This window comes from Anomalospiza imberbis, chromosome 1 (genome assembly GCF_031753505.1).
Source record: "Anomalospiza imberbis isolate Cuckoo-Finch-1a 21T00152 chromosome 1, ASM3175350v1, whole genome shotgun sequence".
NCBI lineage: Eukaryota > Metazoa > Chordata > Aves > Passeriformes > Viduidae > Anomalospiza > Anomalospiza imberbis.
The window spans coordinates 18,225,374-18,297,462 of record NC_089681.1 but is presented as its reverse complement, the minus strand read 5'-3'; the positions used below and the strand labels follow the sequence as shown (position 1 = coordinate 18,297,462).

The 72,089-nt window shown below is 38.5% G+C and overlaps 1 protein-coding gene across 2 annotated transcripts; it reads right to left on the bottom strand.

Annotated features, from left to right (window-relative positions):
• Nucleotides 1-15,455: 15,455 nt before the first annotated feature.
• EIF3E (eukaryotic translation initiation factor 3 subunit E) lies at nucleotides 15,456-38,630 on the bottom strand. 2 transcript variants are annotated; one of them, XM_068182961.1, is made up of 14 exons: nucleotides 38,471-38,630; nucleotides 36,647-36,761; nucleotides 34,457-34,507; nucleotides 33,474-33,591; nucleotides 30,403-30,445; nucleotides 29,850-29,954; nucleotides 27,766-27,891; nucleotides 26,223-26,347; nucleotides 25,392-25,518; nucleotides 23,369-23,470; nucleotides 22,609-22,718; nucleotides 17,282-17,384; nucleotides 16,689-16,823; nucleotides 15,456-15,617 (listed from the first exon to the last, which is right to left on the bottom strand). In XM_068182961.1, the coding sequence occupies exons 1-14, from the start codon at nucleotides 38,558-38,560 to the stop codon at nucleotides 15,579-15,581; spliced, it is 1,389 nt and encodes a 462-aa protein (XP_068039062.1). In that variant the 5' UTR covers nucleotides 38,561-38,630; the 3' UTR covers nucleotides 15,456-15,578. The 2 variants fall into 2 exon arrangements, with proteins under 2 accessions (XP_068039062.1, XP_068039063.1); XM_068182962.1 differs by lacking the exon at nucleotides 34,457-34,507.
• Between the last annotated feature and the right edge of the window lie 33,459 nt (nucleotides 38,631-72,089).

Genomic DNA, 72,089 nt, shown 5'->3' with positions numbered 1-72,089 from the left:
TTGGTGGTGGAGGAGAAGGAACGGGGGGGGAAGGCGCCCAGCCTTGGCCTTGGGAATGGGCTGCTGGGCAGAGATTTCAGCCGTCCAGGGAGTCTGAACTTTTAACCCTTTCCTGTGAAATGAAGGCTTTGTAAAATATTACTCCTCCTTGGTTTGAAGTAGAAGAGAAACAGTCTGGGATCTGAGATGATGGAAGAGGAAATTTTTGAGTTGGAAGGAGATGATGGAGTGGCTTGTGGCTGGACTTTTCTTGTTAGCCATAGACTGAACCAAATTCTCCTGCAACAGAGACTGCATTTAGGGGGATGCAGTGGTGGGCCAAGAGACCTGTTTCAGTGATTACCAACAGAGGAATGGAGAGAACAGAGGAAAATTGAAGAGGGTGTGGAGAGGCCCTCTGTCTTCAGAGAAGAAGAAGGGAAGAAGAAGATCTCTGTTCTTGGACCCTCGGCCCCCGGGGGAAATGGGGGGGACTGTTGTCCCAAAAAGGAGAAGCTGTTGGACCCTCGGCCCCAGGGGGAAATGGGGGGAAATCAGTCCCGAGATGAGAAACTGAACTGTTGTTTTTCTTGGGTCCTTGGCAAAGCCTCCTTAAAGGAGCCCTATGAGCAGTCTGTCCATGCATGGTGGTGAGAGCACTGTGACATGGAAAGGAGAGTGTCACCATGGCAGATTTTCTCCAGGCAGTTGCCATGTGTGACATGGAGACACAAGGGTGGCAGTTGTGTTTCCTGGGGGGGTCTGTGGCACAGGAGAGACTCCTGTCTCCCTTGATGGACTGAGTATTGATTATCTGAAGGGTGGAAACTTGATCAGGATCCTGGGTGGTGTCTCACTGTGAGTTGGTTTGGAAATTAGGTGGGAGGAGGAGAGGTGTTTTGGAAGGTCTTCATCTGGGATTTAGTGTTTGCAGTTTTATAGTAGTAGTAGTTTAATAAACTTTTTTTCTTTGTTATTAAGCTTGGGCCTGCTCTGTTCTGCTCCTGATCACATCTCACAGCAATTATTTGGGAAGGTGCATTTTCATGGGGGCGCTGGCATTGCTCCAGTGTCAAACCATGACAATATCACAGAGAAGAGAGCAGTGCCTGCCCCTCCCCTTCCCCTCATGAGGAAGTTTTAACCACAGTGAGGTCTCTCCTCAACATCCTCTTCTCCAGGCTGAACAGACCAATTGACTTCAGCTGCTCCTCATACAGCTTCCTCTCAAGGCCCTTCACTATCTTTGTTTCCCTCCCTTGGACATGCTCTAGTAGTTTAATATCTTTTTTATATAGTGATACCCAAAACTGCCCCCAGCACTCCAGGTGAGGCTACCCCAGTGCAGAGCAGAGCAGGACAATCCCCTCCCTTGCCCAGCTGGTGATGCTGTGCCTGATGCTTCCCAGGACACACTTGGCCCTCCTGGCTGCCAGGGCTCTGCCGACTCACGTTCATCTTGCTATCAACCAGGACACCCCAGGTCCCTTTCCATGGCACTGCTTTTCAGTATCTCATTCCCCAGTCTTTCCATACATCTGGAGCATCCCAGGAGCAGAATACAGCACTGTCCCTTGTTGAACTGCATGTGGTTGGTGATTGCCCAGTTCTATAATTTGTTGAGGTTTCTCTGTGGGGACTCCCTGCCTCCACGGGACTCAACGGCTCCTTCCAGTTTGGCATTGTCTGAGAACTGGCTCAGTATCCCTTCCAGTCCCAAGTCATTAATGAAGATGTTGAAGAGCACAGGGCTGAGGATGGAGCCCTGCAGAACCCCACTAGGGACAAGTCTCCAGTCTGACGTCACCCCATTCACTGTAACCCTTTGTACCCAAACCATGACCCAGTTGTTCACATGATGTGTTTATCCAGCTGTGTGAGACAGTATCAAAGAGAAACATGACCTAACCAGAGTTTTTTAAAAAGAAGATTATGGATTTGGGTCTGTTCTTTGACAAAATGGCTCTAGATAAGTGCAAATGGTGACATATTTTTCAACCCTTTTCACTGGTTAAAGCAATATCTCCCTTATGGTGGCTCTTTGGAGAAGTGCAGGAACACTGATGCCTCCCAAATACCTTTGATCAGGACACCACTCACAGGCAACTGCAACCCAGCTTCCCTAACAGTTTCCTTAGTAGTTCCACGTGATGCCTTGGACATGTGTCAGCTTTTGAGCATATGTGATGGGAGCAGAGGTGTGTGGATCCACAGTGATCCACACTGGCTTACAGCTACCTATGGTTTCACGACTTCTAAAAAATGTCCTTCACAAGTCAAGGATGAGAACACAATAAAAAAAGTGGTCCAGAACTAGCAGCATTTGCTGAGCCTCATTCAGGTGCCTCAGACTGGGGTGTCTTCTCATCCAAGTTAAAGGGAAGCCATGCCAAGATGCTTTGCATTGGTATCTGTTTCTCTAATGTCACTTGATACACTGATGCAGCCAAGTAACTGCTTGCTGGGTCAGCTGGGGAGGCTGTGGTTCTGTGAAAGGCTGTATGAATGTTGCTTTGCTACCTCAGCTTACAATTCACACATAGCAATACAGATTTTTTTGTTTGATGCTTAAATAATGATCATCTGCAGGGAGAGGGTGGAAAAGAAAGGCAAGGAACACCACATAAAGCCAGTCTAGCTAGGTGGGTTTTTCCATGCTCTTCTTTTTGTAATAAGAAATAACTGCTATGAGGGTGCATGCACTTGAATTCCCAAATTTCAGTTCTCTCTGTGCTTGGATGTGATCTTGGAGCAAAAAGCAGTGGGCGCAGAAGATGTCTAAGACCAGGATGATAGAATCACAGCATATAGTTTTTTGAGGAAACTATATTGCTAACTTTTTATCCAAAATGACCACTGCCTGCTTGGAGGACATCTGGCGAAAGGTAAATGGCATTATCCATGGAGGGAACAGGAGCAGGAGCTCTTGCCCAGCCAACAGCAGGGCATCCAGCAGCTGCTAAAACAAAGGAAACCACAGCTCACAACTGTAAAATCAGCCATTATTAAAAGGGAATATGGAAAGAGGGAAGAAGTTTTGAAAAGCTTATGTGAGTTTACAGGGAAGGAAGGTAGCAAATCATACTTACCAGTGGCAGTAGAAGCAATAGAATAGAAGCATGAAACTCTTGGCAAGACTTAGAGCAGATTTTTCCATTCCACTGATGTTTTTCTCACTCTCTCTAACCATATATCATTCTTACATTAAAGTTTGCTCCTGAAAAATGTTTTGCTCCGAAAAAACGCTTTGCTCCTGTAAAATGCAAAATGCAAACTACCTTTAATGAAGATGATTCCTCCAGGACCCCTTCCATTCATGTTTATGCTCAGAGTATGACTCAGATGTTCACATCAGACAAAAGATAGTACTCCATCTTCAGAGGACCCATCAAACCAAGCTTTCTTTCAGATCTGCATTAGAACTCAGCCCTGTCCTGTCCTGTGCCAAATCCTGGCCCCAGTCATATTGAAATTGCTGGGAGAAATTATTTTGGACATTTCCAACTATTGTTCTTGGGTGCATGGTTTGTACTAGGGGAGGCCTTGGACCCATGTCATGCCAGCCTTGGAGAATACACTCCTAGCAATTTCTGGGGCCTGATTTAGCTCTGGCACAGCTGCATTGCCATGTTATAGTTCTGTATTATTCCTGGTACATTGCAGCGTTTGGTACTGGCACATTTCCATTCAGTGGTCTCATGTACAGAGAAATTATCACAGAATCTCAGGATGGCTGAGGTTGGAATGGACCTCTGAAAGTCACCTGCTCCAACCTCCCTGCTCATGTAGCAACAGCTGTTTGGCCAGATGGCTTTTGAATACATCCAAGGAACACTTTGGGCAACGTGTGGTTGATCATACTCAGAGAAAAAAAGTTTGATCTGTGCCAGTGTTTGATCATACTCAGAGTAAAAAAGTGGAGGGTTTTGTGATCAGATTGAATTTAGGTTTTTAGTTTTGTGACCACTGCCTCTCAAATTGTCACCAGACCCCACTGGGAAGATTGGCTTTCTCTTTTTTATCCTGTCCCACCAGGTATTTTTTATACATACAAGATATGTGCTATCTCTTTTCCAGGCTGGACAGTCCCAGCTTTCTCAGCCTCTTCTCCCAGGTGAGATGTTCTAGTCCCCCTCTGCTGGGCTCACTCCAGCAAGTCCACGCTTCTCTTAACTGGGAAAATGAGTGGTGGGTCTTTTGAGCTGGCACAGAAAGGCCAAGTGAGATGGAGACTTGTTTTGAGGTATCAGGTCTGAGACTGCTTAGGAAGCCTGAGGACAAAATATCTGAACCTGGTTGGGGACAGTCTAATGAGGCTGATAAACTGTCGTGATTGTACAATCCCAGATCCAGCAGAACAGAGGCCATAAAAATTATATTACAAATATTATTTTAACATCTAACCTGGTAGTGTTGTTTATGCTAGGCGAGAGATTTGGCTGAGGTAGCTGCAGCATGTTTAATTAAATGCCAAATTGTCAACAACTGTTTTTCCATTTGACTCTGCAACACACAACATAATTATTTTCATTATTTGCTTTTTCAAACTTCCAGCAAGATACTCTGTAAGGGGAGAGTTTTTCATAAAAGCAAGTAGTATTTTAATAGAGAAAACACACCAGAGTAGCTAATGAAAAAAACTTAATATTTTTAGTAAAAAAATATATGTTAAAACCCAAATTATATACATCATACATGCCCAGTGTGAGACTGTGGACAGAAAAAAAAAAACCTGCAATACTTTGTAACTTGTTCAAATAAGCAGTAGAAGAAAGGCACCCTTTGAGTAAACTACCTGAAGTATGCAATTAGCAGAGCTTTGCTAAGAATGATTTCTGTTGCAGATATCTCTTATCTCTCAGATATCACTAGCTGATACCTCAGTTAAAAGAAATCCACTTTGTCACTTTGTTTACACTGCTGGATAATTTTTGTTATACCAAAACCTTTCCAAAACCTGCATAATATTGTATACAAGGTTTAGAAAGCATTTGTGTTGGGGTTACTGGATTCCCAAAAAATAGATTGTTTCTTTTTCTAAGATATAGCTGGTTTGCTTTGAAAAAAAGCACTTAAACATTGATTATTAGGGAGCAATGATCAAACCTCCTGGAGCAGACCTGAGCCAAAAATCATTTAGGAACTGCAAAACCAGAAAAGCCTCCTAGTGCCCTGTGAGAAGCCAGATGTTGAGGTTCTAATCTTTGTTCTAAAATCAGGAAAAAGAGGAATGTAAGCCTGGTGCTAAATGTCCTGGGCATGCACTCAGGCTATACAGCTGATAAATCTCTCTTCTTAGTTTGTTTTCCTGAGAGGACAGATCTCAAAGAATGCCCACCAGATAGCGTGGACTCCAGGAAAAGGAACACAACTTCAACTCCTGCAAAGTTCAGACTGTATGTATGAAATGAGGTATTTAGCCGTGTGGGGAATTCAGAAGTCTCAAGGGTTAGATTACAGCTGTAGAAGGTATAGTAGGTTTACATTTTGGATGTAGGCACCTGAAAATGAAATTATTTTCTATCACTAATTCAGCCTATGGGGTGATGACAGATGGAGTAATGGTTTTCAAAGATATTCCCCACTAATTGTAATCCCACTACCTGGCTGAAGAAAGGTGGTTGAATACTGTGTTCTTACGCATTTCTGCTCACAAGACTAACATAACCTTTTCTGCAAACTACCACATCTCTTCCTTCTGGTTTCTTTATCAGTAACTATTGTTGAAACAAAAAATTATAAAACACTATTCTCTCCATTTTAGATGATCTGAGTAAAGACTGCAGGAAACCTGACACACACTTGATGCTAGATAAAAGTATAGATAGCTGGGCTGTTCACCTGAAAGCAAGACAATTTTGGAAACACACAGTGTGCCTAGGGCAATACTGCTGTAGGAATATAGCACATCCTTACTTTCTGATATTTACAGGGCAATCCCAACATTGCTATATCTTAGGGGATTTTTAACACACAGATTTAAGCCTGTCCTGCAAGTGAAACTCCAAGGGTAAGCCAGCAGACAGGTGCTAGCAGAGCGCCAGCGGTTTGGGATTCACCATGGGCTGTGCACACCTGCTGGGAACACCCAGGCCTTCCTGGGATTCTTCATCTGCACCAAGTCCTGCGACATAGCATCCTCATTGCTACCAATATCTTTATAAGGTAGCCCAAGGCTATTTACTAAAACCTTCAGGAGCAGATCAGGAGAATGTAAAGAATAGGCTTAAGGCCCTAATTTTTCAGTGAACTTTTCCATTTCTAACTTTGACAGATGCATCTGGAAGCACCATGAAGGATCTTGAAAGCAGGTCTGGAGTTGGAAGCTCCTGACTAACACAACAGCCACATTTCTAGTTGCATATTCCAGGCCATTTGACAGCATCAAGACACACAAGCCACCTATAGTGCTTGGAACAATTATGCTCTGGAAATTTTCATCCTCATTTTAGATCAGTCTAACAATAATAAGTTGATTCTTAAGGTTCCTGGCAGGCTGTCCCAACATGAGAAGCCTTCTATCCCTTGTTGAAACAAAGGATCATTCAGACAGACTTCTCTAGCTCAGGGAGGTCTAGACTGCAGATACTTCTTACTCTCAACCATCCCCACATTATGTTCTTTATTTGTGGCATTTTGTAAAAGAGCTCCTGTGCAAATTAGAGCTTGGAAGCTTTGTCCACTGCATAGCAAGAGCTGCAGTGTGCCATTCCCCAAGTGGCAAATCTTCTTCCCTGTCACTTAATAAATCACCATTCCAGACACTAGAGAAAAAAATATAAATATGTTGGAAATTTAAAATTGGATCTTTTCTGTCATTCTTCTCTCATCACAAATAAACCAAAAAGAAAAGAAAGATGCTTGTGGTACTAGAAACCTTTGGATTGTCATAAATATTAACCAAAACCTCCAATAAGCTGCCAACCAGACTACTTCCCTCAAGTTTATTATTCCATTTCTGTTTCTGCCATGTAACTCCTCAACTGTAATATTTCCATGCAAACAGCATGGTGTGTCCAAAATATCTTATCTTACATTAGTGAGAAAACACATTTTTTTCAGGGAGAACACTGTATCCTTTCCCCGTATGGCTACAACTATGCAAATCCAAAATGGTTTCTCTCTTGGCAGGCAGGCAGGATACCTAATGAGCCAATATACAGAAAACAGATAAAATTAAGAGACAAACTGCAGAGCATGTTTCATCTTCTTTCTTTTCATGTTTTGTCTCGATTTTATGTCCCAGTTATTACCACTAACACCAACAAATATTTAAAAATTACATTTCAACCAATGTCATTGTCTAATGTGCTCCATGCACTGATGTAAATTTAATACTGCTCCCCAGTATTTGTAGCTATCTGAAATTTTTATCTTGTCTGTATCTCAGTTCTAATTTCTTCCTAACTTTGCCTAGTACTTTTTGATTCTTCTTATCTAACAGCTTCTTTTCTCTCTTTTTCATAACATGCTCTGTTGTTTCACACTATTCTTGTACTTTCCTCAGGCTCCTCCTCCCTTTGCCTTATGTTTCTTTAGAAATCCCTTTCAAACACTCTTCTGGAGTAGAGGCTTCTCCCATGACTTCCCTTCACATCCTTTATCTTTACTCCCTTATATGGGTCCATAATAATTCCTCAGTTTGAGAACAATACAGATGGAAAAACTTACAGGAGGAAAACACTGCATCTCAGATTCCCTGCATCTCCAGAACCGGTGATGAGTTGATGGTTCCTGCATCACGGATATTTAACTAATGGCTGGAGGCCACACGTTACCTAGATGGAGCCTGCCAGCTGACGGATATATCCTCTTTACTTTTCTCACAAGTGCAGCACTAACAGAGAGAGGGAAGGGAAGGGCTGTGTTGTCTCTCTCCAACTCAGAAGCTGTAGGGGAAGTGAAGATAAAGAGAACATGGTGGGGTATTGGAATATGTGGCCTTAAACTAACACCACATATATCTCTTTGTGGCTCCCTCTGCCTACACATACAGCAGTCCTGCTGAGTCTGGCTCTATTCAAGAGCAAAGCATATACATGATAGCTTATTAATAATGTTTAATATCTAATTTTTCCTCTTTTTTTGCCCCAGGAAAACACTTAGTATTTTATCAGCTTTCAGTTCTGTTGACTTCTAACAAGCTTTTTAGGAGGATTTCTTTTTTCCTTGAGCTGGTTTTGGTGGTAAGTAGGAGTGAAGAAAGAATTCAATAAGCCTGCAGGCAATTGCTGCATTGGCAGTGTGTATTGCTTTTCATTTTAGAATTGGCATGAAGGCCCTCCAAGTAACATAAGCTCTCCTTTTTGAGAGAATTGACAGATAAATTATATACACAAGATGCAGTCGGATAGTTTTTGCGGGGATGAGGATTGAGTGAAGTCAAAATGGAAAGCTCATTTCACATCAGGGATATTCCTTCACTGTACTATTAACGCAAGGCACCTTTGATCCAAAAAGCTCCTATAGCACTCCACTAAACGTAGCCAAAATTTGAAATGATGTGGCTGTCTAAATAAAGTTCCTCAATCTAGAGTTGGCTATACCAGTAACAACTCAATAATCACAAGTGTTTGACCTCTCATAAATTCTGTTTACTTGGTAGGGACACTGCAAATTATTAGTACCTTTAAGACGTGTAATTATATTTTAAACTCTATATTTGTTGAAAACACTCATTGAATTTGTCCAGGAAACTAATATCTAACCTTGCTGAAAGCCAAAATAGATGAGTGTTCTTGTTACTTTTAACCTAATTCCAACCTTCTAGAGACTCACAGAAATTATCTGACATTTCTCATTCTGGGTAACATTTGCTTTATGTTCAAATCATACAAAATATTGGATTATATTTTTCGTACTAATAATTTCCAATAAGTGTTTTCAAAGATTTGGAAGCTGACTGCCCTGAATGAATTTCAGATCCTTCAAGGAGATTTATAAGGCAATATGAAGTGTGGTACAGGGAAGAAAAGAAGTTGAAATCAGCCTCTCCTGACATATGCAGGAAGGAAGGCACAGCACCAAACAAACAGTACTAGTTAGGACAAAAATAAACCTATGAAAAAGAAATAAACAGCTCTGTTCTATACACTGATCAAACTTTGAAATTTCCTGTATTGCAAACAAAATTTCTTTGTTTAAATTCATTAGGAAAAGGGTTTTTACATCGAGGAAATCATACAACACAAGGTTTGTGTAAGCGAGAAGGAGGAACTGCAGCTTGATGTAGGAAAAACTGTTACTATCTAAATGTCATCACCTTTTGTCTCTTCAAAAATACATCAATCTGGCATCATGGGAGGAAAAATGCACCTTAAAGCAGTAGAAATAGGGAAAAAACACCTAAATTATGCATTATATAAACTATTATTATCAAATAACAAAATGCATTTCTGTGGGCCTTACTGTAAAATATGAAAACACAGAAATAATTAACACCCCAAAACAGCATGTCTCTTCAAAAATACATCAATCTGGCATCATGGGAGGAAAAATGCACCTTAAAGCAGTAGAAATAGGGAAAAAACACCTAAATTATGCATTATATAAACTATTATTATCAAATAACAAAATGCATTTCTGTGGGCCTTACTGTAAAATATGAAAACACAGAAATAATTAACACCCCAAAACTCCAAAGAGGTACTTTGACTTCTAATTCCTAAGAGGGGACATAAAGCATTCATTTTCTTGCCATTAATCAAGATTAAACAAGAGATTAAACAAGAAATCCCTGTCCATATGTAGAATCTTGATCCTTCTACAGGCAGCCTCACTGTTCAGTCACAAGATGAATAATTTTACATGTTCAGTGAATGGCTCTTTGGCACAGCACAATATTTCCTTAAATACCATCACTCCTGATCTCTGCAGGAACACAATTTAGTCTTCTCAGCATGGGTATAAACAGATAATTGCCTTAAACAATTGCTTCTGCATGGCCTGCCCAGGGTCCTTGTAAGAGAAATATCATCTGCACGTTCCCAGCTCTTACAGTGTTGTTTCCAGCAATTCACACAGTGCAGTTTCCAGCCTGTGGCCACTTCAGCCAAGGCAGCTGGAACTGAGCAGCATGGCCAGCACCTTTCCAGATGCTACTGCAGTGTGTGCAAGCTCTCACAAGCACCTCATTTTTTAAAAGCAAATTCTTGCATTTACAGTAAATGTTCACTGCAACAAGAAGTTCAACCTACTGAAACAAGCTTAAACTTTTATGTTCTTTGCATTAAAATTTTTCCTCATGGCCGACTTAGCATATTCAAGGTTGGTTAACTCCAGGAAGATGAGATCCAACATGACAATAATCTAATTCACACACCCTTTAAATGCCTTAAGCTGTGGAATGTATATACTGCATTATGATTTCACCTGTCACTAAAATTCAGCTTTGTCCAGCGGCCACAGTGCACATATGAACACAAAACCTCACACTGAAGATACTTTGGGACACAGTGGAAGGAGAAATTTAGGCTTCTCTACTGGCACAGAGCAGGTGGGTGAGGCCTGCCATGCCTGGTCTAGTCTGCTACCATGCAGCCTACTTTTTTACGAGGGGAGATATGGATTCAAAAATAATAATTCAAAATATCCTCCTATTACTGAGGATGCACTGAGCAAGAAAAAAAAAATCTACTTCTGAAGATGTGTGTGATGTGAAGTCAAGGAAGATGTGGTTATGTGGCCTATTCCTTTGCCCAGGCTGCTAAGAAACCATAGCCATCCTCTGTGTGAACAATTAATGGAGTATTTCTGAAGAACTGTAAATTAGTAGTGATTTTGCTCTTGGTGAAGCACTACTCATTCTCACACAAAATGAAAGTATTCATTGGGAGGCTTGCAGATTCACATTTTCACATCTTTAAATCACTATTTATTTAGCCAGGGTTGCATGAAACAAGTAAAGAAGGAAGTAATTTTACAGCTGGTCAGCTGGCTACTCATACATAGCAAGGAACTTGTTTCACAATTTGGTTCTATTGCCAGTTGACATCCTTTCTAAGGACACTCCTATTCATGAATCCAGCTGCAGGGAGCTCACACGCACCTCCCATAGTTCCTGGGCAGCCTATTCTTGGTACTAATCACCTTACTGCGCTGTTATCCACAGGCCTCGGAAGTCTTGTTCTACAGAGGAAAGCACCTACTTGTTTCCATCTTGTTTATTTACAAAGATAGTTCATACACCAAATCCTCTGCTGAGTTACAAAATGATCAAGGAAAGCCAAGTCCACTTTTCAGCCCCTTTGTGCTCTTGGCATTTTCTGCTGATCTCCTACATTTACTTATTCCTCATTCTGACTCACAACAATTCAAGCAGTCAGTGCTCTTTGTTGGCACAACAGAGTCTTAGGCTATAAAACCTAGTGAGGACTTGAAAATATGTCTGCCTTTCCAAGCTGCAGGTAGGATTTAGTTTGAGCTTTTATTATAATGTACAGCTTACAGTCATCTGATTTTGCTTCCCTCCTGGATATTATAGGTTACATAAACAATTGCAGGGAAGAGTGGAAGTCCCTCACACACTTCTTCCATTCTCACATGCTATAAAAGGAGCCCTCTACCAGAAACAGCACTGTTGCCTTACCACAACCCTCCTATTAAAGATCCTTGAATGGCTTTTGCAGGCTTAATCTCTGATGGCATTTCTACAATGGGAACTGAGAAGACATTTATTGAAACTATTAAAATTTTATTAAAATAATTACAACCATGGCAACACATCTTCTCTAAATAGGATAGATGAAATATTTTAACCCCCAGACAACTGTAGCTTTACATGTTACAGTTGCTTAAAGGGAAAACAATCTTTATATTCTCCAAAAGAGGGAAAACTTGATATTATAACATTGTATCTGCTCAACAAGTTTATGGAAAAAATAAAAAACCCTTCTTTTTAAAAGGGTCCTTGGAGCAGAAGTACAAAATTTCTCTATCTTTCACCCAAAAACTAAAGGAAAGAGAAGGAAGTCTTAAAAGAGTCTTCCTCTCCCCTCTCCAAGTCTTCTTTTAGCAGTTACTACAAATATTTTTTTGTAAAAGCAAAGCCAAAACAAGAAACACGAAGTAGACCTTATCTTCATGCAATTTAGAGAACTATTCTTGGATGTTTATAAAATATTGCTACTAATGAGATTGCTAAAGCTTAGCCAATGGAAAGTTATGACAGAACTTGCAATTGTCGTGCTTGAAGAAAGTTTCATCTATTGCCAGCCTACCGCACACTCACTCTGGCCAGCATCACCCTTTGCCTGAGAACAAACTTTGCCTTCCTCCTTCTGCTCTCCCCTGCCTGTGTAATTCAGTCATGACTCAGTTGTTTGTGACTGCCCAGGCAGGGAAGGCAGCACATTCCCCATAACCACGGGGACAGTCCCAGCCAAGCATACATTCAGCCACATGGAAAAGCCCTCGGGTGACTGCTGGCAGAGCCCAGGGCTGTTGCAGCACCATCAGGACAGCCCATGACTGGGCTTGTTCTTGGAGATTTAGATTCAGCCAAGATTTCCTCTCTGAACAGCAGTGTTGGGACATACAGAAAAAACCAAGCTGACTGAATTCTTACTGGGCTGCTGAAAGCACCATTTACTTCACCAGAGGCACCTGGAACTTAAGTCCTTCATAGCAACATTTGAATGAGGCACTACGCTTCCAGGCATTGAAACCAGGTGAGGTCTATCAATTTACAAGAATGATTTTTAGAAACATTACTTCATATGTGTAACAGCAAGTGGGCTTCAGAATACACGCACCACTCTCCCAACTATACAACCACCCTTCTGTTTCATTTTTTGTTTTAAAGAGTGACAAGCACATTTTCTAAACTTCTAAGCAGAGATGAGGGGTACTGACAGAAGTACTAAAAATAAATTGTTCGCTTAAAATCCCTTTCAATTAAAATTGCAATTTCAGAAAATAGGAAGCAAAACATACAATTACATCTACCTGAGATGTCACCAGTGAATAATATAGTTTACTCTGAATCTTACATCCATTATATGATTTCTATTTTAGTAAACTGACTAGCAAATATCTCTACTGGAAAACAGTATGAATTATTTTGAAATCCTGTCCTGAAACCTACCTGTGTACTATAATTGTCAGTGATGACAGCACCAGGATTTGAATGACAGTGCAAAACCAAGAAACTCCTAGCCTGCCATCCTCCTTAAAAAAAAAAAAAATCAGAATCAACCCACAAAGCAAGTTTTACATCCACAAGTTGAATAAACTCCACCCCTTGAGCTTCCTAAGAAAGACCAAATAAAAGAGTAATGATTGTTTCTTTATTGAATGTAAAGGTCATACAAGTGTTGGGGTTTGTGAGCTGTACTGAAATCTTTAATGGGAGACCCTCTAACACATACAGCGTATCATGGTGGCGCAAGAATTAAAGTGTAGAGATGACAGAAAGATATTTTGTTGCTCAATACTTTTACAGAAGGTACTGTTGTAATTTTGAATGGAAGTTTTATTTTAAGGCTTTCACATTTACAGAACATTCTCAAGGCTAAAAGCTTCATGGAACTGCCATGACAAAAAGCTACCAAATATTTCAGTAGTGCTGCAATCTGCATGTACCTTTTCTGTGCCTACAAAGCTGGTACATGAAAGGTCCAAAACACAGAGAAGAGAAAGCTATGATAACACAGTATCTCACTCCTGAGATGAGATTATTTTAAATCTGTACTTTTAAGTAAATTCTTCCATTCAAAGGAAAAGCAGCATATGGGCCCTTTCCCTGCTGTTTACAAAGAAACATTCCTATTTTATCTCATTTAAAAATTCTTTAATTATTACACAGCTGCACTTCTATGATTGTGTTCACAGGGAACAGGGCTATTACACAATCTGGATTGTTCTAAAGTGACTGCTTTGGGGCTGTAACAATATAGAATGAATCTACAGATTGCAATTTAATCCATCCCTTGACAGAAAACTTGGGGAATAAGGAATTTGGCATAGAGCATGCTCAGCCTTAGTAAACTGCTCTCTAAAAGCAACTTGTTAACTTCAGCTGTGTTTCAGAACTCTTCATCCCCACCCTAGGAACCAATGTTATACATTAAGTGAATCCTTGTGCTGTAGAACACCTTTCTTGAAACATGGCTACAGACCAGCAGCAATCTACTTTTAATTGCTTATTGCTACCACTTCGTAAATTCCAGTTGCTCAGCCAAGGGAGGGACCTTTGAAGGCCAGAGTTCAACTCCCTCCTCAAAGCAGGTTTAGGTCTATCAGGGTGCTGAGGTACTCAGTAAATCCAAATTTCTGGGTGACTACTTCTAGTCCCTGATGATCTTCTAGTAATAAAGCTAAAAATATGGTTATTCCCACTTCAATCTAACTGAAATTTTCCCATGTTTTGTGTCCATTGCCACTGATCCTGTCTCCATGCAGCTTGAAGACTTGTCTTGTTGTGAATCTACCCTTTAATACAACAGTAAAAACTGGTCTTAGCCTTAAGGCTGAACATCACTAAACTGTTCCTCCTTTCCCAGGCAACATGTAATTCCAGAGAGTAAGTAGGAGTGTTGGCAAGCTGCAACAACTTTACACACATAGATGAATCCCAGAACTTAAGGAGTTAAGAGGGAAACAGGCACACATTTGGAACAAGCTGAAGGTGAGTCACTGGCATTTCCCTCAACCTTAAACACAAAACTGTATGCAGTGATAATGCCTCTTCCTTTCCAACATCCACACTCACCTCAGTGATCAGTCACTATACTTTACAGAACTCAGAAAAAGGATCTGTCATTTTCTCTTAAAGACAATGAAGCATATTCTGCAGTGCAAAGGTGCTAAGGAAATCCAGGCAAGCGTGAAAGAGGAGTTGAAAACCCCAGAAACTTACAAACCCCCTACAAAATCCAACAGTTGAACTAGAGTTTTGCTCTCTAATGTTTGCATCATTCATCTTAAGAACTTCAAATTTCAGAATGAAAGTTTTAAACCATATGCAAGCTCACCTGTCAGGCCTTTTGTAATCCTCCCTCCCCACTAAAAATACTCCAACAACACAGGGTGAGATTAAAACGTGATTTCAAACAAGAAAAATTCTGAAGCATGAACACAAGAAGTCTACTCAAATTATTCTACATGTAGGCTATGTTAGGTTTCACACAGAAGATACTGGCTACAAGTGCCTTTGCTCTTCCATGCTTCTCCTGTAACAAGCAAAAGCATGGAAGCACAGAAGATTTTGGCTTGACCGCATGTTCAAACATGGTCTATTTGTTTGTTCCACACACTAATTTTTTTAATATGTAACATGTGCAATAGGTAATAAAAATGTATAAATCCCTGCTTTCAAACACAGACAGCCCTGAGAGCAAAAGCATCCTTTGGTACAAACAGACCTTAGATAACTGACATCCTAAATTTTGTAAAATGTGATCAAACACGCTGTAAAATACTATGATGTTTAAAAGTCCTTATAAAACATATTTAAATCAAACACACACACAGATGGATAAAAGTAGCCAATTTTATTCCAATAACATAAGCTCTAACACAAAATCACTTTTCTCAAAAAGGTTACGTATTTATGTGCTTTTTAGTCAAACAAACAGATTTGTCCCCACTGTAGAAGTGTTTCAATAGAATCCAGAGTCTTGTGTAGCCCAGTTGGGTGCCTAAAAAATGAATAAACATTAGAAGAAATTACTGTATTACCTAATACTTCTGAAACTTATAACACATTAATTTAAACAGTGGGAATGTTGTTAATAATGAAGGACACCCTGTAAGATTAAAGCCAAGTGCTGATATACCAGACACACATACACACTGTAATTGAGTTGTACAGCTGAGTTCTCTAAGCTAGCAGTTTCAAAAAGAAGTTCTAGAAGATCCCAATACAAATACAGGAATAATTTTTCAGCTATATTTTTAAAAGAAAGTAATGACACATCTTTCATACAACTTCCCATTAACAGAATAAACTAGTGCACCACTTCCTGTCCAATTTCTACCAGTATTTCAGCCAAGCATGAGGAAGTGCAATAAAACTTTTAATGTTTAAGCTATTTTACTGTGTGGTTTGTTCTGAATTTTTTTGTTTGTTTTAAAGATGTATAGTTGGGCCTCAGAGCCATCCCCATTACAGAGCTGTTCTCCTTCATAGAGCTTCCCATACTGTAATGTGGAGGAAAGCAAAACCAGATGATCTTACCAATTTTCTCATTTTCACTGATTCTACTGAAACTTTTCAATGACTTAATTACATTTTCTAGAATTTTACTTAACAGGTTTAACAGGGTTTAACAGGTTTAGGGTTTTGCTCAATTCCTCCGCCATGTTCCAATCTTAAGCACCATTCATTCTCCTTTCAATACCACATACGCACCTACAATACTTGTGACTACAACTCACTTGGGAAAAGTATTGTAAGTACTTTCATAAGTGTCACACTTCATAATCTGCCCTTTCCTGGTGGTGAAGGAGACCATTTAAAGGAAGCAGAGCAGCAAATGACAGAAAGACTTATGCAAGAGAATAAAATCTAATGATGAAGAGAAAGGCTAAAAGAAAGCAAGAGGCACTGTCTAATTCTCCTCTTGACGAAGCCTTTTCCAACGTAATTCCTAGTATTAGAACTAGGAGTAGGCACATTTGGTGAATTAAGGCATAGGTTAGCATTATACTCAAATTTATCTCTCTTAAAAAAGACAGCATGAATTCAGAAAAACAAAACTTATACTGACCTCAGATCTACCACTCTGATTCAGTTTCTTCTCAATGTTCATAGCCAACATTTGACTACGAAAAGACAGGCTTTTGGTCTTTTCAATCACTTGTTGATAAGGGGAGACTGCATTGTTGCCCATGACTACATGGCCCTAAAACCCAGCAAAGACAACAAATTTAACAATTGCTCAGCTTGCAAGGATCTTGAATGTAATACTTCGCTTTCAGAACTTTTACAGATCTTACAGACAAGCACAAAACACAAGAAATGAAATCTACTACATTTTATCCAGGAACAGGAAGTTTTGATTTCTATTGTTTTTCTTTGCCCATGAAGTAAAAGAAATTTAATGAAAAACTCAACAAATTCACTTGGATCCATCTGGCTTTAAAATGAAAGAGAGTAGGTTTAGATTAGATTACTATGAGGGTGGAACAGGTTGTCCAGAAAAACTGTGGGTTCTCCACCCCTAGAGTGCTCAAGGGCCAGGTTGGATGAGGCTCTGAGCAACCTGGAATAGTGGGAGGTGTCCCTGCAGGGGGGTTGTAACTAGACAGTCTTTAAGGTCCTTCAACAAACACCATTCCATGATTCTGTGTACAGTCTTACCAGCTTTGAATCCAGTTTGGCATCTAACCGTGCATTTCGGATTAGATTGACAATCCACCTTTCTGCTTCTTCAGGAGTCATATTCAGTTTATCTGCCAACATGCTAAAAGATAAACAGCTTATTAAATGGCAAAAAACCTCTGATATTGGTAAACATAACGAAGGACTATGGAATACAAGTCAAACCAATACAAAATATGGCACAGTCCAAGATTCAAAAAATACTGCACAGCTGGGACTCTTGCTTTAGTTTGACTGAAATGACTTTAAAAATTACATACATGCATCTCCCACCCGCATTGCAAATAACAATGCATCTCCCAAAGTGTATACTTATTCATTCTGAGCTACACCATATAGTCTTGACCTGCACAATTTTCCTATGTTCCTATTAAACCTTGTCTACACAAATATTTTTGGAAAAATTGTCAACATAAGACCACCACCACTATAATAAAAAAAAAAAAAAAAATTCAACCAAACTGCTTTTATTCTTACTTAAATGCAATCAGCAGTCAAGAAAGTATAGATTAACTAGTCAAAAAAATGTTTAACAAGAAAGCTTCACTCCAAAGTTCAGGAACAAGACCCATTAGACAGAGCTTGGTATAGAAGATATGACAAATACACCATGTTAAAACTTCTTGCAACTTCAAGGCAGGAAGGTGGGTGAGAACAGAGAAAGGAAAATTCTTAATGAAACAAGCACTCTTGTCTGGGAATAATTCCTCCTAATAGTGCTTCCTGTGGCTTTCCAGCTAACTCCTTTAGCTGCCTGCTGGCAGTTGGCTCATACAGGGCATTAGTAACGCTCATTCTTCCATCAGCTTGCAGACTAAGGAAACAAACATGAGGTAAGGGCTATGGACATGACTAAAAAGGCAGCTGGCAATGCTGAGTTGCACAAGAGGTCAGTTTCTCACCATTTTACAGAATCTTGCCTAAATATCTTTTTCTCCACCTGAAAAAGTGATTTTCTTCTTGATGATTATTTGCATCAAGTAAATACTTTATAAACTATCAACTGTTAGATCATCTACCTGACTGGACTTCTACATACACTTCTTCATACAGCTGTCGCTCCTATATGGTCTTGATCTCTTACCTTACTCCCAACTATAAAAGCAAATGCCATTTTTTTTCCACAGATAAACACATAGTTTAGAATAGAAAAAAAAACCCTAAGTAACTTAAAATACTGGATTTACACTGACTCAAGAGAACTAAGAAAACAAATGGGTAACAAGTGTTGGAACTTGGCAAAGTAAAGGGAAGTAAAACCCAACCCCAGCTGCTACTGTTCCAGCAGACCTTTTAACCTGAGTTTGAATGAGCAATTGTAAAGGCTGAAGAGAGCAAAAGACATTAAGGATGGAAATTTTTGTGGAATTATCAGTCACCTGGACAGAACATGAGATACTTTAAATACAAAAAAAGTACAATCATTTTATTACCCATAATCAGTGATGTTAAGCATTTGACTTGAACCTAAAGAAATTTTAAACTGAAAGTTCATGGGGGTAGGTATAATTCTCATATTTCCCTTTTAGAAACCTTAGTACAATTTAGATAAGGTAAATTCCCTTCCACAAGAAAGGCCACTGCCACTACAATGGGGCTTAAGCAATCCAGCTTTGGGATTACAGAGTGGAACCTCCATTCCTGGAGATAGGAGGATTTACTTGCAGATTCCTGACTAAGTAGCAAAATGGAATACTTCTGTGGGACCTGCTCAGACCTGGAATTGGGTTCACAGGATTAAACCAGATGACTTCCAATCTACAGCACCTACACTTTCCTTTTTTCCCTAACAAAGTCCTCATGTAATTTGAGGGGAAGAGGGCACAGATTTCTAGAGAATCATTCCAAGCCAGAAACTATGAAGTATTTTGCATTCATTACTAGCAAATAATTCTACCTTTTCCTGTATCTACATTTTACTACTAGCTCAGCTGCTTCAGAAGTGCCTTTTCTTTCAACTAAAAAGTGCTTTTTGAACAAACATACTGTATATATGTAGCAACACAACAGAAGTAACACTACACAAGTATTATTTTCCTGAACATGTATCTGGAAAACTTAAAAATCAGAGAATGAAAATGACAAGAGTAAAAAGGATGTAAAATCTGTTTTTTCTCACCTTGTAGCTTTGAGACTTACACAGATTTTAAATTTTAGTATAAAATAACTGACATTATCAGGTAGCACCTATCTTTTAGTGAATAAAGAATATATCTATTAAAAAACCTAGAACTTTAACACATCTTTGACACAAGAGACAACCTTCCTCCAGCACTTGGGGCAACTGGATTCCATTTTAGAGTCTCCTTGCAGCCTACACTGAAGCAGCCAGGACCACCCAAAGTGCATGGATGCATAACACAGAGGTATTTTCCTGGTAAAGTAACACACATGCCTTCCAGAGCAAATGCATGGAAGATCTATCCTGATTACAATTCTGTAACGAACACCACCATTGTCCTACCACAGTCAGAACATGTATTTAAAACTCTCAAGAGATAAAATACAGCTTAGTCTCGTATAAGTTGGACAGCTGAAGTAATAGTGGCACATTTAGATTTACAAATACATATTAACACCATTAATATTAAGGAAAGGATGGAAGAAGTTGTATTATACAGAAGTTGTATAATACAGAAGTTGTATAATACAGAAGTTGTATTATACAGAAGTTGTATTATAGGTTACCATTGTTTATAAAGATTCTTGATATAATTCAATAAAAATTAAGTCAATTATAATGAAATACTATTAAAATTTAAAGAATGGTCTACTATTTCAAGTTACAGTCAATTTCAAATGGCAATTTCACCAAAACAGTGGCAAAAGTAATTTTTTTAATCATTTCTGCCCACCAGTTTTATAAGGAAATTCACTTACTTGGATCATGCTACGGCTAGTGTTGTTTTAAGTTTTCATTTACTTAAATTTCATTTCATTTACTGAATTCCCCACATGCTCATATATGACATCCCATCTTGTATAACAAGGCGATCTTATATAAAGTTTTCTTGTATGTGCAGTACAAAAGAAAAATGAAGCATATCCAGCTCTCCAATTAAATACAGGCATATCAAACTAACTAAAACAGAATTGGCTTCCTCTATTACCCAATTACTGGCCAATTCCTTCAAAAGCAACTCTGAAATACTCCAAGAAATATTTATGAACCTAATTTAGTCAGCCCAAATATATTGATTACAGCTTGCAAAGAAATTTAAAACTGATATCCATCACTGAAAACACAACGACCTACTGAGAACCACCTCATTACTGATGACTGACACCGTGTTCAATTAACTTAGGGGCATGTGGTAGAAACATCCATGTCACTCTGAGATAAATGTCTTAAGTCCAAATCTATCATATCACTTGTCTCAGAACACACTATAATGCTTATAAAGAAAGGACACTGCTACCTATATTTAGGAATCACTCACACATAACAAGGACAGCAATATTTTTATCATATCTAAATATTTTTTATCATATCTACAATATTTTTATCATATCTAAAGCTGAAATATCACACACAGCACAAAAAAATGAACTATTAAGTAATAAACACTAAATAAATGGCAATTCCCTACCACAAAATTTGATAAAGCTTGCTACTTTTGCCATAATGAATCATTGGTATGTTGCCCACAGTTTATCAATATCTTTTGATACAAGGCTTGAACAATTCTTAAAGTACATATTGCTGAGTCTTTGCTCCTTGACTGGAGCAGAGGAGACTTCTCAGAAAGACATCTAGTCTCAAGTTAAAAAAGCTTAAACATCTAGTTTAATTGAAAACTTGTGCTTGAATATCTGCAGTATTCACACCATGAGAAAAAAATTGTAAGAAAGAGCAAGACACTATTGGGCTTTATATTCCCCAGAAACTCATCCTTAAGAGCACTACATGTATGGGTTTTTTTTTTCCAAATACTTATTCAAACCCCCTTTATGCCTAAGCATGCAGTACTCTGCTTCAAGTGATTTTAGACAAAGCATTAGCCCTCTTATAAAAACAAATATTAAGTATGGAAAAGCTCTGCTCTCAGCATGTAGTTCCATTTCCTATTAGGACTATATGCTTAAACTCAATACACCACAGCTGACTAAAACGCTCAAATCCACTGTTCGCCTTTCACATCAAAGCCACTGACTATTTTAAGCTGGTATGAAGGATAAAAAAAAACATTCCAAAGGCAATGAAGACAAGTGTTACCCAATGACTAAAGATTAAAAGTAGTAAGAATCAGTCCTTTTTCCAACTACATCTATCCATAAAAAAAGCAATCCTTCCAAGAAGTTTGCAATATTAAGGCAGTTTTCTCTCAAAGCCTTTCCTTTGAAATCAGGCAGTGTTAAATCCTTTCCTCAGAGGATTAGATGCACACATTTGCTCTGGATACAAGCTAGTAACAAGACTCCATTGAACTTGATCAATTCAGCAGTCTTCATTTCTCCTCTCTCAAGGATGTCTGCACTGCTCTCTACCAAGGAGATTTTTTACAGAATTCAGTTTTTGACTTTTTCCTTTTTAATTTAAGCATGTAGAAGTATGGGAAATGTGGGCAAAGGCCATGTGGAAAGAGATCTCAAGTATATATAATATCTTCCTATTCAGTTTTTTTTTTAATATACATATACAAGAGGCATCAGAGCTGATCCATTTGAAAAACCTGCATTTATAAAATAAATCTAAATAAATAGACATATTTGCTAATAACAATTCTTGCAGCTGAATCACTTTGTGTCACAGGGAATAAAATCCATTGTTTTCTATTTAATTAATGAAAAAGCAATGTGATTTAATAAATTTCAAAGAATATACCTATAAGACAGACATGGGTATCTGTATCTACCAAATCAAAATAAATTTAAGCAATTATTGTATTCGCAGTTTGTACTTACTTAATATTAACACTCTACCTCAACATGTGGAATTGAGGCCCAAATGAGGTACTGTCATCAGGACTTTGGTGACACTGGATATCAAAGTCTGCATTAAATCCAGCAGAGATCTCACTTAAAAACATAGCAGTTTTAGCTTGCAAGAACTGCTTGTTTGAGGAGGGGGGCGCTAGAGGTGGCGGAGAGGTTGCTTTGAAGTTCAACACAATAATTAAACTCTGAAATATAATTATAATTCAAGTACATCACATCAGAGTTATAAAACTAGAAAGAATACTATGCAAATGAGATTTCAGTGAGGATTTTACTTGACAACTGAATACTTCTTGAAGTTTGCACTGTCTGTCAAACTGCCCTCCATGACTGATTTTCTGAACTGAGGAATGAAGACATTCTCTTACCCAATGCTGATGCACTGATGGATGCGACAGAAAGTCTCAAATATAAAGAGCCGGGCATTCTCAATGAAGTCCTCAAGGCACGCCACTAAGAAGAAATCATTCACAAGCACCTGCAAGCGTAAGCAGAAAGGTAACATGAGAGCCAATGTACGAGTAGAAACTTACTGGTAGACACTGCCAATAACTAAGAGCAGTCAACAGTACACCTAAAAACATTATTGCCATATTCAAAGATGTGGCAAAAAAGCTATAGATGAACAATATTTTTCCTTGTTCAGCATCTTACTAAATTTAAACTGCATGCTACCATGATCACTGAGGTCTGACTCAAGAAGAGAGCAAGGCTGTAACTCTACTGAAGGTCAAACTCTACTGCTGCCCTAACTACTGAAGACCCTTTCAACACAAAATTTGACTCCCCACCCATCTTTCACAACAAAAGGCAAATCTGAGCTTTTCTTCAAGCATTTCTCAGACTTTAATGGAAAACCTGAAGCTCAGCCAAATGCATGATTACCTATTTGCTTCTTCTCCTAGAACTTCTTAAATACAACATTATTATAACATTAAAGCTATATCCTTAACAGTAAGTCACGTGTAAGTGTTACAGAATGAAACTCACCACCACCCAACCATGAATTTAGGTTTATCAGAAAACACTGGCAATGTAACCAAACACCACTTCAAACAAATTAGCAGCTCATTGTGAATTTTAGAGGTCTTAAAGGAAAAGTAGTCTTCTAAGTATTTTAAGTCTTACTGTTTCACACTCTCTCAGCTTCTTCTGCGCTCCATCAAAATCAAAGTTAACGTACAAGCATTCCACAAACTCTGTGATAGGGTCCCTGTATGTGTAGGACTCCTATTAACAAAAAAATAGGAACAACATCAGAAATCAAGGCCACGTGGTCACTCAAGTATTCCTTATAGTCTTAAAAAAATTAATAGTGGAAACAAGCCCATATATCACCTTAAAAAAAAAGTTGAACTTCCACATTCTCCCTATAAAAGCTACATAAATGTGCTTCCTCCCAAAAGTCTGGTAAAACAACCAGAGGTGTAGTTTCACCTTCAGCATTTAATGATGCAATCTCTGGGTTAGGAAACTCTCGAGTCTAGAGCAGTCTCTGTATCAAACCTTCAAATTTCATAAGATAAGACAGAATAGTCTTCCTAAATTCTGATTTCAAAGACAACTCCAACAACAAATCCTTCATACTTCAAACTGAATGATTATTTGATTTTCATAGACAACATAGCTAACAAAATTGCTCCTTTCTATATACGAGCTACTTCAATTTATTTTGGCATTACAGAAGTTACTCAACTTTCTCAATTACGAAGCAGAGACAATGCTGCATCTATATACAATTGTGTAATTTCAGATGCAACAAACATCCCCTTAAGTGTTTCTAATGCATATTTTAAGAGAGCTTAAGTCACTATGTATCAGTATCTGCTTTACTATACAGTAAAATCAACAGATTAAGGAAATTCCTAAGAGAGATATTTTTCTCTACTGATCGGTTATTTTTTCCTTCCCCAAAGAACTGTATTTACAATCTCATTATTTAGGTTTAAAATTAAGTTCTATACATGTTTCTCACATCAGAATTGCACTTGTTAACCATTATTTGCAGAATGGTCTTAGAATGAGCATCTTTCAAACTGCTTACCTATCAGTTCAACACTTGCAAAGATGTTGCAAGTACACACAATCTTTTACTGCTACTGAAGCAGCACCACAAGTTATTTCAAATCTCCAAAACCTCTACCATATCATCATTTAATATCATTAATCATACAGAGTAGAAGAGTACTAAAAAATCTGATGGGCTTTTGTTTTGAAATTCCCTAAGTTAGCATTTTCAAAATAAGTACCCTTATGGTGTGCATTATTACACAAAAGCAAGAAGTTGTAACGTTACTTACTTCAAGTATTAGAAATTCATATTACATTAGAAGCTCAATGTTACAATCAGATTTTAGATAAAGAAAAAAGCTGAGTAATAACACTTACCACTGATTTATTTCTTATGCTACTTTTTGTGAACACTAATGCTTAAAAACAGATTAAGTTGTAACTAAAATGTGATCTTTGCATTGACTGTGTTTTGCACAGGTAGTTCCCCAAATGCTTGAAGTGATTAAAATTGATTGCTAGCCTATAACAGTACTGTCATATTTATATACATACACAGATACAATATTACTCACAACATTATCAAGTGTGTGAAGTGTATTGGTTTGTATACAAGTGGCTTGCTGATTTCAGATAAAAATCTGGGCCATAACCCCCACTGACTGCTACCAAGCAACTCTTTTATTGCTCTTCTCTGTATCTCCATGCTCATGCGACTGTGACAACAGAACCATTTTCAAGAGAATGCACGTGAATTCAAATCAACACACACAATTCAGTAGTTTTGAAATGTAAGAAAGGACCCTTATTCATACAAGAATATACGGTACAGATAACTGAAGAATCAGATCCAAAGCCATTTCACATCTCACTGAATTTTCAGCATTTAATAATACAGAAAGAACGGTGTGCATACTCTACTGTATATATGTGTACATACACTGCTCATGCATATGAAAGGAGAAAAAAATTATTTCATCCTCCCACTGACTGATATGCATTTTACTTCAGTAAATCTTTCACTGACAAAAATCAAGTATCAAAATACCTCAAATCCTAATCCAGATATATTACTAGAAAAATGTTATAATGAAGTCTCCTTAAAAAATAGGCAAAAAATATCAGATACTGCAGTCCTTACCTGCTGAATAACCTTGACTAGATCTTTCAGCACTTGTCTGCGTTTACGAACATCCTTATTTGTTATGACTGCAGTAGTCAAATATCTGAGGATATGTGGGCACATTGTCTGAATTGCATTGAGATACCTAGAAAGAAAAAAATAGGTAAGATTCAGAACTCAAAGGTATACTGAAGTTTGCTGATGACACTAAAATGGGAGGAGCTGTTAATTCCTAAAAGGCAGAGAGGCCCTGCAGAGAGATCCTGACAAAGAAGTCAGAGGGCTGGACAATCACCAACTGTATTAAGTATAACAAGGGCAAATGTCAGATTCTGCATCTGGAACAGGGCAACACTGGATCTATGTACAGACTGGGGAATCAGAGGCTGGAGAGCAGAAAGGGATCTGGGAGTCCTGGTCAACAACAAGCTGAATGTGAGTCACAGTGTGTCCTGGCAGGCAGGAGGGCCAACTGTGTCTTGGTGGACATCTGGCACAGAATCACCAGTTGGGCAAGAGAGGGGATTGTCCTGTTCTGCTCTGCACTGGGTGCACCAGTGCCTCACCTTGGTACTGGGTACCACAATGTAAGAAAGGTATCAAGCTATCAGAGAGCATCCAAAGGAGAGCAACAAAGACTGCTAGATCTACATATAAGTCAATCCTCTCACAAACAGTGTTTCAATTTTCATTTAGTCTGGGATTTCCCAAGAATCTTTTAAAATAGCTTTCTACAATCAGAATATAACAATACCTTCACCCTGCAGCCCTAAGCTCCGCAAGCTTGCATATTTATCATTTGCCTTCAGTTTCATTTAAAGACCCCCCAGATGATACAACAAAACTTACTGTGGCTGATAGAGAAAAAGGTCAATGATATTGTCTCTCCCTTTAGGATGATTAAAAAACACGAACAAAGACCAGTGGATGAGCCATGTTCTTTGCTGAAGAGACTGCAGTGGAGAGCTGACAGACTAAGAGAAAATGTAACATTGGTTCAAGTCAAACACAACACAACTTTACTTGAATACTAATCCATGGAAACCTGCAATTGCCCAAAACTTTGTGATTTTGCATCAGCTCTTTGTAACTGTCATCACTGTGAGGCCGAGTTTGACCTCCAGCTTTTTTGTCATCTCAATGATAAATCTACTTGAAGTTTAAGCAAGATAAATTTTCCAATATTATATTCCAAACTGTTTCCTGAAATTTGCAATTATGGTAAGAGCAGAGATTTTAGCTCTCCAAGACCACCATACCAACCTAAGTTACTTCCCTTCTTAATTCCAAATTCCTTGTATTCCCTCTTCAGATGTGATTTGAGTAACTACTTGGCTTTTTCACCTTTTCTGTTTTACATCATTTCTAAATTCTCACAAGACCTTTTTTCTCAATGAAACTCTATCATCACTTTCGGCCAAAAAAAAGTCATTATCTTTATTTAAACCTGCTGATAATGGACAAACAAGGGTTCAGCTCCAAGTACCTGTATTAGCTCCAAATTTCAACAGCACTTCAAACAAACTGCAAAACAACCCACTGAGGATGAACTGACAGGGTAAGTAATCCTCCCTCTGAAGAGCATGACAACAGACTGCTCTAATTCAATCCTAAAAAAATCTTGGGAGTTTAATAAACAAGTCAAATAGTCTATAATAAACATACAGAATCATAAAGAAAAAAATTACAGAAGAAAATTTGTTAACACTAATTATCTGCCACATAGACAAAGAACGACTGGGGGACAGAAAAAAACCTGTTTTCTCAAGACTCTGGTTCAGAAAAGAGAACTTCTCTCATCTCTCTTTCACATCTGATATGGCCAGTGAAGCTCCACAAGCAAAGAGGAGAGGTCCCTAATCTAATCAGGTGCTCTGAATTATTACTGCAGCCCCACTCTTCCCTTTAAGTTCTTGGTACTCATCTGAACTCAGGAGAGTTTTGTCAAGAAAGCTGAATTAGCTGAAAACTATTTCCAAACACAAGATGATTGCAATTTCTGTCATAAAGCACTGTCTTCATCAGATAATATGTTTTATTTACATGCATTTTATTCTTTCCAGAAAATGAATAGTAAGTATCTGAAATTTAAACAGCAGTTTCACACAATGATACCTTGCCCTCAAACACATCCCTAAGATTTTTTTGTTTATTGGAAATATATTTGAAAATATAGATTAGAACCTAAAGTGTTAAGAGGCAAGCAATTTGAAAAATAATGTTTCATTATTTCTTCACGAGCATCCTTTGACTCTCCCACTGCCAATAAGAAAGTATCAAGTGAAAAGGTGGTAACCTACTCCTAAACAAAACTGCAAGTGATTTATAATAAAACTTGAGTACTAGCACCTCTAACCTCTCACCTTGCTAAGATGTCCAAGATTTTACTTACATTATTATCTATTGTCTCCTTTAGTCTTGTGAGATCTTCCATGGCTGCATCCCAATTCTGCATCAGGATTTCAGATGCCAGTTTTCCCCAAAGAGAACTCAAAGCATTTCTGTCTGTTGCTGGAACCTACGTTCAACAATAGCAACCAAGTCACACACTTAGTTTTTTTAAAAAATTATCATTTACTTTTAAAATTACAAATGGTGTTTTCTGGAAGTATTTTTCATTTACAAGATATCAATTTTGCATAATCCTAACTTTCCAAATTAAGTTAGGGTTTTTTTTCAGAAAAACAGTTTAAATACAGAAAAAAAAAAAAAAAACAGTAGTAAAATTTCTTACACAGAAACTAGGAAATCCTGTCAAAGAAAGACAAAGATCCATGCTGCTACAGTTCAAGTTAAAAAAAAAAAATTAAAAATGGCTGAGCAACAGATGACACACTGGTTCCAAATTTATTTTGGGTTTCCTTTTTTTCCACCATAAAAAAATGCTTCTAAACTAGTAAAACAAGGTTATTACAAGGCAGGTTCCTAAAGAACTCCTAATAGTAGGTAACCACCTTCAAAAAGCTAGCATTCCAAACTCTTCCTGCTAATGCCTTGCCCAGAAGTGTACTTGTTACAGCAATGTCCAGTGGAACTGCAACTTGGCAGCACTGAACCTGCTTCCTAAGGTCAAGCTGAGTTAGTTTTACACAGGAATGAGCTGCACTATGCCAATGTCAAATTCTGTTCTCAGACTGGTTACAATAGTTCTTTCACAGACTATGTTTCATCACACAGGGCTTTTAAACAAATCTTCTCCCATCAGAATTAGTAACAAAAGTTTTGTACGAAGCTATTATCAGCACAAAATCAGTACTTCATTTTTTGAGGTTACTGGACATACAAGAACATAATGCTATGTCCAGAAAAAAGTCATGAAGAATTAAGAACAGTTGCCCACAAACCTACATATGTAACCTTCACTTCCCCTGTTGGCACATAAAAAGAACCTAGAACACTGAAAGTCAGCTTTAGCATCAAGATTTAGACTAATAATTCAACTCATTCCTACTTTAAGCCCTGTTCTTCTGATTAAAGATACATTTTCCAATTTTTCTTCTTTAATTACAGTCAATTACAGAAATTTTTGTAGTTTACTCTAACAGTATATCAGAGAGTTAAGTTTACTTTTAGATGGGAATAGAAACTAGCAAGGAAAATGCATTAAGGTATGAACCATTACATGTTTTCAGCAATCACTGCACAAATCTATGAGATACTGACTTATGAGCTCTTCCAGGAAATCCAGGTGCCAGTTTAGTAGATACTGAGTTGGTAAAGTTCACATGCTATGTGCTGGTTCTGAATCACTTAATTAGAGGTAGCTATTCACAATAACTACTTTTAGGTACTGCAGCTGTTCCAGCTATATTATCTGGATTTTCAAGCAGTTACCTTAAATTTCTATTTGTTAGTAAAGCAGCACATTCATTGACCACCAAAAATAAATTTACTGTACTGAGATTCTTACAAGACATCAAATCTTTATTCTCAAACTTCACTCCCATCAGTAACAAATGATATGAATTACAACAAGATGAAAAGAGTTGCTTCAGAGATGATGGATCTGGTTCTACTTTTATCATCTAAGCTGACTCATTTCATAGGGAAATGACTTATACTCAAATCCATCACAGAATTCAAGAGAGAACATATAACAGTTCAGATAAGAAGCTGGCAGTTCACCATTACCAGAAATTACATTCAACCTACCTGCAAGCTTTTCCCTGCTGTTGACTACATCTGTGCACAAAATCAAGTATTCACTTAATTGTATTAAATAATTAAATGCTACAAGACATACAAATTTAAAGAACAATTTTGAGTTCTACTTGAAAATAATGGAATTGCTGAACCATAGTGATGATTATTAACCATTACTGTCAACTTTGGCATACAGTAATTGCCTCAAAAAGCTATAAAGTATTATATGCTAAGAATGCATATAGACAATTTACTGGTATAAATACTTCATTGAAAGTAACACCAAATAAACGAAAAAACTAAACCCCAAACCAACAACCAATCAAAACTTACCAGAACTCTAAAGAAGTAGAGATATTCTGCAGCTCCTGAGTAGTTGCCACATTCATACTGGAATTTTGCATACCTGTAGAGTGTATCTAGGTACTCCTGCCGAAACTGAAAAGGAATACAATAAAAGCTTTTATTCCCTAGGAAAAAAAACCACACTGTCACAAGCTGATTTTAATAGTAGAGTAAGATTTGAAAACTGTAGTTTTTCAAAAGACATAGAACATAAGAAAAGACAACCGAAAACTATTATATTCTCAATCCATGCCATGGAATGAAAGTTTAGACCAATACTGGAGAAAGGTGAAACCTTGCATTACAAAGTAAAGCACACCTAAGCTACACAGGTGCAGCCAGCATTACATTTCAGGGTTTTTTTTAATAAAAATTAAAAGTTCAAGGGATTAAATATGCTAGTATTAGGAATTCTACCTATTAGCCACATTGACAGGGGACAGGACAAAATGCTAGGCCATACTTGGTCAAAATGCTGTCAGCTGTGAGGGAGGTTGAGTGAACAGACTTAGAACTGAATTCCAGCAGCTACAACACTTACCCCGTGCTTCTCAGCTAAATAGTCAAACAGCATCCGACCATCTCTATTATAAAAGGATAGAAAGCACTGTTTTTACAAAATAAATTGATAGCCACCATGCAACACTAAACAATGCAACACAATTTTAAAGGTAAAACACAAAAAACTGAGAAGAAATTTAAAGTAAAATTCTTCCACTTGTTCAAAAGCAGCTGCAGTCATCTATTACGGCATCATGTAGTTTCAAAATCTTTTTAATGAATGCCACCTGCAACAATAACTACAGTTAAGAAAGTGGAAAGTTGTTTTAAATTTGATAGCATCCTTAGCCTTCAGTATGAAAGTTCAATTCTGAATTTGAGCTCCTCCCACTCTCATGTTCCAATTTCGGAGCAGTTACTCTAGACAACCTTGATTTTAACAGGAGATGGGAAAAATGGCAAAGACTAGAGTAAACAGAAGTAGGAAGGAAACTTTCAGTACTACTGTTAGCACTGAGAATGGGTCACAAGACTATCTCTACCACGGCGAATATGTGCAGAACACAGAACCATAAAACATAATCATACTATTAAGTTCTAAATATCTATGACCATGTGATCACATCTCTGAAGACTGCTTTTTCTTTAACATTAAGACTAAAAGAACAAGCAGTATCACCTAGATCAAAGAGAAGTTTAAGCTTCCAGGAGGCAAGCTGTAAATTCCTTGAGACAAAGTTATTTTCAAAATTATATGCAAGGGAATATTTTCCCATTTACTCTGAAATCAACTGAGTGAAAAGATGTGAGTTTGTCAACATCCTCCAACAGTTGCTTAGAGAAGTGAAATGTTTTGGCTTATTCTTGGAAGAACTTCCACCTGCAAAATCTCCTTTACTCATTGTCTCCCTGAGGTGGATATTTTAAACAGTGCCATCATGGATCAAAAGTCATGATTTAAAGTCCTGATAATATGCAGCTATCTGAATGTGACAGAGATCCAAAATCACCAGCAGGAATTACCAAAAGAATCAAAACTTGTTTCTACTATCTACAGCATACTACTCAGGTCTAGACAGATGGGACATATTTCAGCCCAATTCTACCTATTACTATCTAACCCAAATAATCTGGATTAGAACTACTCCTGAGCCAATAAACCGAAACTAGAACTTCTGAGCTGTGAAGTTTCCAGATATTTTACAAACACAAATCACACAGCAGTTCTAAACCAAAACTTGCTAGAGATGAGTAGTAGGCCTAATATTCTATAGCATTAGGCAAGTTATATTCCATGCATTTATTGACTGTACTGTACCTCTTGCTCCCAAACAAGGCATTTCCAATTTGAAGAACATACTATTGACCAACTTTTGCGAATCAAAATCAAATAACAGAGCATATTCCCCTCAAAATGCTGGTATTTTAGTAACACTTTTCTAGCCTAATTATTATTAAAAAACTGGCTAAAGGTAAAGCAAGAATTTGATAAAACCTCAGTATGTTCAATTACATTTGACTAATTATGGAGGAAGATTTTTCTTGAAGACAACTGCCATAGTAACTAAGACTTTCAAAGCTTTACCAACAAAAGCAAATGACTCCTGGCTTTGCATTACCACAAGTCATAAACAAATGCAATTCCTTTTTCTTTATGTAATTATCTGACATGAACATCCATTCTGAAATCAGATGCAAAGGCAACTTACTTAGTTAACAATAGTTTTACAACAGAAATTTAAGTACATTCTGGTGGTATCAGGATAGAAAACAAACTTCTCTTGACATACTCTAAAGCTAACAGATTTCATGACTCCTACTGACATCTGTTTCATGTGTGCATTGAGACATAATACACTGCACCTCACAATTGCTGCACTGACCAAGATCTAAACTGATCTATAACCAATTCTGAAAACAATGCAAAGAGTGGAACAAAAAGCAGAGGCAAGAAAAAAAAAGAATGATAATGTGTATTTGAAACAGAGTAAATTCTAATCAAGTTCCTCTCCCTTGGGGGACCCAAGGGAGTCTCTTCAGGGAGTTTGTTCACAAAAAAAACATATTCACACAGAAGATTTCTGCAGACTAGAAAAAAGATTTTGTACATTCAATACTTTTCTAAGAAATTCCAGAAGTAACATTACAGCCTTCTTAATGTTACAGTATCAGTGGATGCACACAGCTTGCCAACAATAAAACCCAAGTACAATCTTCAAATTCAAGTTAAGCCATAGGTTGTCTGTCTCATACACTACACTCCATTTTAAAATTTTAGGGCAGGTAAGGCTAAAGAAGAGATTCAATTATTATTCCAGTTTGCTAGACACACTTACAACAGCAGTAACAGTGATACCTATCTAAAGGAAACAAGAAGTAATTTCTGCCAAACAAATACCTGCCCACCTCTCTGCTGAAGGTGCAGTTACTCCTCAGTGACTACAGCTGAACTCTTTCTTACAGAGCCTAATTCCAGCTTAACCATGGCAAAACTCTGACAGACCTTAGATACAACGTGCAGACAAACTCACTCTACTTTAATTAGTCCCATAAGAAAATTTAAAAGAAATTGGATACATCTTAAAAAGACTATTATGAGCACAACCTTACACCAACAAGATGGAACAGCTTGGGGGTGGAGAGAGTAAGTGGGAAAAGGACAGAACAGCCTAAAGAAATATATGCTCTGCGGATGAAAGGATGCTCATCCAACCAGGCCTCCCAGACTAATATGACACTCCATAACCTTTTTTGGAAGGCAGAAGAGAAAATATGAACTGTTTCAGCCTGTATTTTCCCTCAAAAAACCCTAAACCAAATCAAAGCCAAACAAAAAAGCACCTGTGATTGAACTGTACTGGATGATGACTATCACTTGTACCAAGTTGATTCAGGAACATTAAAAACAATAGATGTCTTTTTTACAACAGGGAAGAGCACTGAAAAGAGCAAACTGTGTCCAGCAATTTAAATTACCTAACCACAAGCACTACTTAAATACTGTATGAAAATAAAAATGTTTTTCTTGCAGTTACTACATAGAAAGCATTCTGAGCAGCAACACTTAAGAGGTACCAACAAGCCATCCTGACAAATTACATTAGAAATTACCTAGTAGACTGCATTTGCCTCGTAGTCTCTGGATCCTCAAACATCTTGACAATAGGTTCTGTTTCAGCTTGAAGCTGCTTCAGCTGTGCAACAACAGTTGTTCTTTTCTCACGCAAAGCTGAACACAAACAAAAAGACTTTAATATAATGCTTTAAGTTTTTACATGAACCAATCTGTAATTACATGGTGCTGACACTTGAACACATCTTCGCAATTCCTACATCACCTGTCCTCTCAGTCAATTCTCAAATCCATCTGTGTATAACAATTCTGTAACTTAGTAAAAACTTCTAACATTTGGTTCTTTTTCTCCTGTTTGGAGGCCACCAGAGAGCAGGTACAGCTGGAGCAGAGTCTGTATTACAAGAGGTATCTTCAGGCTTCCACTAAGGGAGAAACAACCTTCAACTAAGTTCACTTATTCCAAATAAACTTGCAAAAAAGGAAACAATCCAATGATACTACAAAGATGGATTTTCTTCTGACTGATGATAAGGTTCTGAAAGAACATTTAGATCAAACTTAACTAAAAATGGACAGGAAAAATTTCAAGCAGCTCAACCTGCAAAATTATGAACACTCCGTGCATAATGGAAACATAAAGCCCTTTATGAAAAGGTGTTTGGAAATTCAACTAAGTTTTAGGGTGATTATTTTACACAGACCACAAATTCCTCACCAAGTGCTAGCAACACAATAAAATGAAGACTTAAAATTTAGAAAAGTGTATATGTTTAAAAAAAAATAAGGAAAAATCACCCTGACATTGGCTATGTGAAACCCACGGGATCAGAGAAGCCAAGACTAAATCCCAGGAGATAAATGCAGGAAGCTGTGAAAGTGAGCCACACACCAGAACATTCAATGCCACGGTGAACAGTCAGTATTTCTTTCATGATTTGACTACACAGATATTTAAACAGGACATCCAAGGTGCCTAACACCATAATGGTGACCCAACCTAAATATGAGAACAACTTGCCTGACAGGAAGTGTTCCAATAAGGAGAAATTATCTCCACCTTCAGTTGACTCTTAAGATTATATAAGAGGAAGAACAAACAGATGAAAGAAAAAACATTCAGCTGACTTAATAAGAATACAAATATGTTTTCCTGAGACATCTCCTGGGTGTGTAATTGTAAGCTGATCTCATTGAAGACAAGACAAAAGCAACTATAAATTGTGCAGGGACATTTCTAATTTTAACTGTGTAAGTGAATTTAGTTTTGAGTACTTTAAACAGTGAAGTCCTAAAAAGAGTAGTGTAAACTTCTAGCAACGCCAGCAGTTCCACAAGTAAGAACCACCTGTCCGTACACACATTCTGGTAAGCACTGATACAAGAAGATACACATTCCAGAAAGATCTCAGAAGTGAAGGCCTTTGCATAGGAAGCTGTGCAAGGAAGCACCCTGAACAATATGTCAAAGAACTAGCTCTGCTTATATTAATTGAATAAAAGCCACACATCAAACAACAGTAAGTCATTATACAAAAAAAAAAAAAAAAAAAAAAAAAAAAAAAAAAAAAAAAAAAAAGCAAACAAAAAAGCCCCAAAAAAAACCCACCAAAACCCTGCCAAACTGATGATGTAAAATTTTGAGAGGTAGTGTTTTTCTAATGCTCTTTTCAAACAAGTGTGGAAATGGCTGGTCTTTGATGAAGGAAGAGCTCTCCAAGGGAGCAAGTTCATCCAACTTTCTTGCAGCTGTGACCTTATGAAGTTAAACTCTAAGGCAATCTGCTTTACTAACTGACTATAATCAGAATTCTGAAGACATCTGGAGCAGTTATTTTGTGGAAGTCTGCTAGAATTGCTATTTCTTGTGTTTACTTCTTTAGTATTTTACTCCTTAATTACTGCTGATAACAGTAAAATTCAACAGTTTAAAAAGGCTGAAGCAAGGAAAGAAAGAGGAATACCTATTCAGCTCTGTGATTTGTTTTATAGCCTTGATACAGCCTGACTTTTTTAATCAGTACAACTGTTAAGTAACCTAAAGGTGAGGCTATTATCACAGCTGTTTCTTTAGTTACAGAAGTGAAACCCTCTGGTTCTCATTACAATGTTACAAGTCCCATGTGTCACAGTACACATGCCTATAACAATGCTAGCACTCATGCCCATAACAGGAGCCACTGAACGCTAGCACAGACTTGGTCAAAACATTGACTCCCATGTCCATAAGCCCATCAATTCTGTTCTTCCAAAGAGGCGAGTGGCCATCTCTGCAGCTTCAAGAGTCTGAAAAGAGCAAGACCCAGAGGAAGAATGCAACAGCACCCAAGTCTCTTCCTCCTAAGATGCAGCAAAATAGACTGTAGTCCTAATACGAAGAAAAAGGTGAGGAATTCACCAACACAGAAAAAAGATGGAGAAATAGGAAGACAGTGGATATTGAAATAATAGGTCAGGAAGAAATGAACAAAATGAAACACCCAACCCATAAAAAAAGAACTGGGAGAAAACTCTTAAAATCAAAACACCCATAAAGAACGGAAATTAGACAAAGGTATATAATCTATTTTCTCCCCATTCCCAGATGTTCCTCAAGATTATAGAAATTTAAGTAGTAAACAGACCAGTTATCAAAATCATGGATAAGACAGTTAGAGATCACATTCATTATAATAATAAACTTATTTTCTCCTATAGAAACAGCAAGTCTTATATTGCCAAAACTGAGGAAAACACACATTAAAAAAAAAAAAAAAAAAACCAACAAAAAAAAAACCACCTTTCTTTCTCAAAGTCTAAAAATCAGCCACAGACAGACAAATCAATGGAATTACTTACAATGCAACTCTAATCTTAACATACTGGATGCTTTAAAGAAAAAGTCACCAAATCATTGTGCAAGTGTTTGACAGATGAAAAGCTATTGCAACTCCATTAGTTGCAGCACAACACCTTTAAAGTGCTTGAAATTACCAAATCAGCATTGAAATACTTAGGAGGTCACCCCAAGGTCAAGTTCCTGACAGACCAACAAACCCAAACTTCCCAGGATTAGGGCATTCTGCTTGTCTCAGTACTGCACATCCTTTTGGTAATGCCAAAGTTAAACAGTACTCTAGTTTTTGAATGCAACAAGCAATTACCACTAGTTATTTATTATTTTAGACAGAAAGGTTGAAAAACAAGATTTACATCTAAATGAGCAGCTTACCATGCGGAATTTCATCGGAATAAAGATTTTTGTACACATCCATAGCAAAATCCACCATGTTGGTATCACTGAGAAGATCCAGTTTTCCTTGGAGCAGCTCTTTTTCATTGTATATCTGAAACAGGAATTATTAACAGATTCATCTGAATAGTGTTGAGGAGTCTCAATTCATATTATGTATTACTTTTATGGCACAGTTTATGGACTTCTGTACAGTTGAATTGCTTTAAGTATCAAATCTCACTGCTCTATAATTAAGAGTACTTACTATAAAGCCTCTCTCCATTTACAGTCTTGACAAAATACCAAATATTTCCTGCTATCTATGAAAGCAGATACTTCAAAAGCTAATTAGAAGTCAAGTAACTATTACTAGTCTCTTAATAGGAATAGTAATTCCTATTGCAAAATTACATACATATTTAAAAAATAAAAAACCTTAACCATACCTTTCTTTTAAAGTATGGAATACTTTCCACAAAATAAAATGCTGATCAGTGAGGACTAGTTAAATTGCCTAAAGTGAATTTCAGAAGAGATGCACAAGATTAAACTCACAATTTAACTGTAGTGCAGATTAATCTAAAATATGTTGCTAGGTCTATAGTATAAAAAAATTTAGAATCGCTATGTAATCAAATAGTGTACTTTAAAACTTTTCAAATTGTTTTTTAGAGTTCATACTCCATAATTTATCAGTGAGTTGCAAACTGCTGTTAGATATTGAAGATGTAGTCGAGGGACAAACCCAGTACATTCCTCAAAAACATATTTGCACAAGAGCTGTACTACAACTGTCCACATCCCAGATACGGAATCTGTAGAAGTTTCATTCAGCAATGAACATTGTGCTGTTCAAAACTAACACCACAAAATTAACTATTTAATTAACTTCAGCTACCATAAAAATGCTAATGTAAAAATGTCCCCAAGATGACAGGCATTAAGCAAACTCCACATGCTAGACGTGACAGCTGGCTAGGTCAAGTTGTCTCAATGCACTCGTGGTTCATCAGTTCCTTTCTGAAGGCTAAAAATAATACCTACTTTAAATTCAAAACTTATAAAAGTTTACACATTCTGCTCCCATTTTAAAATAGTTTAGATTGATGAGAGTTTAGTCTGAAGTATCTGAAGCACTCGTCTGAGATACCTCCAGCATTACTAGGTTCTGTGTACCACTATAACTTAAAAATATACATAAGAAGACCAACAAGGGATAATTGCAGAAGGGACTTATATTTGTTTCCAACACAAATTCGTGATGACATGGGTTTCAAATTAGAATTAGTTAGTATCATTGGCGTAACCCCACAGACCGCCCTGAGCTCCGGCTGAGTGACGACCCGAGCACCAAGAGCCGCGGGGCTGTCGAGGATGTCCCACGCCGCGGGACTGCGGCTGCAAGGGAGAGCTCTGACTTCTCCTTTCTCCGCATATAGGTGACGGAAAGACACTACACCAAATCAGAGGAAGAAGAGTGTAGGAAGTCCGGGCTGCCTCGCAAGCGAGGGGCCGAGGAGCTGCGCGGCGTGATCAAGGAGCGGCTGCCTCAGGCCTCCTCTCGGCTCTGCTCCCATCCCTCCCCGGGCAGCCCCACACGCTTCGCCCCTCGACTCACGCGGCACAGGAGCCTCGAGCTCCTCCCTATGGAGGCTCCGAATCCCCCACGGGCCGCGCCCGGCTCCCGCAGCGCCCCGGCCCACGGGAGGAAGCCCCGGCCGCGGCGCACCCAGGCCCGCGGGAAGCATCGGCAGCTGGCAGCACGGCCTACCACCTTCCCACTCCCGCAGCCGGCTTCCCACCCCTAGGAGAGACACGCACCTCCTTGACAGAGAGGAATTCCAGCAGCGGGAAGACCAAGTGCCGGTCCAAGAAGTGCGCGATCCTGGTGGTCAGGTCGTACTCCGCCATCTTGGTGCCGGGAGAGAGGAAAGGCAGAGGCGCGACGCGGCTCTTGTGGGCGCTGCGCCTGCGCAGAACCGGCCCCCAGCGGCGGGGTGCCGGCTCTTGCGCACTGAGGGCCCTGGCGAGCAGCCAGGGATGGGGCCATGGCCGCGCCCTCCCTTTCCCCTCCCCTCCCCTCCCCGCTCCCGCGCCCGAGCGGCGGTGGGGCCGCTGCGGGTGCGGCGGTGGGGCCGCTGCGGGTGCGGCGGTGGGGTCGCTCCGGGTGCGGCGGTGGGGCCGCTGCGGGTGCGGCGGTGGGGCCGCTGCGAGTGCGCGGTGCGGGGGCTGCGGCACGGCCTTGCTCGCGCTGTGCGGGGGTGAAGGCGCCGGTGGAGCGCGTGAGCCAGTGCTGGGCGGCGGTTTGGGCACTCTGGGGTAGAGTGGGATTTCTGGAGGGGCGAACATCCCCTGAAAGCAGCTGTGGGCTGTGAGTCCAGCCCACACACTTTGTGCGTCGCGTGTGAGCTTGACTTGATCTCCATCGTCTGAGCTGCCCTTGGCACCCAGTGAAAAGTTTGTTAAGGGTTGGTCCGTGTTGGCCATGTTTCCAAGCTCTCCATGGGGAGGTCTTGCCAGATGAGATGGAAAAAGGCTGAGGAGCTACTGGACAATGGCTTACACAGGGAACTCCAAGCAAGTGCAGAAATGTATTGCTGAGTTTAGCCACAGTAATGGAAGAATCAGTACTATTGCTGATAACTTGCATATTACTTGTAGCAATGGTAAGGAAGAATTGGCACCGGCTGCCTAGAGAAGTGCTTGAGTCCCCATCCCTGCAGGTGTTTAGAACATGTCTGGTTGTGGCACTTAGGAACAGGGCTTAATGGTGAACTAGATCTTAGAGGTCTTTCCCAACCTAAATGATTCTGTGATTTATCATGTTAACTCACCAGAAAGATAAAAGGTTTCTTTTCCTGTTACACTTCGTAAGTTTTCTAGTGATTTTTGTCAGGACACACAGTTGAGTTCAGTAAGTCAAGCCTCATCTCTTCTCATAAAGCATGACTAAAACCTTTGTCATGAGGCAACTTTTCCTTTCATGAGCAGAGTTATAGTTATTTGTTTAGTGATTCACATAACTACAGATTATGTTTACGGCAGCTGTTCATGTGGAATAGCAAGTTAGTATAGTTGTAGTACAGGTTAATTTTAGACTTGGATGGTTTATTTTAAATGTAAATGGGAGGTGAGGAATAATAAGGTCATAACACTTATTAAGCCATTATTCAAGCAGCTAGTGATGTTCTCCCCACCTTAACAGAAAGATGTAAAGACTATAGAATTAAGGATGTGACAGGCTGATTTTTAGAGGTAGGACTTCATTGCTTCTTAATGATGCCCTGTTAGGGGAAAAAAGTATGCAGCATGAATTAAGTAATTCTTCACATGACACTGAATTGTTCATCTAAGTCTGTGATATGTGTAATTTTGTATTAGTAATACTCTTCTTAGAACATCATCTGTGAGAAAGAATCCCTTTTTACGTGCAAGACAGCCTAGTATTTTTCATAGTAGTTGTAGATACTGTTTACTTTGATACCTACATATCACTGATGGCATAGATAATCTCTAATGGTGAAAAGTATCCTCCTGTATTATTTTTCCCATTGTAACAGTGTGGATTTCACCAAGACCTGTTCAGACTTGCCACTGGTTTCTCCTTATGACAGTCAGATTACAGAGCTGCCAGTGGAAGACCCTCAGCACTACAAAATGCTAAAGCATCCAAGCCCCTGTACAGTGCTTGGTTTTAGCTGATAAGTGACTGTCTGCAGAAACAGGTACAGTAATGAGAGAAAAGGTGGCAAGAACTAGCTGGGGAGAGCCTTTCAGAGAAAGACCATAAGACTTAAAACAATACTGTGCCAAGGCAAAATATCAGGAAAACTCTTTTAAATTCTCTCAGTGAAACATACACTGTGCTGAGGATTACTGTTTTAAGAAGAGGGTGTTCAACTGCTTTGGCTGTATCATCTAGTAAGATACCCTCTTGGTAAAATTTTTCTAAAATACATTTAAGCTTTCATGGCAAAACAGTCTTAGCCAGTCTTAACTGAATAACAGGAAATGTGAGTTTATTTTGCACTCTTGCACAGACACCTGACTGAGGAATTATACAAAGCATAGTACCTCTAGTCCAAATTTCATTTTTGACATAGAACAGGCTTGCGGCTGAAGTCCTCTAACCTAGTGAAGTTCTTCCCTTCTGGAAATTCTGTATTTAAGATTCTTAGCACCAATGTACTTAAGAGTGCTAGTTTTGTTAATGAAATAAAAGCCATTTAGCTGGAATTAGCTAGAAGATTATCCTAAATAAATCAACAGGAATGTATCTTGCTTGGGCTAAGTCTTTTGATTTCATAATTCCTAAATAGTGAGGAAATTTTATCTGAAGGAGTCTGTTTACATAATTGGTTGTCATTTATCTTATTGTTAACATGACAGTGGAATCCAACATTCTTTGAATTGTTAGAAGTAAATAATCACTAGGGAATCATAGTAAAGTATTCTTCTGTCTCACATTATCAAAGGGAAATTGAATCTGTTAGCTTCTTCCACATCCTTAGATATGATTCAAACCTTATGTAACTTGTTTTGGGCTCTTTTTTTGGTATTTGTAATTCAGAAATTATATTTCTATCTTTTTTCTTTTGACTTTGTATCTGAAAACAGTTTTTAAATCCTGCATTCCGTAAATATTTTTATGCTGCTTAAAACAGAAATATTTCTAAAATCAAGAATGTATCATCTAGAGGAATTTGGTGCTGTCAACTATTTCTGGATAGCATTCAAATCTACAAAAAGGGTATCTCATAATTCAGCTGAGTCATCATAAAAACCGTGATTATGTTGATGTGCTGTTTAAACTATCTGGGAAAAAAAAGAGGAAACACAAGAGTCCAAAATGCAAGTAGTAGAATGTGGTCCAGTGGAAGAGGACCTGGGGATGCTGGTCAATAGCAGCTGAACGTGAGCCAGTGTGTGTCCAAGTGGCCAGGAAGGCCAATGACACCTGGCCTGTATCAGCAATGGTGTGGCCAGCAGGACCAGGGCAGGGATTGTCCTCCTGTACTCGGCACTGGTGAGGCCACACCTTGGTGCTGTGTCCAGTTCTGGGCCCCTCAATTCAGGAAGGACATTGAGGTGCTGGAGTGTGTCCAGAGAAAGGCTATGGAGATGAGGAAGTGTCTGGAATACAACTGCTATGAGGAGAGACTGAAAGAGCTGAGGGGATCTAATCACTCTTTACAGCTCCCTGAAAGGAGGGTGTAGCCAAGTGGGATTTGGGCTCTTCTCCCAGGTAACAAGGGACAGAGCAAGAGGACACAGTCTTAAGCTGTGCCTGGGGAGGTTTAGGTTGAATATTAAGAAGAATTTCTTCACAGAAAGGGTGATTAGTCACTGGAATGGGCTGCCCAGGGAGATGGTGGTCACTGTCCCTGGAGGTGTTTAAGGAAAGACTGGATTTGACACTCAGTGCCATGGTCAAGTTGACATGGTGGTGTTCAGTTATAGGTTGGACTCAGTGACCTCGGAGGTCTTTTCAAAGCTGATTCATTCTGTAATTCTGTACTACATTATAGCTTCATAATTATTTGATATGTTTTTTTCTGGTTTAAGAATATTGAAGAACTAATCTAATGTAATTATAATTAACTCAGTGGAGTTATTCTCCATTTTCCTAGTGGAACTAGGATAAGCAGATTTTTCTCAACTGAAACTGTGAACATATTAAAAAAAAACAAGGGCAGAAATGCTTACCTGATGGTACTTTACCAATGGGCTCTAGACTGTGTTAGGCTCGATCCTCAACTTTCAGTGTGGTTTTCTGTCTTTTTTGAACTATTTCTCTTATAAAACACCCCAAAGCATTTATCAAGCTACTGTGTTGCAAGGTTCACTGATGATTTGAATCCAGTGAAGTCAGTCAGTCAGTTCTAATATATTCTCTGTCAAGGTTCCAGCCAAACTCAGATTTTTATAAAACAGGTAAATAAAATACTTTCCCTTTCCCTCCACAAAGGTGATTGGGAAGAACAAGACAAAGTGAAAAGATAGTTATTTCATAGGGAAAGGGGGTTTATGTTTACACTCCACTTGCCAGGAAAAATATTCCCTTTCTCATGACTTATACTTCCAAGATGCCTGTTGGAATAAAAGTTTTAATCTCCTACAAATGCAGATGTCTCTGCTGACTAATAGCCTCTTAAAAATTACATCAGGCATACTATACTGACACATGATAGGGTTAAAATGATAATTGTTAAAAAACCCATATAATATGGGCTTGCTCTTGGTTTATTACCTTGATTTTTTTAGAGAATATAGTAATATTAAAGGAATGGAGAAGGGAACCTTTTACACAGGAATATCCCTTCCTTTCCACCCTATAGTACAATTTTCATTGTGTTCATCATGGTAACAAGAAAAGATAGAAGGAAGTATAATTTTATTTGAAAATAACACATGCATCTCAAGTGTTACCAGCTTGTCTAATTCTGTGCTTTCAAGAGAGACTTTAAATGCTTGTTGTAAGGCAGAACTATGCCTGAGAATTAGAGAATACTTCAGTGGGCTTTGCTGGATTGCTGAGGAATAAATGAATTTGGCTCTGTAAGTATGACATAGTGTACTTTAAATATACAAAACAAGGCAAAGGAAATTGTAAGTAAAGCTTTTTATCCCAGAGTATTGGAATCAACAAGGAAGGACATAATTTAATCTCAGATCTTTATTATTGGTGATGATGGAAGAGCATGAAAGAAACCAGTTTTGCTTTCCAATCCCAAGTTATTCACCGGAGAGCGATTTGAAGAAAAACCACTGGAGTTCAAGTATACTTGATCTGCAGATCAGAGAAAAAAAAGAGACTTTTCAAAATAAGCATGCTCTAAAGTTATTTTTCAAAATAGCTTTATACATTAAGAAGTACAGTAAGTCATGAATTAAATAACTGGAAATTGTTCCCTCTTTTGATTAAAAAAAAAAAAAAAGAAGAAAAGGGGAATAAAAATGAGGGGGAAAAGTGAAATTTCCCAGTTGGAAATATCTTTAAATGTTTTATCCCCAGGATATTTGGGGAAAATAATGAGCTATTATGAAAAAGCTTCAGTATAATGAATGTGCAACAGCTTGTAGTGAATATTATTTTCACAGAATCACAGAACAAGCTGAATTGGAAGGGACCCTCAAGGATCAAGTCCAACTCCTGGCCCTGCACAGGACCATACCCAAGAGTCACACCATGTGCCCAAGAGCATTGTTCATTGTCCAATTGCTGCTTGACCTCTGTCAGGCTGGTGCTGTGACCACTTCCCTGGGGAGCCTGTTCCAGTGCCCAGCCACCCTCTGGGTGAAGAACCTTTTTCTAATATCCCGGCTGAACCTCTCTTGACACAGCTTTGGGCCATTCCCTTGGATTCTGGTAACTTCACATCTGAAAAGGCCAATGAACAGTAAGCAGTGCTAACTGTATATTGTTTTTTTATCCTTTACTGTTGGATCAGTTTAGGTTCAATTATGAAATATTAAGCAGTTATAGAATGATTGTACATGAAAATCTGAGTTGAAGGTGACATATATATCACTAAACTTTTTGAAACAATCATTTGAAAACCATTTAATATAAATCTGGTTATAGGCATGAGTTTCATGACCTCTGTTTCAGATACAGTATCTGTCTTTGGATTTAAATATTTGCTTCCCTTTTCATTGTTCAGCAAATGAAACTTGAAACTATCTTAGCTTAAGACATTTACCTAAAATCTTTTAAAAACCTTTTTAATTCATAGAAAATTGAGAGGATTTTTTTTTTCATGAGGACTTTGGTAAAAGGGTTGTAAACTTTAAGCTTTATGTAGCAAGTGGGTACATTTCTTGAAATGTAAGATATTCTCTGAGCTTTTTCTAAGGGAGGGTAAAATAATTTTTTGTCACATGCAGAATTTTACCAGATTTTGTGGACTTAATTTTTATTATGTTTTCATCTTTTATTATATTGTAAACTTTTTATTACTGCTTTATTTACTACTTCATTAATTTTTATTTCATTACTGTGTTATTGGTCATCTTTCCTTCAGTAATTATGACATGTTACAGATACTATATTGCTCAAATAAAGGCTGCAAATATGTAATATTCACAACCCTAAATTTGACTCCTAAGTACAGGATTCTAAAGTAGTACCCAAATTTAACCACTGCATGCCCTGCTTCCCCTCTAGGTCCATTAGGGTCTGGTCAGCTATGACCCAGAAGTCCACAGCTCTTAACATAAGCACAACACAACCTTCTTAGAAGCCCTGCTAACTGGAACACAGATAGATAGATGAATCCCACAGTAAATTAATGCTCAAGTAAGCTGTCTAAAGAGCTTAGGGGGAGAAACAGGGAAGGAGAGATGTATAATGCTTCATACACGTTCTATCTTTTTTAGGTTCAAAATCCATAGATCTGTAATCAGGTGGTGGACCTGGCTAAAATCTTCACATCAGAAAACAGTTCAGAGTCAGAAAAAGGTGTAAGGGAGCTGTATCTCTTCTACTTATTATTTTTCTATGTACAATTTTTTTTTAAAAACCAGCCCACCCTACACCCTGGCTTAGGTTGCCAGATATGTCATTTCATCTGCATGGGATAGTGTTCTCAGGCAGCAGGGCTGAATTTTAAGAGAAGAGAGATGTAGGGTTGTTGTTCAGGAAAGTGGACAGGACAGATGCGGTACTGTGAGCATATGGACTGGACCTTCATTTCAGGTAACTTAGGAAGAGCTTACAATTAAAACCAGAGACAGTCTTTATATTTCCTGGCAGTTGCATATTTACCTGCATTTACTGAAAGAATAATTTGTCATTTCTCAGGATTGTTGTCTGCTGTCAGCCTTCTCAATAAATTGGAGTCTAGGTTGGCCCTGGTAGCATGGAGGATGGGGTGTCAGATTACAGCCCCATGTCCATTCTCCAGTTCTGTTGTAGGGCAGGAGGAGGGCTGCCAAGCCATGTCCTGCCTGCCTGTAGTAGTTTAACAGAAGTGAGTAGCTTGGAAGGGGGTGGTGGTGAATATTTGCACATAGTGCTAGGCGCCTTGCTGTGGGAGTCTCTGGGCTATATAAAGTGGGTTACAGGGCAATCTGGAGATGTCAGCTGAGCATGCTGTATAAATACAGGCAGTATATTTAATACGTGAGTGAGGGTTGTACCTTACTGTACCTGTCTTCATGAGCCCATGATAATGGTCACAGTCACCATGGCAAATCCTACAAAAAAGCTGTATTCACAATAGTCTAATGCATCCACAGCCTCATGCATCAGTGTCAGACAGCATTTATTCAGAAAGGATGGGACTCTGCTACAGGATACATTACAGAATACTACCCTGTACTGTTCATGGGCAAGGCAGAGGAACCAACGGCCATAGTGGATCTGGTTACTTGGGTTTGTTCAAGAACCAACAAGATTAGTGTTTTCACTCTATTGGATTATCTCACATGGACTTGCTCACCCCCAGCATTATATTTAGTAGGTCTTGGCTTCCCTTCCCAGCAGGGAGGTCATGGCTGGTCCAGGAACGCTGGAGCCAAAGCCATGTTGGATCTTTGTGTGCCACTGCTCCTAGCTACTGGCCTCAGTCATTACAGACTAAGGTCCCTGGGCATCCCCTGGCAGTTGTTTCCACACATATCCTCTTGACCCCTGAGATCTTTACAACAGCTGAGATTTTCACTGCCTTCTTCCCAGGCGTGTTTTTTTTTCTCTCCAAAGCCATATCTTTTTTTTTTTTTTTTTTTTTTTTGGGAAAACCTTCTTTGAGGCCCCTAGTCTCCCATATTCTCAAGTAGTCTGTGTAAAAACACAATGCCTGGTCAGCCTCCTAATTGGGGGTTCTGTCTCTGTATTAATTGAAGGAGTTGGGCTGTACTGCTGTTCAGTCACAATGTTATTAAAATTTATACCCAGACTGTACTGGTTGCCGGTGGAAACTAGCAGTCTTCCTGAGGGTATAAAGTTCAGTTTCAGAAATTCATACTGGTATAGACACATTTATCACCTGCTTGCTATTGCTTAACTTTTTTTTCTTTTTTCCCTGCAACAACATTGCACCAAAGATGCCTGAAAATACAAAAAGAAACCCTGCTCATTCTCGGGCTTTGTCCATGGGAAGTGGACTGCGTCACCATGCTAACCACAAGAAAAACATTCCAGTCTTACAGTGTTCCCTGTACTCATCTCAAATTAACTTCTCCAGGAAGGATAACATTTTAGGCGCATTTGTTGAGGAGGAAAATTGAAGCAGGGAGATGATAAAGACTTACTGAGAGCTAGCACAATAGCTTGGTGGCAGGACCAGGAAAAGAGGAAGAGATCTGACCTCACTCTGGTCTCTTGGAGTACTTAATTGTTGTAGGGGCCTCCAGTCAGTAATGAGTCTAAGACAGTGGAAAGCACAATTTCTCACGGGGGCGGGGGTTGTGGTGAAGATGTTCATTTCTCTCCTTTTGTTCAAGAGCTGTCTTTGAAGGCATTGTTCTTCCACAGCTGCAGTAGCCTACATTCATTGTGATAATTGTGGGACAATACATAGAATGGATGATTGATACATGAGATAAAGTTGTGTAAGAGTATTACTTAGACGATCATATGGAGATAATAAATTACACAAAGACGGCTCAAAGAAATAAGCTAAGGACAATTTTAGTGGGGTACAATGTGGGATATGGCACAGCAGATCCAAACAGGGATAAAAATGAGTAAGTGAAACAAACTAAAACATTTGCTGGAGCAAGTCATATAACAGCACATGAATTAAAGTATTAAAGGTAGGTGAGTAGTTCATGGGCAGAAAAGGAAAACAATTCTCTGTGCTCATGAAGAGCTCTGTACTGCCTATGTACCCTGTCATCTTCTTTTCTATATAAGAACGAGCTGTAAGTGCACTTCTTTCTTTTGGTAGGAAATCCAGGTTTACTTACGGGGTCTGGATATTTAGGAGGTTGAGTCTGAGAGTCACCGCGAAGCGTGCAGACCAGTCTGGACATATTCAAAGAGTCAATAAGGTGCCATAGTAAAGAGATTGCTGCCTTACAAAATGTGAGGTGAACTCAATGCTTTCAAAGCAGAACACATATTGGTGTTCCTATCTGATGGGTGTAAGATATAGAAAGCAAAGAGCAGACAAAGTTTGGTTTGGATTTTATTTTATTTTTAAATTCTTTTTTGAGGCACCCTTTGTAAATGTGTTGCCAGTTCCATGTTAAGATGTTTGAGAGACAGGCTTTCTTACATTTTCCAACTCTTATAAATTCTCACTATTTATCAATCATACTGTATGGCCTTGACAGTTTGAACTCTCACTAAATATAGTTTCAAGAACACCTTGAAAATTTTTATAATAAAAGAGTAGATTAAAAAGGGAAGATGCAATTGTTACTACTAAAGGAATATCTGAACTAAAGATACTCGCTTATTATTAACATTCCTCTACTGAGTCCACCACTTAAATTTTTTTAGCAGATATGTAATAAACATGGCTGCTTCAGGAAAATTCAGTGGAAGGAGAAATGGTTTAGGCACGTCTGTCAACTGATCACCCTGTGGTTGTGGGCTTCTCTTCCATCTGAGAACAATAGCTACTCCATAATGCTGTTACTGCCTCTGTGAGCTTGCTCAGAATCTCCTCTCTCAATGCAGCCTCAGCCAGGAAGGTGAAGGGGAAGCTGACTTTCCTTTCTCACTGTTGAACTTCTAATACAAATGTTGATTTCTACAATATGTGTTGCTGCTTTCAGTCAACAGACTATGATGTCTTAGATCTCAATAATTATGCCCTCTTTGCCTAACAAGACTGGTATATCTAAATGTCTGGTATATACCCATAGATGGGTTGTCTGTGGCATAAGGAGTTTGATCCAAACTTGTTGAAGGCAGTGGGCATTTGTCTGTTAACTTCAGTGGTTTTTAAGGGATCTGAAACAGGTACAGGATTTGGACCAGAGAGTAGCTTTAACAGTTAATACTGCCTGCAGCAGCACAGCATTTTCACCACTATGTTAAATCACCTTAAGACATTTAAAGAGGTCAATTTTTTCTTCCCCTCCCAAAATACTGAAAACATTTCAGTAGCCTATGCTAATCTTTTGCAATATTTTTATATCTGAAATATCATGAGCATCGTGAGCTACATAGAGGCACAGAACACTGTGCAGCTTACACATTTTAAATTTTGAAGCAAGGTTCATTCATGATGTCATGTTAAGTTTCCATCCCCCAGGGAAGGTGCATGTGTGTTTTGTTTTTTTTTTTTTTTGCTTCTTTTGGTTGGTTTTTTTTTTAAACTGTGTTATTAGGCCCTGAAAAATGGAAGTGCTGATATAATTTGAAACAGTATTTCCTGAAGGGCCCTGTTAGAGCAATATTCTAAAAGTCTAATAAGTCCCATTGTGAGAGTAATTTGTCATTTTATCCCTACAGGCAAATTTTTAAAGGTTAGTGAGGGCTATTTGTCAAAGTTAAATGCTGCTTTAAATTTTGTTTCCAAAAACCAGGCATTTTGTAAATATTCCTAGTTGTCCTCTTCAGATTTTCTTGGTAAAAAAGTTTGGAATAGGATAGATGGGCAAGAAGGTGTCTAAAGCGAATTGTTTATACACTTACTTAATTCTGAAGAACAAATTTGCTGTATAAAAAGTTTCAACAGAGCCTGTACAGTTTTGGTCTCTGTGTAAAACCTCCCTGTGCCAATAGCCAGTATGTGGAAAAATGAAGGTGTTTTAAATAGGATTGGTTTAAAAGGGGAAACTACTGAATTAGTGGCTAAAAGTATAGCAGTCTTGTTGCTTGTTCTTCTCTAGATGTGAATGCTATCTTGAAATTCCAAAATGCTGTCAGGATAGTTTCAAGTGTTGATGGAAATTAGGCTTCCACTCTAGTGAATTCCTTCTACTTAACTGATAGGATTTAACAAAGTTTTGACATACAAAGTATTTACAATAGTAGGAAACAAGATACAAGAACTCTGCCTTTAAAATAGCAAAATGATTCGTGGTTATTACTTTTTAACATGTTCTTTAAAGCATAATGGTATGAAAATGCTTACAAATTAAAATTGTATTCCACTTAACTATGGCATTGGCATTTTACAGGGAGTTGGGTAAGAACCTTTCCCCTTTTAATTAGAGCATTCTAGTGGGAATTTTGCATTTTTCATCAAGTTACTAGTTATTTTGTCTGACAATGCAAAAATGGAGAGTTGAGATAGCTGAATTTATAGTAAACATGTTGTAGGCTTATAGGATCTAATTTAAAGTAGCCCGTAGAGAAGTGATAGTCTTTCTGTGTACCTTGATTACTAGACAACCCAATAGATAAAACAAATACTGAAACAAAAAGGGGAGTACTTATTTTTCCTGATTTTTTAATCAGCAAACTCTTCCCTAAAGATGGATCAAATCCTCTTATTTAATTTATTCAGCATAAATGAATTAAATTGAAACCTGATTAGCCCATAGTCGGGAGAATCTCTCTGCAATGACTTGGAACACTTGCTAGGGATTAACTCCAAATCCCAATTCTTCTTCACTGTCTGTTCTAGTAGCATCATTTGTTCATGGTAAGATATTTTAGAGTCTTTCTTTCAGAGGTTACGTGCCTTTAACCTTTCGCCATATATGCATTTTTAAATGCTTATGACTAGACCCAATTCATCAGCAAGAATTTTCTGAGAATCAGTCTGTGATTCAGTATTTATGAAGTTGAGTGCATGAATTGCACTGAAGTATTGTTTAACTCTAAGCAGTAGAAGAATTGCTGTGATTGTAAAGTAGTAATTCCATTAGCTTGCTGTCAAAGCTATGGATGCGTCTTTTCTGCTAAAGACAAAAGCCCTTGTGAAAGTACTTTCTCATTATCCTAAAATAACAGGATAATACTATGCAGTTCAGTATGAAAAGTTTTATTCTTACATCAATATGTTAATGATAAGCATAACATTCGCCTGTTGACAGACTGATTTCTTCAGAACAATCATTACATATCTAATGTTTTTAGAAATTTTACAAAGAAGTTGCATTTTTAAGGCCAGATCATAGCCAAAAGGTGGCAGTATTCTATTCAAGATTCATTTACAAAACAGTATAAAAATGCATGTAGTTATTGACACTGCTTCTAATATCAGATCAAACTGGATAATTGTATCCTAAAAATAGTGTCGGTTTATTAAAAGGACATATTTAGACTGAATGTAGAAATTAAATTTCTTGCTTATACCTTAAAGTTTGCAAAAAAGAATCTAGTACATAAATTTTAATTTTTAGGTATTTAGTGTTTCACATGATACCTACATTGTCACTAAAAGAGAACTTTGTCACCTGGGGGTTTTTATGGAGTGCTTAAGATAATTAGAACTTTTTCTGTAAGTGTTGGCAGAGTTAACTCATTTTACCTTCAAAAAGAAATTAATCTCCACATGCTTTTAATATGAGTCAAAATGGCTGCATTAAAACCAATTTGTTTTATACACCCTAGAGACTGGTAGTATTTTTCATAAAGTATGGGCTTTTTTGTGCTGAGACAACAATAACTTGAAGAATTGTTGAAATACTGCTTTTCCTGCCTGCCAAGTTGTTTAGCTGTACATCAGTGGTTTGTTTCAGAATAGATTGAGATGAAAGTTTGACTATTAGTGGGAGAGAATGCTTGCAAGTGCAATTATGTTCAAGCAAATATTTCCATGTAAATTTTGATCCATAGTTACATCAGACATAAATATTAATTTACTGGAGTTATAGAGTAAGTCAAATAAAGTAAATAACTATTCTATTTTAATGTATGAAATACTTCAAAAATCACTTCTTGTCACAGTCTTCTAGAAATATTTAAGGATGAAGGATCTATTCTCATATTGGCCACTCCAGTTTCCTGTTAATATTTTTCATTCTTTTTTTCAGTGTTGAAAAGTTTTAATAAATGTTTTATGTGAAATGGAAGAAAATTTGATTCAGTGGGTAGGACATGGGAAATCCAATTGAAATGGTACAACTTTTTACTATGCTTTGGTATTCACCTCCAGAAGAGTATAATTCACACCTATCAATCTTTTGTAATGTCAAGCAAAACATGGTACAGTTCCCAAGGGAACTGGAATTAAAAAGTCTTTTGATACATCACTGACTTCTCTGTTTTGCCACTTAATTTTCTCCAACAGCCCACTCACTGAATCTCTGAGGGCAGTTTCTTTTTCCAGAAAAAAAGGATGTGACACATTTTTATTCAACAATCATTTTGGTGTTCTAACGTGGACGGGAACGTGAAATTTAATTCTTTATATAATCAAATAAGGCAGAGCATTGTATCACTAGCACAAACTCTGGAAACATCATGAAGGTAAGAATGAAGGTGTTGAACAAACATAGTTGGATACCACAGATATAACTAAGAGACTGCTCAGAAGACCAAAATGGATGATGTTATTTTTTTACCAACAAATCATCAGTTTTAAACAAGAAGTCCTAAGGAAGAGCAAGTGTGCAAATGCTGATTTTGCTAATAATCTGTTTCTTGCTGGGCTCCAATGTTTGTGACCCATCTGCTTCTAGAGTGTATTCCTGAAGATTATTTTAGAAAAGCTTACTTGTACAGAATGGCCTAGAAATTTCCTGAAATTATTCTGGGAACAAATCCAGACAGTGAAAACTGTGGGATATACTCTTGTATATGGATATTGAAAAGAGCCATTGCTTATGGCAGTGTGTTCTCAATATATTGAATATATATCCCTAGAGGAGTGGAGGGAAATACTGTCAGCGATGCATCACAGTTTAAGCAAATTTGGTCAGGAAGCACAGCACAACTACAGCAACAATATTTTTTTACATTACCCTTCAAATGATATGAGCACATCTCTATCTAAAAGCAACAGCATATGCTTTCAGTAAAGCATAATTGTCCTAGCAGTCCTCATGTAGGAGGAAGTGCTTTATGCACATGTAGTTACATAGGAGAGGAAATAATGCTCACTGTTTTCTTTTTGTAATTACACTGAGGTGGGGGGGTTATGCATTAAGTTATTATTCTTAAGGCTAAACTTCTTTGTGATCATATGTAAATAGAGCTCTAGGTTTATGTTTTGTCTGCTAAGAGAAGGATGAGCTCCCTGAACAAAACAGAACAAGTAGTGGAAGGATTTGGAAGGTTTTTGTATTCATGCACAGGAAGAGGTTTTGCATTTGCTGCATGCAGGTGTGCTCTATACCATATATTTGCTGCTGTGGATGACCAGTGCCTATGCACTTGTTTCTAGAGGCTGCTTGTCCTGTACTCTAGAGAGGATGTGGTTTCCTGTTGAACCTCTGCCTTTGCCAACACGCTGTTTTGTCCTGATGGCAAATGCAGCAGTTGGTGGAATGGGAGAGACTATGCACATGGATGGCCATTCCTGAAGTGCATGTGTTGCATCACATATGGCTCATCAGGTAAGGGTTGTCCCTAAGGCTTGCTGATATTTCAGTAAAAATATAACTGACTTGAAAATTTTTGTCCTGTGTTCCTCCAAGAAAAACTTGTGATGTGCAATAAATTAGCAGTTACTACAAAACTGTGTTGGTGTTTCTGTACTAGACCTTTTAGGAGAGGGATTCCCAGCAATGTTTCCAAGCTTCAGTTCTGATCAAACAGACTTGTTTAACTTTAATAGATTTAATTGGTGAGCAAAACTTGCCAAAATCTAGTTTATTACAGTTGTATGTTTCTACTCAGGATCGCTTTTGGGGAATGAAGGCAGGGCAGGACATAGGTTCTAGGAAATTTTGTGCCTCTTAGGAGTTTTGATATTATTTTACTTGGACAATAAAATGCAAATCAGTCTGCAAGGGAAATATAATTCATATGAAACAGTGCCCAGTTCTCTTGGAAGTTGTAGGGATACTTCTCAGGGACTGAAATGGAGTTGGATATGCTGCACCTCCTCTGAAGATACTATTAACAACATCATTGCTAAAGAACATACAGTCTGTGGCACTGATCCTGTGCTGTTTGTGTGCTCTGAATTTGCTGTGAAATAGGAAGAATGCCAGTTTTTTCCTAACATTTTACTCAGGTCACACATTTTGGAGAAATACATTTGGTGAATGTCATTATGCACTTAATACATATTTTTCTCTAGAGGATTTGGGGCTTTGTTTTAAGGGCTGCTTTTAATTATGCTGTATGCTTAATTACAGTATTTTAAATTTCCATTTTTCTACCTAAAATTTAGAATGTTTTCAGGACATTTTTCTATTTTTGGGGAAATTCCCAGTTTTCCAATTTCAGTTGTGCTGTACAAGGGATAAGTTTATTGTTTAATTCATCACATATTTCCTTCAGGTATGTATAGGAGAGACTTGAAAAGGATTATTTCTTGCTGGAGCTTTAAACTGGCAGCCCATTATGAAACCTTTTGAGGTGGGCTTTAGAGAACCTAAAATAGTAGAAATAGTAAGATACTAAGATAGGATTGTTAAAACGTTTGCCTCCTGTGAGTATGATCTGGTAAAACCTTAGTGAAAATGCCCAGATGGACAGCTTTTCTTGTATGCAACGGCCTTTATATCATATGCAGTAATTTCTAAGGTCACATGTGAGTCAGTTTTTAAACTGGCTCACTAAAGAAGCAAGGCTTCTGCTGTCGTGCCACAGAGCACAGAGACCCCTGTTCATCCCTTTGTAACCTGCAGGTCAAGTCAGTTTAAAAGTGGGGTAGAGATACCAGAAGGGAAAATCTTCTGCAGTAATTACAGGGACTGAAGACAACCCCTGAACTTATTTGTTCATCTGTCAGAGAATGAGAGATTTGATTTTCTGCAGGATTTCCTGGCAGCCAAGTAGAGCTACACTTAGATGATCAGGCATGTAACTAGTGGCAAAAATGTAGAGCAATACAAGAGTGTCTTACCCAACAGAAAACAAAGACAAGTAGATAGGGAGAACTTGAAGATATGATTTCAAAACGCATGATTGTTAACGGGCAGTAGGGACTGTTGATGTTCAAGCCTGAGAAACAAAGATGAATTCAGCTTTTCCTGTTCAAGAAATATTTGATTGCAACTAATCAAATGCAACAACCCTTAAACACTTATTATTAATTGCTATCTAATGTATCTACAGTTGAAAATGTGCCACTCTACTCAGCCCTAGTGAGGCTGCACCGGGAGTATTGTGTCCAGTTCTGGGCTCCTCATTGCAGGCGAGACATGGAGGTCCTGGAGCTGGTCCAGCTGAGGGCTACAAAGATTATTAAGAATCTGGAGCTCTTACAAGGAAAGGCTTAAATACAGAAACAGATTTTCCCTCTCTCCAACAGAGAAATTGTGGAATCGCCCTCAAGAACCACCTGGACACAATCCTGTGCCATGTGCTCTTAGATGACTCTGCTTGAGCAAGGAGGGTTCCCTTCCAACCTTACCCATTCTATGAATATGTAGCCCCACAAGGTAAAGAAATTTAACATCCAAGAACATAGCACTATTGGAAAATTACTGTCAGTTTTGTGGACTTCTGTGCTGAGTCTCAGTCATCCTAAATTTATCTGAAATTATTAAAAAATCTAAATAGTAGAACTTTAAAATGTTGAAAATCCTCAGGGCAAAATACATCCTCTAAAAAGACAAGGCACACCCTTATGGTTGATGAAGCTTAAAATACCTTACTTGATCTTTCTGGCAACCAGCCTATAATCAGTCTGCAACAAGACCTTTCTATGTATCAGACTTTAGGAACTGCTGAACTCATGAGAAATATGAAAGTAGAAGTGAACTTGTTCATACTTCTTTTCCCATAGTGGTGAAGTAATGATCTAATACATGACTGAGAGGAAAGGTATGGGCAGTGCATTTTGAAATCACGATCCCAAGGGCCTTGCTCTTTTGGGTTTAGGTCAAAGCTATAGCAAAGGTGGTGTTTTCAATTCCCTTAAAAGGATGCCTGTGTTGCTAACGCAGGCCCTTGGAGACATGATTAGTTACTCAGAAGAAAAGGCTTGTCCTCCGATTGACAAAATGTGTGTAGAAATCACAGCTGTTACTACAAATAAATGAAAATGCACTCAATAGCTGTAAACTCTGAGCTTGGACAAATGCTGTCTGGCTCTAGCTATTGCTGTTCTGGAAATTAATTTTTTTTTTTCATCTATGTGTTGCTTTGTCCTGCCTAAGGATAAAAGGGTATAGATTTTGAAACATTGGACTGTTTATATAGGTACAATATTTAATGATATCCCTTAATGAAAATGTTTGAGTTGATTTACTTCAATGTTGACATAAATGGAAGCAATATCTGATTTTCATAGAAAAGCCGGTAGACTGGCTGCCTGCTTGACAACAGAAACTCACATGAAACTGCCCAAAGCAGAACACTTTGCAGCTAGTGGGGTTCCAGAGTGTACAATACACCTTAGTTGACAGACTATAAAACACCAGTCTTGCAAGGTGTCTTCATATTTGCATGTGTGCCACTAGCTATTCTGCCCCTCCATAAATCAGTATACTTCTAAATCTTCGGAACACAACTGTTTAGGCAGTTTCATGCAGGCTTGAAAATAAGGGATGATTCAACAGGCTGTCTTATAAACAACAAGTCTTCTCAGTTCACTAAAATAAAATTCACTTTTCCAAGTTTTGATCATCAAAGTAGCTTAGAATACAATTCAGTGTATTTGTATTTTGGTTTCATTGCTGATAGCTCATATGTCATCCTATTTACATTAGTTATGCTGAAATTAAAAGAGAATTGTAAGATCTAGATCAAAATATTATCTGCCTCATTAATTGTAATGGAACTACTCAGTGAATGAGTGTGAACAAGACAGATAAATGCACATTTAAATCCATGGGCTCAAGTGTAACAGTTTTCATTGACAAAGAAAATTATACAAAGGAAAGTCCTGTCCCTGCAGATCTTTATATCTGTTGCAAACAAGGAATAGCTAACTTCAGGATATGCTAATTAAGGATTAAAATGATCCTGATCTATTTCAAGTCATGTAAAAAAAAAGGAATTGTCTTTTAAGCTGAGAGAAGGGAGTGCAAAAGGAAATACAGGAAATACCTTTTTGCCCTGATCATGCTAGAAGTGTAATTCTGTGACCATACTTTTTTCATTATTTGATTGATTGATCAACTTTTCCTTTAATGCTCCTTAGATTTGATTTTGCCACTGAAGGCAAACATAATAAATAGAAATGCAGTGTGACACATAGACATCGATTATAACAATCCAAAATGTTGATTTAGAAATTCACAGTTCTCCTTGTAGAACAACAGAAATATTTTGTATAGGAAGCACTTGCCAGTATTGCAGAAAGCCTTTCAGAGCTCAGAGGTAATGCAGTAGATCTAGATTATAGGAGCATCAGGGAGATAAGAATCTTGTCTTCTAGAGAATTCCAGCTGTTTAGCACAAGGCTTAGAACAGGTATCTTACAGAACCATCATGAAGCATAATAGTAGAAAAAAGCATCTTTCAGATTTATTTTTCCTCTAGTTTTAAAAACCCTTTGTCTTTACTTGTCACACATGTTCAGAGATGCCATATTTCTTCTTTTCAGGTCAATATATATCCTGGAACAGGCTAATCTTTTCCAAAGCCAAATCCTAACCTGCCTTCTCCTCAGTGAATGTAGGAATGTGACTTTGAACTTAGGGCAAATTACAAAACTTCTCTTGTGTGCTTCAAGTACAATGTAGGTACAACTTACCTGTGGAATTATGGAAGAGCAGTTGGATCAAGTTTCATCCATTCCTTCTGAGTTTTAAGTGTTCTAATCACCTGGGCCATTAATAAGGTTGTTGGCACAATCACCATGGTGGGTTTTAGCAACAAAAAAATACCAAGTGACTGAATGTCGTTGAAACTTCAGGACCTAAGCTTGGGAAGTAGCGGCCATCTCTGAAAACCTTTTTAATGTGTCACAGCATTCTGAGTTTGACACCATAAGTTAACTTCTCTCAAAAAGAGAGTGATTTTTAGACATGCCTTTTCTGATAATACCATTGAGCAGGGAGGAGAAAAATTTCACTGCAGGTGTATTCATGTTAAACCAACTTTAGCTGTAACTTCGGGAATTTTTTCAGTAGGACAAAAAGTCAAGTGACTGATTAGCTGCCCCCATTGACTAATCTGTCAGCTCTTCCTGCATGCCAATTAGAATTTTGCCTTTAAACTGAAGGAAGTAGTTCTTAGGAGCCTAGTTTTAGAATTATTCATGTCACAGAATGGTAGCCAAATAATTAGTAGGTTGAGTAATTTGATTCACTGATGTGCAGAGAATGCATGTAAAAATTGTTTTAATGATAACTGGGTTACCAAAGACGTGGAATATGTGGCTGAAATGGCAGCTTTTAATACTGGTGGTGAGTAAAACAATCTCATTTTCCTCATTGTTTTCATCTAGATTTCATTTTACATTGTATTGTTCAAAGGAGGCATCAGTAGTCTTTCCAGTTTTTATCCTATCATCCGTGTGTCCTCTGTGGCTTGGTACTGCAGATCTTGGTTATTGAATGTTCCTCAGGTCAGTACATCCATGCAGGACTGTAATTGGAAAGAGGAAAATCTGTGATGCTGCTGTGAGTTGTTCTTAAAGAAGAGCTGCAAAACCAAGCTGTTCTCTGGGGTCTTAGACTTCAAGTCCCATAATGCAGTCTGCCAAATGTGCATAGCAAAATTGCAAACTTTGGTGAATTTTCATCATCTGTACTGAAAAAAGAAATCTTTTTAGTGGTCCTGTAGGTAATATGGATGGGGAGGTTCATTAACACGTACTGTAACTAAGTCCCCCTATTCCCTAAACTTTTCTTTAAGTGGGGAGTTAAACATTTTTGTCAGAAGTCTGGCACAGTTCACAAGCAGGATTCCTTCCGTCATCCATTGATCAGTTGATAGCTCTTACAAAGGGCTGCCTGGAGAGAAGGAAATCACTTGCTGTGTGTACAAAAGCATGTTGGCCCTGGTGCCTGGCCCATGCAGACAGACATGAGAAAAGTGCACCTGTAAGCAAGCTCTGAATTCCAAAAAGTTGGTTTGATTTTAAAGCTTGACAGAAAGATATGGCTCCAGTAACTCATGAAGCCTCTTTTAAACTGCTGGTGAAACCTTGACCGTGTTCCTATCAATGGGAAGGTTTGCAGGCTGCAAATTACCACTGACTTGACCAGGATTAGACTTTTGCCTTGTGGATCTTAGAAGCATGGCTTCTAAGTAAATTTCCAATTCTTTTTAAAGATGCCAAAAATGTGTGGTGCCCATTGACTTTCTGTAGGACCTCAATAGGATGTTCACATTTCAAAAGAAAATGTTTTTTTTCTACTAACTTCCGATAAGAATTTAAGATAAATTTTAGACTTTTAAATTTGATCTTTTAGCTACTCCATTAATTTAAGGAAAGCAATAGTACCTGTCCTACCTGTAGGTACTACTAAGGTGAGTACATAGGAACCCCACAACCTTGCACTGCAATCTAGCAATTTGCTGAAAATGCAAGTGTTCTTACTTATTTACCAGTGAGCCATCAGTTGGGATTTTCTTTATTCTGCTACATTATTGCTTGCTTTCTCTTTTTGCGCTTTATGTTAATAAAAAGCTCCATATAAAAATAAAATTGTAAAAATCAGAACTGATGTGTGAATATGATAGTCAAGAGCTTTTTTTGCCTTTCTTTTTAAAGAGAGGCAATATTTTCTGCATATAAGCAGTATGTATGGCTCTGTGGGTGTGCATACCAGTGCATGTTTCTGAGTCTTTTTGCAATAAACGACATGATCATACTTTAGCTTTTTTGATCCCAGAATCTTAACACCACCTTCCAGCCAGTGGCCCTATAATGAATGTTGCATTTACATTACCAAATCTCATCGCCATATGTTTGTGAGTGCTGTGGGGCTCAGATCATTTGAAGACTGCTGAAGTTAGGTCTGTAAAATAAAATACAACTACTATTCTTAGGTGAGATATTTCTGCAAAGATTATCTTTAACAATATGGATGCCAAGGAGAAACTAATTTGAACTGGGTTTTTCATAAGGAAAATAGTTCGTTAAATACTGACAGAGAGACTAAGTAAACTGTCTGAGGTTTACTTTGTAAATTTACATACAACAAGCACAGGAAGATAGCTGTACAAGTTAAGAGATTGTTACTGACTGCCAGGGTGCTTTTTCAATAAAGCTATCCATGTGTTTTAAGGAGATCAGATTGTTTTTCCTCAGAATGACTGATGACAAAGGGCATAGAACCAGACACCCAGGCTGAATTTGAGGATGAGTCATTCAGACACAAATACCAAGTAAATCCAATTATTTTCATTGTACTTCTCTGAAATGATGGTTTAGTATATAGCCCAGCTGGGACAGATTTTTGGACTAGCATACATAGTGTCATTTTTAATGCCTTATGGGTTTCCTTTCTGATTTAGTTATATTTTTCCATATCAAAAGAAGACTTAGTGAAGATTTAAATGTAAAAATAGTTTCATACCTTTATACATTTCTGTATGTTACATATGCATATGTATTTGCACACCCGAAGAGAGGTATGACAACCATTTTTGTATGTAGTTTATCAATTCTACTGAAAATACTTAATTATTCACTGTAAAAAAGATTTTTTTACAGGGTAATTTATTATTTATTCACAAAAATTTTGACAAATTAAGTTTGAAAGGTTTCAGAGGATGACATTTCCACCATCATCTTTGGAAGGCTCTTGATAATCAAAGAGGAACATCAGTATGAACTTTTTCCTTGATTCACAGACTACTTTCATTTTCCCCCTTTTATTTTAAACTCTAAAAGGAGAGAAATTACTTGATTCTAGAGCTCTTTTGTTCCTCTATCCATTCATGTGCTTGTTTAACAGTCCTCTAATAATTTCTGAACTGGCAGCCAATTTTAACCAAATTTGACTGAGGATTAAAGGTCCCCAAACTATTAAGGTCTTACACACTTCATGAAAATTGATACTAAAGGAGAGAGACTCAAGTGAGTGCCCCACTGAGCAAAGCTCACTCACAGCTTGCTACAGGGAATCTGCTTAACTGATTGCAAATTCATGCTGGTAAAGTTAAACAAATGTACATATACTGGCTACATCAAGCCTTAATTTTGTAGTGAATAACAGTACTGGGTTTTAAAGATTTTGTAACAAAAGTTTTTCTTGTGTTTTTGCATTTGGCCCTCCCAAGACTTTTCATCTTGGTAACTGAACTTTTGCTTCTTCAGCAGGAAGCTGCAAACAGCTTTTTAAAAGTGCACTTGAATCAATGTCTACTGAATTTCAGATGCTTTCAAAGTAGCAGCCTGTATATCAAGCTCACAGCTCACGTGTTACTAGCAGCTCATATTCTGTGAGTCATTACAAGGAATCCTGAAAAGTTACGGCTTGGTTCACTTCCATTTTAGATGGATCATTAAAATTTTTTTTTTGGATTACTGATATGATTTGTTTCAGAGAGATTAATGAAATCCCTTCTGGTAATGTGATAGAGTAATTAAGGTTTATTACTAGCATAAAATGTATTGCTTTAGATATTTTCAACATAGTTCAATTTTCTTTCTTGTCAAAAAACACTCTTATTTTCACAGCATCTTCCACTTTTAATGCACAAAAGTGCACAGCAATGTAGCTTGGCGTACATCCTTACTCAGGCTGAAGTTCCACTCATTTAGGACTAAAATTTTGTTCCTATTTATAATGGTTTTAATCTAGATTAGTCCTCAGTGGAAATATAGACATAAATATTTGATTTTACCTCTTTACTAGACAATTTATTCTATTTAACCTCTTTACTAGACATTTATTCTATCAAAGTTGAAATATCTAAGAGATCACACAAAAGGCACCAGTTAAACATGATGGGTTCAAGCTTTCTGGGAATGCAGTATTTCTCACCCTGTATTCACAGGCTTCCAGGCTGGTACCCTGGTACCACAGGTGAAAATTTATAGCCACCTGGCACCAGAATCACTGTCCTGCCATCTTGCTTGGCTTGCTAGACTTTGACATATCACCTCTCCGTAGGAGACCGATACAGGACTTCCTCTTTATAGTCTTCCAGGTCAAGGGGCTACAGAAATAGTCCATTGACAATTATCTCTCTTGCTTCTCTGGGAAGCTGTGCTACCATTTCTGGAAGTGACTCCACTGCCTGTTCTTTGCACTGGTGCACATGGTGGTATTACCACCAAACACTTTTCACTTCTCTCCACTGACATCCCAGATCCAAGAAGGGTGTAGTCTATCAAGCTCCCCTCAGTTAACTTCTCAGATATCCAGGAGTTTTCTGTAAATAAACTAAAATTCACCCAGTACATTCATGCTGTAAAATGTGTCTGCTGAAGACTGTGATGCCTGGCCCACAGACCATCTGGTGCAGGATGGTAACATCCATGTTTTCAGGGCTACTGTCCTCTGAAACAGACTGGTCATGTTCATAGTGCATGAGTTTTCTGAGCTTCACAGGGTGGCCTTACAAGCTGCTATTTTTATGTGTTTTTCCAATCAAACTGTAACATGTGGGTTGTATTTCAGTCTTCTAGAGTGAATATTTCATTCTATGAATCTTAAGGTATATGCTGCAGGCTGTGGGGTATGACAGAAAGGAATGTAGGTTTATTTGCAATGGTGTTGGAGGACTACACTGAGCAGGACCCACAGAGTGTAGGCTGGTCTGTGCTGTCTTTTGGGAAGAGTTGCTAGTGAGCTATCCACAGAGTTGCCCTCCTGCTTTAATGTGAACAGAGCTAGTTAATTTCCTTCAAAGGAAACTAGAGAGTAAGGTAGACAGGTGACCTCTACCTGGGAGATTATCAAGGAGCTAATCACAATGTGGACGTGTCCACTAAGGTGCTGGTGGGATGCAGTTCATCTGCTAAAAGATATGATGTCATACTGGGGTATTGCAGGATACAAACCAGAATACCCAGCTCCTACAGCAGTTTCCTGGAGTTGTTAGTGCTTCCAATGTAAATCACCAGGTTTCACCAGGTCTGGAAAGTATAACCTTTGCTGTTTTCGTGGCCTTGATCATGAGCCTACCCACAAGGAAAATAAGGCTTAGGGCAACACAAGAAACTTAAAGAACATTTTCCTTTGCTTGATATAACTTTTTAATAATGTTACTTTGCTTTATAATCATCACTTTGGGTCACTTCACACTTCTTCCAATTTTGCGATTTGTAATATTGTACTGAACGGCCTTCACTGTTGATTTAAAACACAACTCACTTCATGTTTCTCACCATTGTTGAATGAAACTATTGTTTTGGGTGGTAAAAATAGGATTCATTTGGTATTTGGATGCTTCTGGATACTAAAATATTTTTGGTCATCTCCAAGCACATGACTAAGCTTCATACCAGGATCTGAGTCATAAAGGACTATAAGTAATGCCTGAATTAAAATGCACTTCCTTGGAAGCATTTCCAAAATTTTTTCTTGAAGCTTTCTCAGCTATAGGTGCATTAATCTGTCCTCGTCATGGAACTAGTGGAAACTGGGTGCTTTTTCTAGGGCTTATTCTTTTACTTTGAGAATACAGAAGGCATAGTTTATGAGCTTAGGTTATCTTTCCTCTCCTTCACAGTGTGTGCCAGTGTTGATATTTTAGTGCAAATAAGGATTATACTTGAAAATGACACTCCCAATTGTCCCTACTGACTGTTCTTTGCTTCTCATTGTGGGATGGTTTTGGCACATATGTGCTAGATTCCTTTGGATGAAACTAAATTGGAGTATAGACTCCCAGAGCTCATCTAATGGACTCCAGCCACAACAGGGCATTTAGTCTATGGGACCAATCTAGAGTTAGTCTAGAAGTCTCTAAAACAACCCCCAAGATAAAAGCAATCCTTTAAATGTGAGTACTGTGTGTTTCAATTATTTCACGCAGAGTGTTCTGCTCTACTAATGCTGTTGTCCTCTTGGTCTTCTGTGGATGTGGAAACCATGACACACAATGCAGATGTTATGTGCTTTTGAACAACAGAATGTCTTGGAGTTATGAGAAGAGCTTCCTGATTCTTACAGAACAAGAATGTATGGGTATTATACTGTCTTGTGTTTAGTATCTGGTTAACCACTACAGCACTGAACCTTGTCCAGACACATAGTTGCATGTGGCCCTTCATAACTAATTTAAGTCCTCCTAATTAAAAGCCTCTTTGTGTAGGGGGAGGATGGGAAAAGCAGAGCAGTTTTCAGATGTATATTAGTTTGTTTTTACATTGATTTTACTTTTTTTTCAGAGGAGTTATTCTGGAGTTGCACTGTTTTAACAATGGAAAAATTAAGGGCTATGATTTGCCATCCCTATTTTATTTATGTGCCCAAAAATACCTTGGATGTTATTCAAATAAATGCACTCCATTCCATTTACTTGACTGTCTGATGGCTTAATCATGCAAATAAATGTGAGGATGAAATTTATTTGACTGTCTGTCGTGGTGTTTCTTTGACTGTACAGTAAAGCATACTTTCTTTTTCCCCAAAGAAAAAAATTAAATTAAATGCGTAAAAACCCACCCCATGTTGTAATGCAAAAGTTCAGATTTTAAATACACATAAGTCGGGACATTCAGAGTTATGACTCCCTAGAGCTTGTAGCTCAGCCATGTTGTACATGTGGTGTAGATTAAAACAGTGATTTCCACTCCTTTCTGTACTCTTTTCTCTTCTGGGTCTTTTCCTCTTTTTCTTTTAGCTTTCTTATGGTGTCTGTGCTGGAGCTCCTCCATGGGATGGGTGATCCAGCAAAGGCCCTGGATGACAGGCATGAGAGCAAATCCCATGAATGCAAGACTGGTACTGCTCGCAGCAGTAGAGGAACAAGCGAAAAGCGGGAGCCCAAGGACCACTTCTGGGGAGGCCAGCACTTCCCTTCATGGGGATGGTCCTGCCTCTACTTCATACTCATCTCACACATGCTATTCTGTGCTGTCCATATTGCAGCATTTTCCAAATATTTTCTCCTCTCCCAGGCAACTAGCAACAAGGCAAGAGGAGAAAGCCTTAAGCAGTGCCAGGGAAGATTCAGGTTGGACATCAGGAAGAATTTTTTCACAGAAAAAGCTGTCAAGCATGGAGTGGGCTGCACAAGGATGTGTTGGAGTCACCATCCCTGGAGGTGTTCAAGAAACAACTGGTCATGGCACTGAGTGCTATGGTCTAGTTGACAAAGGTTAGAATCACAGAGTAATTTGGAAGGCAGCCACAAGGATCATCAAGTCCGACTCCCTGCACAGCACCATCCCCAAGAATCACACCTTGTGCCCAAGAACATTGTCCAAACTTTTCTTGAACTCTGTCAGGCTGGTGCTTCCCTGGGGAGCCTGTTCCAGTGCCCAACCACCCTCTGGGTGAAGAACCTTTTCTAATATCCAACCTTAACCTCCCCTGACACAATTTCAGGCCATTCCCTTGGGTCCTGTCTTGGATCACCACAGAGAAGAGATATGTGTCTGCCCCTCCTCTTCTCCTCACAGGGAAGTTGTAACTGCAATGAGGTCTCCCCTCTTCTCTAGGCTGAGCAGACCAAGTGACCTTAGATGCTCCCCATACAGCTTCTCCTCAAGGCCCTTCACCATCTTTGTTGCCCTCATTTGGACACTCTCTGATAGTTTTCTGTCTGTCTTTTATTGTGCCACTCAAAACTGCCCCCAGCATTCGAGGTGAGGCTGCCCCAGTGCAGAGCAGAGCAGGACAATCCCCTCCCTTGCCCAGCTGGTGATGCTGGGCCTGATGCCCCCAGGACACACTTGGCCCTCCTGGCTGCCAGGGCACGGCTGGCTCGCATTCAATTTGCCATCGACCAGGACCCCAGGTCCCTTTCCATGGCACTGCTTTTCAGTCTCACTCCTCAGTCTGTACATACAGTCTTGAAGGTCTTGTTCAGCCTAAATGATTCTATGAAATAACACTTTTTTTTTTTTTCAGCAAGTGTTCACTTATCTTCAATCTCTTCCTCAATGTGCTTTATTCATGCTGGTCTGTGTTATGGGGGGTGGCAGGGAGGGGGATGCAGTAACTTAAGAACAAATCTTTAGGTTCTCATTCTGTGCATGTCACAGATATTCTGTTAATAAGAGTACTACACAATGTGATAACATTTCTCCAGAGCCATATGTAGTCTATCTTGACAGACAGTGAAGCATGGATGCTTCTCAGCATTCATATTGGTAACAATTATCTGAAAAGAGAATATGAGTTCCCATAATACTTATTTTCTGCATCCTGCTCTTTTTCTGTGTTACTTTTTATATTCTGTATTCCAACATAACCTGAATAAAATATTATATACTCTATTATGTGGTTACTGTTTCTTTGCTTGTCTCATAAATAACTTGCAGCCTTTTCTGACTTGGCATAGTAAAACTCCCAAATTTCCTCAACAGTATAAATTTCTGGAGACCAATAGGTGTAAATTGCCCTGAAGAGAATGCTGATTTGTTTGCTGTTCTCTAGGCCAAATCCTATAATGGAAGAGCTCATCTGTCCAACTGCTTTCTTTTTTACAAGTGCATATCATTATATCAGTCTCTGGATTTTCCAAAGAAAAAATACAAGTATTTGAGACTGTCATTATTAGTAGTTCCTGCTTTTTCAATTCTATAAACATTGAGATAATTAAAATATTATTCTAAATCCTTTTGAAATAATAGTTTTGGTTTAGTTATTGTGTATTAAGCACTTACTGTAGTAAAAATAAACACATTTTCTATTTCAACTTATTCAAGCAGGATATTATTTCCAAGGTCCTCAGGGCAGGGATTGTACTTTTCCTTGTATCTGCAAATTATTTATTGGAAGAGGGGGCCCTATCCTCCTTACGGTTTCAGCATTAATACTAAGTGATGATGTTCATATGGAAAATATTGAATCTGAATACACAGAATTTTGTAAATACCAGCAACCTTTTGTACAATCATGACAGCACTTTTCTTTTTCAGCTGCTCGTATTTCTCTCCTTGGTTTTTCTACATCTTTTTGTTTAACTGTCTGGAGGAGAACAAAGAAGAAAAACAAGGGCCTAAAGTTAATAGCTGAAATGCAGTTGCTTGGAGAGATCTTTTTCTGGTTATCTATGAGGTGGCTAAAGGATTTATGTCCTGGTATGTTGTGCGTGATGAGTACATGCACTGCAGACTTTAGGAGGAATTTTGTCTCAGGTCTAAATCTTCCCTCTGCTCCACGGGCCAGTCCCCACAATGTGCCTGCTGTGATCACCGATCTTCCCTTGGGAACAATGTTCTGGTGTTCTGGGACTGCTGTGCTTGTGGCAGAGCTGGTTTTGGCTGCCCCTGTTCAGCCAGCCACGTGCACAGGGACCAGTCATGGTTAGCTCTGGAGCTGGTACACCTCCTTCTTGTGGCTTCAGTTTGCTGGGTTCAGTTTTACCTTCTTTCCAAAGATGGCTCTTTCCTCAGGCACATAAGGAAAGCTCACCCAGACACAAAGCCCGTAACAAGCTGCTTCTCCCTGTGATCGTGTGACAGTATGAAGGAACAGACTGGCTACTAGTTAGGGATACCAGTCAAACAATAACTGTGGAGGTAAACTGTGATTTGTGTGCTGTAACTGTCTGTACACAGGGACTTTGTGTTGGTGCTGTGCTAGGAACTTTCCTGATGAACTCTGCCTGTTCCTGCAGGTTGATAGCTTCATCCTTTGCAAAATTCTTTCTTACTTGGTACATGGAGATGAAATCTGAGGAAGGTTGAAGAAGTCCAAGAAATAAAAGCAGATGCAAAGGAATTGGGTTGGATATGTGGTTTTAGTCAGTGTTGCCAGTTTAGTTTCTATTTTACAACAAACTTTAACATTGGATATATGTTGTATTTTTAGAAAAAGAAAATATGTGCTAGTACAAAAGAAAGTATTCCAAGATTCAGTAGGAATTATACTACCTTTTCTTCCTTGGTTTGAAGAAAAAAATAAACTAAATAGATTCAGGCCTGGTTTTGATAATATAAGAGAAGAAATTCAGGGCAATCACAAAATGGAGAAAGTAACAGACATTATGAAAAAGTATTGGATGGAGCAGCAGTGATTGCCAGCACTATACTATAATTGAGTGTACTAGGTTATTGGGTTTGTTTTTAATGAAATGCTGTAAAAACCAGTACATTTTGTCCCTGGTTAAATATTTACAGATTATATTTGGAAGCTGCTATCAGAGTTAAATTAAAAGATCCTACTATTTTGTATCTTGTATGTTTGCATAAACCATATCAGTTCACATTTAATAAGATTTGCTATCAAGAGAATCACAAACTGTTTAAATTCTTAACATCTGCAGCTTTGTCAGGTTTTCAGGGGTAACATGTCTGAGTAGACTTGTTTAACTCAAATAAGGAATTATGGAAACAATTAAATTTCTTCCATATTTTCATTTCAGTGACAGGCTTCCAGTCCAGCTTTACAATATGGTATTTCTTTGCATAGAGCCAAATCAAGACATTCCACGGGAACAGAAAAATTGCCATTTTTCTTATCACCACAAGCATATGATATCTGCCATCAGCAGTTGGGAAAGTTTCCATTAAAATAAATATCAGAGAAATAAATATTTCAAAACACTTTTAAACTAAGTCCCAGTAGGTGTATATTGCATGAGCACACACCAGTATAACTTGGGATTTTATTGATTTTCATTTTTTTTTCATTCATTGTGGTAAGCCTGCATTAGATTGTTTGTTTAAATATGTTCACATATTTACATGAAGCTGCTCCACTTATGCACAACATGCCTGCCATTAAAAGTTAAATGTTGGATTCATATTGGCTTATGAAAGATAAAATAAAAGCAACATGTTTCAACCTGCAAATTGTTGTCAATGATGCATTTTTAAAGGGTTCCCATGCACTGTTTCCTTATTGAAAGAAGATTATATTCTCTGAACTATTATAAAATGTGAGGTTATTATAAATGTGATGCTGCTGTCCCACAACAAGGATCTAGCTGGCAACCTAGGCTATTTTCAAAAGCAGTAAAAGACATGCATGATAAAAAAAAATACTTAATAGTTCACCATGTCCTTCCAGCTTCTAATGAAAATCTGTCCAATACAGTGTATTTTCTGTTACTTTGTCCTGTATACTTTTAATAACCCATGGGATAGGGTCCTCTATAGTTTCTTGATGAAGTCTACTCTTATGCCCATCTAGTTACTACAGTAACTTTTGTAAGTCTGCAAATCCTCCTATGAGAATCCTTCTTTTCTGTGTTATATGCTCTTGTAGTGCCCTTCACAACTTTTCCCAGAGGTAGAGATTCTGAGCACTTGCCATGTCATGACATAAGAAGAATTTACACTGCTCTAATTTGCCTAAGAGGAACTAAACCTTTGTAGGCTGCATAGGACCCAGCTGGAACCAGTTAAACTTTTTCAGGCCTTCATTTTTGCACACAGATCAGATCAGCTAGGGAAAGGGGAACGTTTGTCCTCTTTTTAATCTCATTAGCACAGGGCAGCATATTTGAAATGTATCAGACAAAGCAAGAATATTAAAACTCTTTTGTCTATAATAGCTTTCTTCTAATCATCATCCTTCTATCTGTCAGCCTCTATGGAAAAAAAATGCACTATCCATTGTCTTGATCCACTTGAGAGATCTGCACTGCCTGAGCACTGAAGAGAGAAATCCAGAAAAGAAAACTAGATTTGATTGGGGCAAGTTGTCAATATTTTTAATACTGGCATATTGTTACAGTGTGTTGTAAAAATGCACATTTCCAGAGCCAGTCAGCTCTCGGATAAGGGATTTACAGCAATGTGTGGAATGACAGAAATGTATTCCTGTGCACACCTGTCTTGCACATTGAATGGCTGACTTGGACATCCATTATAAAATGAATTCTTTCCAGTGCATTTCTCCAACTGTCCTTGTCCTACAGAACTAGTCTAAAAGAACACGGGACTATTGGTTATGAACACCTGTGACTCATCTGTAAGATAACGTAATTCAGAGGTTTTAAGTGATTTCCAGACTATCACAGGAGCCACCACTCCTGGGCAGACTACAAACCTGTCCAATCTACCTACTCAACTTCAACACCACTGTCTTAGAATTAATGTGAATGTCCATCTCAGCCTTTACAAAGTCATGGAATCACCTGAGTTGGAAGGGATCTCAAAGACCATTTAGTTCCACCCCCTAGTTTCCCTGGGCATGGACATCTTTCACTAGACCAGGTTTCTCATAGCTCCATCCAGCCTCATCTTGAATGATTCCAGGGATGGACCATCCACAGCTTCTCTGAGCAACCTGTTCCAGTGCCTCATCACCATCACAGTGAAGACTTTTTTCCTCATATCTAATCTAAACATACTCTTTTTCAATTTGAAGCCATTCCCCTTGTCCTGTCACTACATGCTCTTGTAAAAACTAACTCTCCAACCTTCTTGTAGGCTCCCTTCAGGTACTAGAAGGCTGCAAGAAGGTCACCCCAAAGCCTTCCCTTTTCCAGGCTGAACAAGCACAATGCTCTCAGCCTTTCCTCACAGGAGAGATGCTCCATCCCTCTAATCAACTTGGTGACCTCCTCTGGACTTACTCTGACAGGTCTTTGTCTTTCTTATGTTGAGGTACCAGAACTGGATGCAGTTCTACAGGTGGGTTCTCCGTGTGGGAGGACAGAGTAGAGGAGCAGAATCCCCTCCCTTGCCCAGCTGGCCACATTGCTTGTGATGCAGCCCAACAGCAGAGGCTATGTTTGGCTTTCTGGGCTGCAAGTGCAGGTGGCCGGGTCATGTCCAGCCTCTCATCCACCAGCACCCCCAGATCCTTCTCAGCAGGGCTGCTCTCTCTCTGTTCATCCCTCACCCTGGATTGACACCAGCGGTTGCCCCAACCCAGGTGCAGCACCAGCACCTAGTCTTGTTAAACCTCATGAGATTTCCATGGGCCACTTCTCAAACTTATCCAGGTCCCGCTGGATAGATCCCATCCTTCAGTTATGCCACCCACACCACTCAGCTTGGCGTCATCTGCAAATTTGCTGAGGGTGCACTCGATCCTTTATGTCATTAATGAAGATATTTAATAACACTCGTTCTAATAGTGAACCCTGAAGGACACCATTAGTCACTTGCGTCCATCGGGACTCCAAGACATTGACCACTGCCCTCCAGATGTGACTGTCCAACAACTTATTCATCTAACAGTTCACTCATCAAATCCATCTCTCTCCAATTTAGAGAGGATATCGAGGGGGTCTGTATCAAAGGCTTTACAGAAATCCGGATAAATGCCTTGTGGGTGGCATGAAAATTTAAGAACCATCAAAATACAAGGGCAGCTGTCTATCCAGTTTTTCAATGGCTTGAAAACTACTGATAGTCCTAAAATAAATTAAAGTCTGCTAACTAACCTCAGACAGCAGCAGGTTATTATTCTATATGCTTGAGAACATGCCAGTTTGAGCATTTTTTGAAGGTGGAGAAACCCAAAAGGTCTCATCCCTTTGTCCCTGCTGTTGAACCTGACATGCGTGGTCCAGCACTAGGAAACAGCTGGAGGACTGTAGGGTTGGGGCCCTCCTCTGCTTTGGCCTGGAAACACACAGAAGCACGTCCTCCTTCAAGCTGTCCAGTGAGAGTTTTGCTCCAGAGGGAATTATTTCTGAATTAAAACATACTTGTTCCCACCTGTACAAAATATTTCTTTTTTCCAATTGGAGCTTATTCTATCCCCCTGGGTAATTCTCTGTCAATCTTTCTTTGTGCCAAGTGGAGGGCAGAGATGAAATACAGTCTGCTGCTAGCAGCAGAGCTGAAGAATATTGCCTGCGTAGCTGAAACAAAGAACTATCTCAGTTCTGGAGACAGTGGTTCAAAACTGGTATAATAACAATCACTATCACATATCCTTGATGTGAAGGACTTTGCCATCATCAAGAAAGGCTGTGGAGGAGCTGCTGCAGCCAATTGGAGGGACCCTCTGTGCATCCTCTGCAGCAGAAGAGCAACACACTGTCAGGGCATTAGGGCTTCTCCCAGTCCTCAGCAGCAAATGAGAACAGGTTAAAAGAACTTTATATCCCATTTTTAGCCTAAATATTTTTCTGCTTGTTTTTCTCAGAGTTTCTACTGAAATTCAGCAGTTTTGGGTGTCCCCACAGTGCCTCCTGCCAGCCATGAAGCTGCCTTGTGAGTGGAGCTGCACCTCAGGTTCCTTTGTCTGTTTCAGCAGTTGAGAGCTGTTGCTTTGCTTCAGAATGATGGAGTGGGGCTTTGTAATGAAACCAGCCCTGGTGGGTCAGAGGAACATTTGGCACATATTCCCTATTTCTAGGTTTTCCACTCCTTTTGTCCACAGTTAAGTGGTGATCAAAATCAAAGCTAATTTAGTAATGTTTAAGATAAGTTGCTCCAAACCCAATTACAATTAAAGGGAGTTTTCTATTGATTTTGTTAAATTATATTGTTCTGGAGGACTACAGCTCAAAGTGGCAGATAGGAGAATATATATCTGCTAT

Coding starts and splice junctions, on each gene's coding strand:
- EIF3E (XM_068182961.1), bottom strand. CDS start 38,560: ATGGCGGAGTACGACCTGACCACCAGGATCGCGCACTTCTTGGACCGG. Junction 22,719..23,368: donor AGCTGAGAGAGTGTGAAACA/GTAAGACTTAAA, acceptor TTACGCTTGCAG/GTGCTTGTGAATGATTTCTT. Junction 17,385..22,608: donor CATCAGTGCATCAGCATTGG/GTAAGAGAATGT, acceptor TTTATCTTTTAG/CATGTTGGCAGATAAACTGA.